Source organism: Moschus berezovskii, chromosome X (genome assembly GCF_049115385.1).
Source record: "Moschus berezovskii isolate FMDL1 chromosome X, NW_MosBer_1.0, whole genome shotgun sequence".
In the NCBI taxonomy this organism is placed as follows: domain Eukaryota; kingdom Metazoa; phylum Chordata; class Mammalia; order Artiodactyla; family Moschidae; genus Moschus; species Moschus berezovskii.
In genome coordinates this window covers 47,063,768-47,127,637 of record NC_142488.1, presented here as the reverse complement: position 1 = coordinate 47,127,637, position 63,870 = coordinate 47,063,768, and the positions used below count along the sequence as shown (strand labels likewise).

The 63,870-nt window shown below is 40.4% G+C and overlaps 2 pseudogenes; both read right to left on the bottom strand.

Annotated features, from left to right (window-relative positions):
- Nucleotides 1–3,535: 3,535 nt before the first annotated feature.
- Nucleotides 3,536–5,089, bottom strand: LOC129563869 (importin subunit alpha-4 pseudogene; annotated as a pseudogene).
- A 24,709-nt stretch (nucleotides 5,090–29,798) lies between these two features.
- Nucleotides 29,799–37,871, bottom strand: LOC148773283 (actin-related protein 2/3 complex subunit 5 pseudogene; annotated as a pseudogene).
- Nucleotides 37,872–63,870: the final 25,999 nt, after the last annotated feature.

Below are 63,870 nucleotides of genomic sequence, written 5' to 3'. Positions count from 1 at the left end.
GTTGTAGATGACTAGGAAAACACTGCAGAGGATACCCCTGTCTTATTTCTTATAACTGCATGTGAATCTACCACTATCTCAAAATTAAGAGTTTTTTTTTTTTTTTTAAAGGACTAGAGTACTGATACATATTATGGCATGGATGAGCCATGCAAAAATTATACTAAGTGAAAGAAGTCAGTAACAAAAGACCACATAATGCATGGTTCTATTTATATGAAATATTCAAAAAAGAAAAATCCATAGAGACAGAAATTGGACTAGCTGTTGCCTAGAGCTGTAAGAGGAGTGGAATGGAAACTGATTGATAAAGTCACTTTTTATGGTGATGAAAATGTTTGAAATTAAGATAATGATGATTTCAAAACTCTGTGATATACTGCTGCTGCTGCTGCTGCTGCTAAGTCACTTCAGTCGTGTCCAACTCTGTGTGACCCCATAGACGGCAGCCCACCAGGCTCCCCCATCCCTGGGATTCTCCAGGCAAGAACACTGGCTGTGATATACTAAAGCCCACTGAATTGTACATTTTAAAAGGTAAAGTTGATAGTACTTGAATATATCTCAATAAGCTATTGTTTAATATAGATCATATAACAAAACGACAGAGAAGACAATTCCAAGCTCTCATTTCTCCACAGAAACATCAAAAAATGAGCAGAAACTGTCAGAGCCAACTTTGTCAGAGCTCTGAAAATCAGTCAAATCTTTCTGGCAATCAAGTGAACACTAAATCAAGAAAAAGACAACTGCAAATAGGAAAGTTTTGTGGTGCATTTGCATGCCCTTGCCCCACCCCTTCCTGGGTATTGTGGTAGCTTTTTTCTTTCTTTGACCTTTGTGTTTTTATTTATTTTTTCCTTTATAGTCAAGGACTCTTGCTTTCAACTTAAACAGAAGTTCAAGTCTGTAATAGGTTGCACCTCAAGTAAAATACCATACACAACATTTGATTACTTCAAAACAGTAAGAACACACAGGGTGAAGTGAATGGTCAAATATGGCTTACTGTTCTCAAAAAATAGGTATAACAGCAAAAACATTACCATCCATAGCCAAAGTTATTTCTCCAGCCCTAGCATGTGAGGCAGATAATAAAAGCATAAATTACGGGTAGACAAAGTAGGGTTTCTTAAAACTTATCAGTTTAATCAATAAACAAGTTTTTTTTAAGTTACCTTTTTGTGTCAGTTCCACCAATGAAAATCATTTGTACTTTAAAATCTATTATTCCATTTAAAGAGTGCGAAAATATGTTTATGGAGGACAATGATGGACTTCAGATCAGATTGCACCTCTTGAAATTCTTCCAGCGTGTGTATGTATCATACAAAAGCACCTTGATCCACAGCACACCATTTCCCAAAGGAGTATCAAATGGGCAGCTGACATGCCACCACCTCACTTCGGGTCAGTTCAGTCGCTCAGTAGTGTCGAACTCTTTCCGACCTCATGGACTGCAGCACGCCAGGTTTCCCTGTCCTTCACCAAATTCCAGAACTTACTCAGGCTCATGTCCTTGGAGTCAGTGATGTTATCCAACCATCTCATCCTCTGTTGTCCCCTTCTCCTCCAACCTTCAATCATTCCCAACATCAGAGTCTTTTCAAATGAGTCAGTTTTTTGCATCAGGTGGCCAAAATATTGGAGTTTCAGCTTCAGCATCAGTCCTTCCAATGAATATTCAGGACTGATTTCCTTTAGGATGGACTGGTTGGATCTCCTTGTTGTCCAAGGGACTCTCAACAGTCTTCTCCAACACCACAGTTCAAAAGCATCAATTCTTCAGGCCTTAGCTTTCTGTATAGTCCACTCTCACATCCATACGTGACTACCACGTTTTTTTTTTTAAAAACCAAAGCTTTGACTATATGAACTTTTGTTGGAAAAGTAATGTATCTGCTTTTAAATATGCTGTAAAAGTTGGTCATAACTTTTCTTCCAAGGCACAAACATCTTTTAATTTCATAGCTGCAGTCACCATCTGCAGTGATTTTGGAGCCCCCCAAAATAAAGTCTATCACTGTTTCCATTGTTTCCCCTTCTATTTGCCAGGAAGTGATGGGATCAAATGCCATAATTTTAGTTTTCTGAATGTTGACTTTTAAGGCAACTTTTTCCACTTTTATCTTTCACTTTCATTAAGAGGCTCCTTAGTTCTTCACTTTCTGCCATAGGTGTGGTGTCATCTGCACATCTGAGGTTATTGATATTTCTCCTGGAAATCTTAATTCCAGCTTGTACTTCATCCAGCCCAGCATTTCTCATGATGTACTCTGCATATAAGTTAAATAAGCAGGGTGACAATATACAACATTGATGTACTCCTTTCCTGATTTGGAACCTGTCTGTTGTTCCATGTCGAGTTCTAACTGTTGCTTCCTGACCTGCATATATGTTTCTCAGGAGGCAGGTCAGGTGGTCTGGTATTCCCATCTCTTTCAGAATTTTCCACAGTTTATTGTGATCCACACAGTCAAAGGCTTTGGCATAGTCAATAAAGCACAAGTAGATGTTTTTCTGGAACTCTCTTGCTTTCTCCATGATCCAGCGGATGTTGTCAATTTGACCTCTGATTCCTCTGCCTTTGCTAAAACCTGCTTGAACATCTGGAAGTTCATGGTTCACATACTGTTGAAGCCTGGCTTGGAGAATTTTGAGCATTTCTTTGCTAGTGTGTGAGATGAGTGCAATTGTGCAGTAGTTTGAACATTCTTTGGCATTTCCTTTCTTTGGGATTGGAATGAAAACTGATCTTTTCCAGTCCTGTGGCCATTGCTGAGTTTTCCAAGTTTGCTGGCACAGAGTGCAGCACTTTTACACCATCACCTTTTAGGATTTGAAATAGCTCAAAAGCAAGTCCATCACCTCCACTAGCTTTGTTCATAGTGATTTTTTCTAAGGCTCACTTAACTTCAGATTCCAGGATGTCTGGCTCTAGGTGAGTGATCACACCATCGTGGTTATCTGGGTCATAAAGATCTTTTTTGTATAGTTCTTCTGTGTATTCTTGCCACCTCTTCTTAATATCTTCTGTTTCTATTAGGCCCATACCATTTCTGTCCTTTATTGTGCCCATCTTTACATGAAATATTCCCGTGGTATCCCTAATTTTCTTGAAGAGATCTCTAGTCTTTCCCATTCTATTATCTTTCTCTATTTCTTTGCATTGATCACCGAGGAAGGCTTTTTTAAAAATCTCTCCTTGCTATTCTCTGGAATAGCAAAGCCACCATCTCAAAATATTCTAAACTGGATACTACATTTGTCGGTATGTAGCACAAGGGAACAGGGAAAATAGGGTAGTTGAGGTTGTTAACAAAGGAGAATTCTAAAACCGTTTAGGCAGTCATAATCCTTTATAGTCCATTTGATTAGTGACTTTTGGCATTTGCAGAGTGATTGAGACATGGCTTGCTTTAGAAGCATCAAAACAAGGGGGCATGTATGTTTTGAAGCATTTTGTAGTTGTTGTTCTCGTCATTTGGTAGCCATCTGGTGGTGCTTCATATTGAATGTGGGAAAGATGCTGCACTCAATTGAATTTAAAAATAAATTCTTTTGTTTGAAGGTTGGCTGTTGGATCAAAGTTTTACGTAACTCCTTGTGTTGCATTGGAATGATGCTAAGATTTTCATCTATACTGTTGTCAAAGAAATACCAATCTATGATTTCAAATGCTAAATATATGTCTTCATCTTCATATTGCTGTAAAACTTCTCCAAACCACTGCATTCTTTATTATTTCAGCTATCATGCTTGCTTCATCACTAGCCATTATAGGCCATCTAAAACCACCTGAATAACTTGAGAATCTTTTACCGAAAGTAAATTAGAGAACGGTGGTATTGTGCTGTACAAGGTACTCAATTTGATATTTTTTGCCACTTATAATTAAGTTGCTAATTGCCCCAAAGGCTTCCTTTTGTGTTCCAAAGTCCCCCTTAGCAAGCTGATAAATAATCATAGGATTAATCCATCATCTATTACAGCTTGAACTTTTTGCTGGTTGCCTGCTGTAATGTTGGAAAAGAATCACACTGCTTCCTTATTTATCTTCTCCTTTGGATGTGATAAGAGATTTGGGAAGTGTGATAGGACATTGCAGTTGAGAACAACCTGGGTCTGCTCGCTGGCACCTGTCACTATGTTGCCAAGTGCTCCGAGTGCCGCTGTTTGAACTTTCATTTCCTGATGGCTCAGAAGGGGCACAAGAAATGGCACAGCCCCTGAATCAATAACCATCTGTATCTGCTCTTTAACTCCATCTATCAGATGTGACAGCACCCAAACAGTATCCACAAGAGTGTTTATGTCCATATGGTGTATTAAGACACACAATGCTGGCAAAATCTCCAGACTGTCTCCATAGGTGATGGAGTCGGTTCTTATTTCTATTTCTGCAGAGACTGAAAATAATCCATGAGACATTCCAAAAGAAGGCAATAAGAATGGAGGGACTGATGAAAGACAGAAGAGTTTTGACAATTCTCAGTGAACATGACGTAATCTCTACACTGAGGATCATCACCTACAATGTTTCCCAAAGCCCATACTGCTTGCTCACAAGCATTCTGATGTGGCTTAAAGGAGAAGTCTTAGAAAAAGAGGTACAACATTAAACTGTATGATAGTTTAAGTCTGTGCAGAAGTTCTTGATGCTATATTAGTTAACACTTATACAGCTTCAAACTGTAATGAAGGATTATCATCCCTTTCTAGACCCTTCACTAGAATTGGTAAAATCAGAGATTTTATTAGGTCATGACCTGGTGGATTTCTGTCACTGGATAAAAGTTTTCTTGCAGTCTGTATAGCACTCACCTGGGCCACTGGGTATTTATCACTTGTGGCATTCTGCATTATAGCTTCTAGTATTATACTGTGTGCTTTAAAAACAGCATCAACATCTGAATCTTCTAAATTTTCTTCTTGGGGAACATTTCGTTTTTTCAGTAATTGTTCATCTCTTTTGTTCTTTTGCAGTTGAACAGTCATTTCATTTCTGTATCTTCACATTGTCTCCATCGTGGCCCTTATTCTTAAAGCTCTTGATAAGGTGGTTCTCCAAGCTGGGGTTCTCGGCCATGGCTATGTGCTGGCTCCAGCTGCAGCTGTGGCACAGCAGTAGTGGAGGCAGTGAGTTTCAGTAAGGGAGGGGGAGGTGGAGGGCGAGAGGGGAAGAGAGGGTAAGGGGGAGAGGAACACATATTACTCTATGCTGGCAAGCACTGGTAGCAGCCTTAGAGTGGTAAAAGTTCATGTTCCCACTGTGGGATCTTGGTCCCTGGTTCTAGAGGGAGCGGAGAAGACCTTATTTACAAAGTATTATATGTGTCTCTTCTAAGTTTTCTGAGGTCTACTTGAATGACTAATGCAAGGAACTTGTCTCTATTTTGCCTAACTTAGAATTCAGATCACACTAAGTTTCACCACAGGCTTAGCATAAACCTGACTAAGTGTTAGATTGCCCCAGCACAAAAACAATCTGTAAGGACTCTGAGAGGTGTTTAGGGTTTTGTTTTGTTTTGAGAGAGGCTGCTTTTCTTTTTTCTTCTTCTTTTAAAAGATGTTTATTTAGCTGCATTAGGTCTTAGTTGTAGCACACAGGATCTTCCACGTGTCATGAGGGAACTTTTGGTGTGGCATATGGACTCTTTAGTTGTACCATGCACAGGCTCAGTATTTGTGGCATGCAAGCTTAGTTTCTTCATGGCATGTGGGATTTTAGATCCCTGACCAGTGATTGAACCCGTGTCTCCTGCATTGTAAGGCAGGTTCTTTTTTTTAATATTTATTTATTTATTGGCTGTGCTGGCTCTTTGTTGTTGCTCGTGGGCTTTCTTTAGTTTTGGCAAGCATGGGCTTCTCATTGTGGTGACTTCTTTTGTTGCAGAGCACAGGATCTAGGCACACAGGCTTCAATAGTTGTGGCACACAGGCTTAGTTTACCGAGGCATGTGGGATTTCCTTGGACCAGGGTTTGAACCAGTATCTGCTGCATTGCAAGGTGGATTCATAACCACTGGACCACCAGGAGAGTCCTGAGACTGGCTTTTCTTTTATTGTTGGCATTTAATTTTATTTTTAGCTCCCAGCATTCAAGGAAATCTCTGTCAAAACACTAGTTAAACAAGAGCTAAAGGAATAGAGACTGCAGAGACCATTCATGACAAGGAATACAATCTTTTCAAAAATGGCTTTGAGTACTCACTGAACATACGGATTACTCCAGCCTTCCAACAAAGGCTGCAACAACACAGCAAATCCTGAGAAAGATTGCCAGAGTTACCATATTACAATAATCAAATGTTCAGTTTTTAAGAACAACAACAAAATCACAGGATATACAAAGCAATGGGAAATTATGGCCTATTCAAAAGAATAAAATTGATGGACAAAAATGAAATTTAGATATGAGACTTACTAGACAAAGACTTCAACACAACTGTATCAAATATGCTCAAAATGCTAAAGGAAAGCATGGAGAAAAAAAAAACTAAAGAAAATTGTAATCAAAATGTTTTGAACATCAATAAACAAAAATTATTTAAAAGAACTAAATAGAAATTCTGGAGTTAAAAATCAGAGTAACTGAAAAACAATTCAACTGAGGGATTCAATAGCATATTTAATCAGGGAGAAATAAGAGTCAGTGAATTAAAGGTAGGCCAATTGAAATTTATAAAGTGGACAGAAAAAATGATAATGAAAAGTGAATAGAACCTAAGGGACCTGAAGTAAATAAAGTGACCAACACACACTATAGGAATCTTAGAGGGAGAAATGAGACAAAGGGGAAGAAAGAATACTGGAAGAAATAGTGTTCAGAAACTTCCCAAATCTAATGAAAGACATGAGTTTACAAATAAGAACCTTGACAAATTCCAACTACATTAAATTCAAAGATATCCACAGTTTTCTTTCACGTTAGGGCTACTTCTTTTAGGGTACAAAGAAGGGCTTCAAAAGGGGGAATTTACCCAGCTGAGAATGGGGAATCTTTCCCCAGCACATGCACATGACATACCCTTTGCACTGCAGCCTGCAAAAACACAGGTTTGATCCCTAGTCCAGGAAGAGCCAACCTGCCACGAAGCAACTAAGCCTGTGCACCACAACTGTTGAGCCTGTGCTCTAGAACCTGGGAGCCACAACTACTGAAGCCTGCACACTGGAGAGTTCATTCTCCACAACAAGAAAAGCCACCACAAGGAGAAGCCCACACACTGCAGGGAGAGTACCCTCCACTTGCTGCAACTAGAGAAAAGCCCACACAGCAAAAAGGACACAGCACAGCCAAAAAAACCAGGACAATCTTTCATACACAGACTGCATCACTTGGAGTCTTCCTTTTTTATTCCATTCAATCAGCTTAGAAGGTTTTCAAGAACAGTATTTATAAATTTCCAGAGATCAAGCCCTGAGCTTTTGGAGTGGGAGCACTGACTCCAAGACTTTAGACTACCAAAGAACTAACCCTAGAGGGTATCAAATAGTGAGAAATCACACAAAGGAAATCATTTGAACAAGACCTGGCATCACCTGACCACCAGTAGCAACCTAACCTTATCTAAACAACAAATAAAACAAAAATACAAACCCAGTCATCAGCAGACAGGGTTACCACCTCACTCAGCCTTGCCTGTCAGAGGAAGAACACACAAACAAACAAATAAACAAAAAACTTGGCACAAATCTCACCCTATACAAAGCTTACACAAACCACTGGACCAAACTTAGGAGGGCAGAAACCAAAAGGAAGAAAGAATTCAACCTTGAAACCTGGGAAAAGGAGATCTCAAACACAATAAGTTAAAAAAAATACTGAAAAGGCAGAGAAATACCAAACAAATGAAGGAACAAACTAGAAACATAGAAGTCCAAATAAATGAAGAGGAAATAGGCAAATTACCTTCAAAAGAATTAATAATAATGATAGAAAGATGATCAAAAATCTTGAAAACAAAATGGAGAAAATGCAAGAATCAATTAACAAAAACCTAGAACAATTACAGACATACAGAGATAAACAATGCAATTACTGAAACTAAAAACACTCTAGAAGGAATCAATAGCAGACTATCTGAAGTAGAAGAATGAATCAATGAGCTGGAAGACAAAATGCTGGAAATGACTTCTAAAGAGAAGAATAAAATAAAAAGAATGAAAAGAACTGAGGATAGTCTCAGAGACTTCTGGGACAATATCAAACACAACAACATTCGAATTACAGAGGTCCCATAGAAGAAGAGAAAAAGAAAGGGTGTGAGAATATTTTTGAAGAGATTATAGTAGAAAATTTCCCCAACATGTAAAGGAAATAGTCAATCAAGTCCAAGAGGCACAAAGAGTCCCATACAGGATAAACCCAAGGAGAAACATGCCAAGACACATATTAATCAAACTAACAAAACTAAACACAAATAAAGAATATTAAAAGCAGCAAGGGAAAAGCAACAATAAACATAGAAGGGAAACCCCATATGCTTAACAGCTGATCTTTCAACAGAAACTCTGCAGGCCAGAAAGGCATGGCAGGAAATATTTACAGCACTGAAAAGGAAAAATCTACAACAAGATTACTTTACCTGGCAAGGAACTCATTCAAAATTGATGGAGAAATAAAAAGCTTTTCAGACAAGCAAAAGTAAAGAGAATTCAGTACCACCAAACCAGCTTTACAATAAATGTTAAAAGGACTTTATAGTCAAGAAATACAAGAGAAGAAAAAAGATCTACAAAATCAACCCCAAACAAGTAAGAAAATGGCAATAGGAACATATATATCAATAATTACTTTAAATCTTTATTATTTTTTTTTTTACTTTAAATCTTTAGATGTAAATGCATTAAATGCTCCAACCAAAAGACACAGACTGGCTGAATGGACACAAATACAAGACCCATATATATGCTCTCTACAAGAAATCCACTTCAGACCTCAAGACACATATAGACTGAAAGGGAGAGGATGGAAAAATATATTCCATGCAAAATGAGAAGTAAAAGAAAGTTGGAGTAACAATCCTCATATCAGATAAAATAGACCTTCAAATAAAGAAGATAACAAGAGATAAGGAAGAACACAACATATAATCAAGGGAACAATCCAAGACGAAGACATAACAATTGTAAATATCTATGCACCCAATATAGGAGCACTTCAATACTTAAGACAAACACTAACAGACATAAAAGGGAAAATTGACAGTAATACAATCATAGTAGGAGACTTTAACACCCCACTCACACCAATAGAGAGATCATCAAAACAGAAAACTAATAAGGAAGCACAAGTCTTAAATGACACATTAGATGATATGGATCTCATTGATATCTTCAGGACATTCCATCCAAATGCAGAACACTACACCTTCCTTTCAAGTGCACATGGAGCATTCTCTAGGACAGACCACATTTTGGGTCACAAATCAGTTCAGTTCAGTTCAGTCACTCAGTCGTGTCCGACTCTTTGTGACCCCATGAACCGCTGCACACCAGGCCTCCTTGTCTATCACCAACACCCAGAGTCCACACAAACCCATGTCCATCAAGTTGGTGATGTCATCCAACCATCTCATCCTCTGTTGTCCCCTCTCCCCCTGCCCTCAATCTTTCCCAGCATCAGGGTCTTTTCAAATGAGTCAGCTCTTCGCATCAGGTGGCCAAAGTATTGGAGTTTCAGCTTCAACATTAGACCTTCCAATGAGCACCCAGGACTGATCTCCTTTAAGATGGACTGTTTGGATCTCCTTGCAGTCCAAGGGACTCTCAAGAGTCTTCTCCAACACCACAGTTCAAAAGCATCAATTCTTCAGTGCTCAGCTTTGTTTATAGTCCATCTCTCACATTCATACATGACCACTGGAAAAACCATAGCCTTGACTACATGGACCTTTGTCCAACCTTTGGGTCACAAATCAAGCCTCAGTAAATTTGAGAAAATTTAAATCATACCAAGCATCTTCTCTGACTACAACACTATGAAACTAGATATCAATTACAACCAAAAAAATTGTAAGAAACACAAACACATGGAGATTAAACAACACGTTTCTAAATGAGCAACAGGTTATTGATGAAATCAAAGGAAAATTTAAAAAATGTTCTAGAAACAAATGACAATGGAAACAAGGCAACTCAAGACATGGGAAGCACCAAAAGCAGTTCTAAGAGGGAAATTTATAGCAATACAATCCTACCTCAAGAAACAAGAAAAACATGGAAGAGCAACCTAATTTTACACCTAAAACAACTGGAAAAAGAAGAACAAAAACCCCCAAAATTAGTAGAAGGAAAGAAATCATAAAGATCCTAGCAGAAATAAATGTAAAAAAGAGAAAGAAACAATAATAAAGATTAATAAAACTGAAAGCTGGTTCTTTGAGAAGATAAACAAAATTGACAAACCTTTAGACAGACTTGTCAAGAAAAAAAGAGAGAAGAATCAAATCAACAAAATTAGAAATGAAAAAGGAGAGGTTACAACAGACAAGCAGAGATACAAAGGATTATAAGAGACTATTATGAACAACAATTTGGCAATAAAATGGATAACCTGGAAGAAATCCACAGATTCTTAGAAAAGCTCAATCTTCCAAGACTGAACCAAGAAGAAATAGAAATTATGAAAAACCTAATTACAAATACTGAAATTGAATCTGTGATCAAAAATCTCCCAAAAAACAAAAGCCCAGGACCAGAGGGGTTCACAGAAGAATCCCATCAAACATTTAGAGAAGAGCTAATGACTATCTTTCTAAAACTCTTTCAAAAAATTACAAAAGAAAGAACACTTTGAAATTTATTCTATGAGGCCACCATCACCCTGATACCAAAACCAGTCAAAGACAACACAAAAATAGAAAACTGCAGGCCAATGTCATTGATGAACATAGAGGCAAAAATCCTCAACAAAATTTTAGCAAACAGAATTCAGCAACACATCAAAAAGCTCATACACCATGATCAAGTTGGGTTTATTCCAGGGATGCAAGTATTCTTTAATATATGCAAATCAATCAATGTGATACACCATATTACCAAATTGAAAGATAAAAGCCATATGATCATCTCAATAGATGCAGAAAAAGCCTTTGACAAAATTCAGCATCCATTTATTATTAAAACTCTTCAAAAAACGGGCATAGAAGGAACCTACCTCAACATAGTAAAGGCCACATATGACAAGCCTATAGCAAACATTATTCTCAATGGTGAAAAACTGAAAGCATTCTCCCTAAAATCAGGAATAATAAAAGTGTGTCCACTCACACCGCTATTATTCAACATAGATCTGGAATTCCTAGATACAGCTATCAGAGAAGAAAAAGAAACAAAAGGCATCCAAATCAGCAAAAAATAAGTAAAGCTCTCACTGTTTGCAGTTGACATGACACTGTACATAGAAAACCCTAAAGACAGTATCAGAAAATTACCAGAGCTAATCAGTGAATTCAGGAAAGTCACAGGATACAAAATCAATACACAGAAATCACTTGCATTTCTATATACTAACAATGAAAAATCAGAAATACATATTAAGGAATCAATCCCATTCGTTGCGGCAACCAAATGAATGAAATATCTAGGAATAAACTTACCTAAGTAAACAAAAGAACTATACACAGAAAATTATGACACTGATGAAAGAAATCATAGATGGCATAAACAGATGGAGAGATATTCCATGTTCCTAGGTAGGAAGAATCAATATTGTGAAAATGACTATACTACAAAACACAATCTACAGATTCAATGGGATTCCTATAAAATTACCACTGACACTTTTCATAGAACTAGAACAAAAAGTTTCACAATTCATATGGAAACACATGAAAGCCAAAGCAGTATTGAGAAAGAAGAACTGAGCTGGAGGAATCAACCTTCCTGACTTCAGGTTATACTACAAAGCGACAGTCATCAAGAGAGTAGCTAGAACATGGAAGCAATCTAGATGTCCATCAACAGATGAATGGATAAAGAAATTGAGGTAAATATAAACAATGGAATATTCAGTCAGTTCAGTTCAGTCGCTCAGTCATGTCCGACTCTTTGTGACCCCATGAATCACAGCACGCCATCACCAACTCCCGGAATTCACTCAAACTCATGTCCATCGAGTCAGTCATGCCACCCAGCCATCTCATTCTCTGTCGTCCCCGTCTCCTCCCACCCCCAATCCCTCCTAGCATCAGGCTCTTTTCCAGTGAGTCAACTCTTAGCATGAGGTGGCCAAAGTATTGGAGTTTCAGCTTTAGCATCATTCCTCCCAATGAACACCCAGGATTGATCTCCTTTAGAATGGACTGGTTGGATCTCCTTGCAGTCCAAGGGACTCTCAAGAGTCTTCTCCAGCACCACAGTTCAAAAGCATCCATTCTTCGGCGATCAGCTTTCTTCACAGTTCAACTCTCACATCCATACATGACCACGGGAAAAACCAGAATATTACTCAGCCATAAAAAGGAGTGCCTTTGAGTCAGTCCTAATGAGGTGGATGAACCTAGAATCTATTATACAGAATGAAGTAAGTCAGAACGAGAAAGATAAATATCGTATTCTAACGCATATATGCAGAATCTAGAAAAATGGTAGAAGAATTTATTTACAGGGAAACAATGGAGAAGAAGATATATTGAATAGACTTATAGACATGGGGGGCAGGGGAGGAGAGGGTGAGAGAAATGGAAAGAGTAACATTGAAGCTTACATTACCATATGTAAAATAGATAGCCAACCGGGAATTTGCTGTATGGCTGAGGAAACTCAAACAGGGACTCTGTATCAACCTAGAAGGGTGGGATGGGGAGGGAGATAGGAGAGAGTTTCAAAAGGGAGGGGATATATGTATACCTAAGGCTGATTCATGTTGAAATTTGACAGAAAACAACAAAATTCTGTAAAGCAATTATCCTTCAATAAAAATTAATTGATTAAAAAAGATATCCACATAAAGACACATGATTGAACTGTTGAAGGTGAAGAATCTTAAAAGCAGTAGAAGAGAAAAGTGATTCATCATATACATGGTATTCTGAAGAAGATTAACAGCTGATTTGTCATCAGAAACCACTGGGGACAGAACATACTGAGATGATATATTTAGAGTGCTGAAAGTAAAAGACAAAAAAAAAAAAAAAAAAAACACCTCTCAGCCAAGAATTCTGTATCTGGTAAAGCTTTTCTTCAAAAACAAGTGTGAAATTGAGGCATTTCTAGATAAATAATACCTGAGGGAATTTGTTAACACTGGATCTGTCCTACAAGAAATGCTAAAGTGTGTCTTTTTGGTCAAAGTGAAAGGACACTAGACAGTAACTAGAAGCCATATGAAGAAATATAAATCTCTGATAAATGTCCATAGATAAGTAAGCATGAAAGTCAATACTATTGCATTTTTAGTTTTCAATTTTTATTTTCTGCATTATTTAGAAGACATATGAGTAAAAACAATTATAAAATGTTATTGGACACACAACATATAAAGTTACAATTTGTGAAACAATAACATAAAAAGGACTGGGCTGTACAGTAGCAGAGTTTTTGTATGCTAGTGAAGTTAAGTTTTTAATAATTTGAATTAGATTGCTATAAACATAATATGCTATAACATATACATATGTTAAACATAATCCTTATGGTAACCATAAAAAATCTAAATAATATACACATAAAGAAAAGATAAGGGACTCAAAAAGTTTCCCTTGAAAAAAAATAAACACAAGAGTAGGCAGTAATGGAGAACATGAGGGACAAAAAGAATACAAAATGAAAATAGCAAAATGGTAAAGTAAGTCTTTACCTGTCAGTGATATTTTAAAATGTAAATGGATTAAGCTGATTAATCAAGTCAGAGATTGATGAAGTGGTTAAAAAACATGACTTAACTACATACTGTCTACAAGAGATTCACTTTGTATCCAAAAAGTACAAATAGATTGAAAAATGAAAGGATGGAAAAAGATTACCCATGGAAATAGTAACCAAAAGTAGCTGGGTGGCTATATACATATCAGATAAAATAAACTTTAAGTCAAAATGTTACAAGACACAAGAAAGGAAATTATATACTGGTAAAGTGTCAATGCAACCAGAATATACAATCATTAGAAATATATGTACACCAAAAAAGTGAGTACCCCAAAAACGATGTATTGACAAAATTGAAGGAGAAATAGATAATTGCAAAAAATAGTGGAAAATTCAATATTCCACTTTCCATAATGAATAAAATATCTATGCAGAAGATAAATAAGAAAGTAGAGAGCTTAAATAGGACTGTAAACCAGCTAGACCTAAAAGATACATGTAGAACATTCTACCCAACAACTGAATGCATTCTTCTCAAGTGCATGTGGTGCATTCTCCAGGATAGATCATATGTTAAGTCACAAAACAATTCCCAATAATTCAATTTTTTTAAAAAATTGAAATCATACAAAATGTCTTCTTCAACCACAGTGGAATGAAGATAGAAGTCACTAACAAAAAGAAAATGAAAATGATGCAAATATATGGAAATTAAACATCATACTCTTGAAAGATCAATGGATCAAAAAATAATCACAGGGGAAATTAGGACACACTTAAATATAAATTAAAATAAAAATGCAACATACCAAAGTTTTTGAGATGAAATGAAAACAGTTATCAACAGGAAATATATAGCTGTCAATACCTACATTTAAAAAGAAGAGAAATCCCTAATCAGTACCCTAAATTTACACCTTAAGGAGCTATAAAAAGATGAACACACTAAACCCAAAGGTGGCAGAATACAAGAAGAAAAATTAGACTAAAAACAAGAAAAACAGAGAAAAGAAAACCAATAGAGAAAATAGCTGAAACCAGAAATTGATTATTTGAAAAGATCAATCAAACTGATAAATCTTTAGTTAGAATGACAAAGAAAAAGAGAGAGAAACCACATGAAACTAAAGACAGAAATGACAGCAAGGACATTGCTACCAACCTTACAGAAATAGAAAGGATTATAAGAAAATATAAATAATTATACACCAACAAATTAGATAACTTAGATTAAATGGAAAATTCCTAGAAACAAGCAAATTGTGTGACTCAAGAAGAAATAAAAATCCTTAACAGAGTTATAAGTAAAGAGATTAAATCAGTAGTCAAAAACCTCCCAATAAAGGAAAATCTAGGACCATTCGACTAAATAGTTAATGAAGAACTGCCATTATTGGCATTATTAGATATGACACCAAAAGCAAAAAAAGAAAAACCTGGACAATTTGTACTTCATGAAAATTAAAAAAAAAAAAACTTCTGTGCATCAAAAGACATTATCAATAAACTGAAAAGACGACCTACACAATGAGAGAAAACATTTGAAGATTATATATATATATATATATATATATATATATATGTTAAGGGTTTAATATCTAGACAATGTAAAAAAACTCATACAAGTCAACAACAAAAATGCAGAAAAATCAATTTTTAAAATGAGTAAATAATTTGAATAGAGACAAAGGAAACTGACATCATGATCAAGAGATCAATGCAAGAAGATATAATAATTGTATAGATGTATGCACCCAACATAGGGCCACTTAAATATATAAAGCACATGTCAAGAGACATGAAGGGGACATTGACAGTAACACAAAAATTGTAGGAGATTTTAACATCCCCACTTAAATCAATGGACAGATCATCCAGACATAAATTCAGTAAGGAAAAACTGGCCTTAAATGACATATTAGACCAAATGGAATTTATATATATATAAATTTCAGTTCAGTTTCAGTTCAGTCACTCAGTACTTTCTGACTCTTTGTGACCCCATGAATCACAGCACGCCAGGCGTCCCTGTCCATCACCAACTCCCAGAGTTCACAAAAACTCATGTGCATCATGTCGGTGATGCCATTCAGCCATCTCATTCTCTGTCGTCCCCTTCTCCTCCTGCCCCCAATCCCTCCCAGCATTAGGGTCTTTTCCAGTGAGTCAACTCTTCCCATGAGGTGGCCAAAGTATTGCAGTTTCAGCCTCAGCATCAGTCCTTCCAATGAACACTCAGGACGGGTCTCTTTAGAATGGACTGGGTGAATCTCCTTGCAGTCCAAGGGAGTCACAAGAGTCTTTTCCAGCACCACAGTTCAAAAGCATCAATTCTTCGACACTCAGCTTTCTTCACAGTCCAACTCTCACATGCATACACGACCACTGGAAAAACCATAGCCTCGACTAGGCAAACCATTGTTGGCAAAGTAATATCTCTGCTTTTTAATATGCTATCTAGGTTGGTCATAACTTTCCTTCCAAGGAGTAAGTGTCTTTTAATTTCATGGCTGCAATCACCATCTGCAGTGATTTTGGAGCCCCGCAAAATAAAGTCTAACAGTGTTTCCGCTGTTTCCCCATCTATTTGCCATGAAGTCATGGGACCAGATGCCATGATCTTAGTTTTCTGAATGTTGAGCTTTAAGCCAACTTTCTCACTCTCCTCTTTCACTTTCATCAAGAGGTTTTTCAGTTCCTCTTCACTTTCTGCCATAAGGGTGATGTAATCTGCATATCTGAGTTTATTGATATTTCCCCTGGCAATCGTGATTCCACCTTGTGCTTCTTCCAGTTCAGCGTTTCTCATGATGTGTACTCTGAATATAAGTTAAACAAGCAGAGTGACAATATACAGCCTTGATGTACTCATTTTCCTATTTGGAACCAGTCTGTTGTTCCATGACCAGTTCCAACTATTGCTTCCTGACCTGCATATAGTTTTCGCAAGAGGCAGGTCAGGTGGTCTGGTATTCCCATCTCTTTCAGAATTTCCCACAGTTTATTGTGATCCACACAGTCAAAGGCTGTGGCATAGTCAATAAAGCAGAAATAGATGTTTTTCTGGAACTCTCTTGCTTTCTCCATGATCCAGTGGATGCTGGCAATTTGATCTCTGGTGCCTCTGCCTTTCCTAAAACCAGCCTGAACATCTGGAATTACACAGTTCATTTATTGCTGAAGCCTGGCTTGGAGAATTTTGAGCATGACTTTACTAGCGTGTGAGATGAGTGCAATTGTGCAGTAGTTTGAGCATTCTTTGGCATTGCCTTTCTTTGGGATTGGAATGAAAACTGACCTTTTCCAGTCCTGTGGCCACTGCTGAGTTTTCCATGTTTGCTGGCATATGGAGTGCAGCACTTTCACAGCATCATCTTTCAGGATTCGAAATAGCTCGGCTGGAATTCCATCACCTCCACTAGCTTTGATCATAGTGATGCTTTCTAAGGCCCACTTGACTTCACATTCCAGGATGTCTGGCTCTAGGTGAGTGATCACACCATCGTGATTATCTGGGTCGTGAAGATTTTTTTTGTACAGTTCTTCTGTGTATTCTTGCCACCTCTTCTTAATATCTTCTGCTTCTATTAGGTCCATACATATTCTGTCCTTTATCGAGCCCATCTTTGCATGAAATATTCCCTTGGTATCTCTCATTTTCTTGAAGAGATCTCTTGTCTTTTCCATTCTGTTGTTTTCCTCTATTTCTTTGCATTGATCGCTGAGGAAGGCGTTCTTATCTTTCCTTGCTATTCTTTGGAACTCTGCATTCAAATGGTAATATCTTTCCTTTTCTCCTTTGATTTTCACTTCTCTTCTTTTCACAGCTATTTGTAAGGCCTCCTCAGACAGCCTTTTTGCTTTTTTGCATTTCTTTTCCTTGGGGATGGTCTTGATCCCTGACTCCTGTACAATGTCACTAACCCCTTCCATAGTTCATCAGGTACTCTGTCTAGCAGATCTAGTCCTTTAAATCTATTTCTCACTTCCACTGTATAATCATATTTGATTTGATTTAGGTCATACTTGCATGGTCTAGTGATTTTCCCTGCTTTCTTCAGTTTCAGCCTGAATTTGGCAATAAGGAGCTCATTATCTGAACCACAGTCAGCTCCCAGTCTTGTTTTTGCTGACTGTATAGAGCTTCTCCATCTTTGACTGTAAAGAATATAATCAATATGATTTTGGTGTTGTCCATCTGGTAATGTCCGTGTGTATAGTCTTTCTTGTGTTGTTGGAAGAGGGTGTTTGCTATGACCAGTGTGTTCTCTTGGGAAAACTCTATTAGCATTTGCCCTGCTTCATTCTGTATTCCAAGGCCAAATTTGCCTGTTACTCCAGGTGTTTCTTGACTTTCTACTTTTGCATTTAAGTACCCTATAATGAAAAGGACATTTTTTGGGTTGTTAGTTCTAAAAGGTCTTGTAGGTTTTCATAAAACCGTTCAATTTCAGATTCTTCAGCGTTACTGGTTGGGACATAGGCTTGGATCACCATGATACTGAATGGCTTGCCTTGGAAAGGAACAGAGATCATTCTGTCGTTTTTGAGATTGCATCCAAGTACTGCATTTTGGACTGTTTTATTGACCATGAAGGGTACTCCATTTCTTCTAAGGGATTCCTGCCTACAGTAGTAGATATAATGGTCATCTGAGTTAAATTCACCCATTCCAGTCCATTTTAGTTCGCTGATTCCTAGAATGTCGATGTTCATTCTTGCCATCTCCTGTTTGACCACTTCCAATTTGCCTTGATTCATGGACCTAACATTCCAGGTTCCTATGCAGTATTGCTCTTTACAGCATTGAACCTTGCTTATATCACCAGTCACATCCACAACTGGGTATTGTTTTTGCTTATATATATATATATATATATATTCCATCAAAAAGCAATAGAATACACATTCTTTACAAACATGGAACATTCTCCAGGATAGATCACATGCTTGGCCACAAAACAATCCTTGGGAAATTAAGAAAATTGAATGCAGTCAAGCATCCTTTCTGACTACAACACGATAAAACTACAAATCAACTACAAGGAAAAAAAATGCAAACAACAACAACAACCACACTGATACTAAACAAGGTACCGCTAAGAAAGAAATGGATCACTAAAGTAATCAAAGAAGAAATTAAAAAATACTTGGAAACAAATGAAAAAGAAAACACAATGATCCAAAATCTATGGGATGCAGGAAAAATAATTCTAAGAGGGAAGATTAAGTGATACAAACTTACCTCAGGAAACAAGAAATATCTCAAATAAACGATCTAACCTTATATCTAAAGGAACTAGATGAACACACAAAACCTAATATTAGTAGAAGGAAAGAAATCACAAAGATCAGAGCAGAAATAAATGAAATAGAGGATATTAAAACATTTAATAAATCACTGAAAAGCAAAATTAATTGAAGACTTAAGTGTAAGACCAGAAACCATAAAACTCCTAGAAAAAACATGGACAGAACATTCTTTGGCAAAAATTGTAGCAGTATTATTTGAATCTATCTCTTAAGGCAAAGAAAACAAACACAAAAATAACAAATGAAACCGAATTAAACTTAAAAGCTTTTGCATAGCAAAGGAAACTATTGACAAAGTGAAAAGACAGATCATTGTATGGAAGAAAATACATGCAAATGATATGACCAACAAGGGACTGATATACAAAATGAATTTATAGCTAATACAACTCAATGTCAAAAAAAACTCAGCTGCGAACATGAAGGATTAGAACAAATGCTGCCAGGTTAATAAATTTCTTCATTTGTTAAAAAAAAAGAAAGAAAGAAATGGGCAGAAGGCCAGAATAGACATTTTTCTTTCCTTGATCTTTATTAAAATATAGTTTATTTATAATGTAGTAGTTTCAGGTGTACAGAAAAGTTAATCATATATATATGTGTGTGTGTGTTTGTGTTTGTATGTATGAAATATTCCTTTTTACATTCTCTTCTCTGGTAGCTTATTTTAAGATATTGAGTGTATTTCCCTGTGCTATACAATAGGTCCTTACTCGTTATCTATTTTATACATAGTAGTATGTATATTTTGCCCTTTGATACTGTTCATGGGGTTCTCAAGGTAAGTATACCAAAGTGGTTTGTCATTCCCTTCTCCAGTGGACCACATTCAGGTCGGTAGGTGCCCAGTATGCTACTGGAGCTCAGTGGAGAAATAACTCTAGAAGGAATAAAGGGATGAAGCAAAAGCAAAAGCAATACCCAGTTGTGGATGTGACCAGTGATAGAAGCAAGGTCCGATGCTGTAAAGAGCAATATGGCATAGGAACTTGGAATGTTAGATCCATGAATCAAGGCAAATTGGAAGTGGTCAAACAGGAGATGGAAAGAGTGAACATAGACATTCTAGGAATCAGTGAATTAAAATGGACTGGAATGGGTGAATTTAACTCGGATGACCATTATATCTACTACTGTGGGCAGGAATCCCTTAGAAGAAATGGAGTAGCCATCATGGTCAACAAAAGAGTCCGAAATGAAGTACTTGGATGGAATCTTAAAAACGACAGAATGATTTCTGTTTGTTTCCAAGGCAAACCATTCAATATTACAGTAATCTAGGACTATGCCCCAACCAGTAATGCTGAAGAAGCCGAAGTTAATCGGTTCTATGAAGACCTACAAGACCTTTTAGAACTAACACCCAAAAAAGATGTCCTTTTCATTATAGGGGACTGGAATGCAAAAGTAGGAAGTCAAGAAACACCTGGAGTAACAGGCAAATTTGGCCTTGGAGCACGGAATGAAGCAGGGCAAAGGCTAATAGAGTTTTGTCAAGAGAATGCACTGGTCATAGCCAACACCCTCTTCCAACAACACAAGAGAAGACTCTACACATGGACATCACCAGATGGTCAACACCGAAATCAGATTGATTATATTCTTTGCAACCAAAGATGGAGAAGCTGTATACAGTTAGCAAAAACAAGACCAGGAGCTGACTGTGGCTCAGATCATGAACGCCTTATTGCCAAATTCAGACATAAATTGAAGAAAGTAGGGAAAACCACTAGACCATTCAGATATGACCTCAATCAAATCCCTTATGATTATACAGTGGAAGTGAGAAATAGATTTAAGGGACTAGATCTGATTGATAGAGTGCCTGATGAACTCTGGACGGAGGTTCGTGACATTGTACAGGAGACAGGGACCAAGACCATCCCCATGGAAAAGAAATGCAAAAGAGCGAAATGGCTGTCTGAGGAGGCCTTACAAATAGCTGTGAAAAGAAGACAGGCAAAAAGCAAAGGAGAAAAGGAAAGATATAAGCATCTGAATGCAGAGTTCCAAAGAATAGCAAGGAGAGATAAGAAAGACTTCCTCAGTGATCAATGCAAAGAAATAGAGGAAAACAACAGAATAGGAAAAACAAGAGAACTCTTCAAGAAAATTAGAGATTCCAAGGGAACATTTCATGCAAAGATGGGCTCGATAAAGGACAGAAATCGTATGGACCTAATAGAAGCAGAAGATATTAAGAAGAGGTGGCAGGAATACACAGAAGAACTGTACAAAAAAGATCTTCACAACCAAGATAGTCATGATAACATGATCACTGACCTAGAACCAGACAACTTGGAATGTGAAGTCAGGTGGGCCTTAGAAAGCATCACTATGAACAAACCTAGTGGAGGTGATGGAATTCCAGTTGAGCTATTTCAAGTCTTGAAAGATGATGCTGTGAAAGTGCTGCACTCAATATGCCAGCAGATTTGGAAAACTCAGCAGTGGCCACAGGACTAGAAGAGGTCAGTCTTCATTCCAATCCCAAAGAAAGGCAATGCCAAAGAATGCTCAAACTACCACACAATTGCACTCATCTCACACGCTAGTAAAGTCATGCTCAAAATCCTCCAAGCCAGGCTTCAGCAATATGTGAACCATGAACTCCCAGATGTTCAAGCAGGTTTTAGAAAAGGCAGAGGCACCAGAGATCAAATTGCCAACATCCACTGGATCATGGAGAAAGCAAGAGAGTTCCAGAAAAACATCTATTTCTGCTTCATTGACTATGCCAAAGCCTTTGACTGTGTCGATCACAATAAACTGTGGAACATTCTGAAATAGATGGGAATCCCAGACCACCTGACCTGCCTCTTGAGAAACCTGTATGCCGGTCAGGAAGCAACAGTTAGAACTGTACATGGAATAACAGACTGGTTCCAAATAGGAAAAGGTGTACGTCAAGGTTGTATACTGTCACCTTGCTTATTTAACTTCTATGTAGAGTACATCATGAGGAACGCTGGGCTGGAAGAAGCACAAGCTGGAATCAAGATTGCTGGGAGAAATATCAATAACCTCGGATATGCAGATGACCCTACCCTTATGGCAGAAAGTGAAGAGGAACACAAAAGCCTCTTGATGAAAGTGAAAGAGGAGAGTGAAAAGGTTGGCTTGAAGCTCAACATTCAGAAAACAAAGATCATGGCATCTGGTCCCATCACTTCATGCGAAATAGATGGAAAAACAGTGGAAACAGTGTCAGACTTGATTTTTTGGGGCTCCAAAATCACTGCAGATGCTGATTGCAGCCATGAAATTAAAAGACGCTTGCTCCTTGGAAGGAAAGTTATGACCAACCTTGATAGTATATTAAAAAGCAGACACATTACTTTGCCAACCAAGGTCCGTCTAGTCAAGGCTATGGTTTTTCCCGTGGTCATTTATGGATGTGAGAGTTGGACTGTGAAGAATTCTGATCGCCGAAGAATCGATGCTTTTGAACTGTGGTGTTGGAGAAGACTCTTGAGAGTCCCTTATACTGCAAGGAGATCCAACCAGTCCATTCTAAAGGAGATCAATCCTGGGTGTTCATTGGAAGGACTGATGCTAAAGCTGAAACTGCAATACTTTGGCCACCTCATGCGACGAGTTGACTCACTGGAAAAGACTCTGATGCTGGGAAAGGTTGGGGGCTGGAGGAGAAGGGAACGACGGAGAATGAGATGGCTGGATGGCATCACCGACTCTGTGGACATGAGTTTGAGTGAACTCCGGGAGTTGGTGATGGACAGGGAGGCCTGGCGTGCTGTGATTCATGGGGTCGCGGAGAGTCGGACACGACTGAGCGACTGAACTGAACTGAACTGAACTGAAGGGAAGTTTGGTCCAGTTTTGCAATGTTAATAGCTGCCAGTCTCTCAAACATTTTTTTTATTTTATTTATTTATTTATTTTTTTTTTAATAATTTTTTTTTCTTTACAGTTAAAAGTATTTTTATTAAAAAAGCACAAATGCAAAGAAATGAACAGAGGAAAAATTATGCGTCGAACGTGGACTGGTCACTTATGATAATATACATGCTACAATTCCATTCTCCCCAATCATTCCACCTTCACCCTCTCCCACAGAGTCCCAAAGACTGTTCTAAATGCCTATGTCTCTTTTGCAGTCTCTTATACAGGGTTCAGGTTACCATTTTTCTTTTTTTGCCATATTTTTTTTTTAGTTTATTTATTTTTTTTATTTCTAAAAAAGAATTTTATTAAAAAAGCACAAATGCAAAGAAATGAACAGAGGAAAATTTATGCGTCGAACCTGGACTGGTCACTTATGATAATATACATGCTACAATTCCATTCTCCCCAATCATTCCACCTTCACCCTCTCCCACAGAGTCCCAAAGACTGTTCTAAATGCCTATGTCTCTTTTGCAGTCTCTTATACAGGGTTCAGGTTACCATTTTTCTTTTTTTGCCATATTTTTTTTTTTAGTTTATTTATTTTTTTTATTTCTAAAAAAGAATTTTATTAAAAAAGCACAAATGCAAAGAAATGAACAGAGGAAAATTTATGCGTCGAACCTGGACTGGTCACTTATGATAATATACATGCTACAATTCCATTCTCTCCAATCATTCCACCTTCACCCTCTCCCACAGAGTCCCAAAGACTGTTCTAAATGCCTATGTCTCTTTTGCAGTCTCTTATACAGGGTTCAGGTTACCATTTTTCTAAATTCCATATATATGCGTTAATATACAGTATTGATGTTCTTCTTTCTGGCTTACTTCACTCTGTATAATTGGCTCCAATTTCATCCACCTCATTAAAACTGATTCAAATGCATTCTTTTTGATGGCTGAGAAATACTCCATTGTGTATATGTACCAAAGCTTTCTTATCCATTCATCTGCAGATGGACATCTAGGTTGCTTCCATGTCCTGGCTATTATAAACAGTGCTGCAATGAACATTGGAGTACATGTGTCTCTTTCAATTCTGGTTTCCTCGGTGTGTATGCCCAGGAGTGCGATCGCTGGATCATATGGCAGTTCTATTTCCAGTTTTCTGAGGAATCTCCACACTGTTCTCCATAGTGGCTGTACCAGTCTGCATTCCCACCAACAGTGTAAGAGGGTTCCCTTCTCTCCACACCCTCTCCAGCATTTATTGCATGTAGACTTTTGGATAGCAGCCATTCTGACTGGTGTGAAATGGTATCTCATTGTGGTTTTGATTTGCATTTCTCTGATTATGAGGGATGTTGAGCATTTTTTCATGTGTTTGTTAGCCATCTTTATGTCTTCTTTGGAGAAATGTCTGTTTAGTTCTTTGGCCCATGTTTTGATTGGGTCACTTAGTTTTCAGGAATTAAGCTGCAGGAGCTGCTTGTATAATTTGGAGATTAATCCTTTATCAGTTGCTTCATTTGCTATTATTTTCTCCCATTCTGAAGGCTGTCTTTTCACCTTGCTTAGAGTTTCCTTTGCTGTGCAGAAGCTTTTGATTTTAATTAGGTCCCATTTGTTTATTTTTGCTTTTATTTCCAATATTCTGGGAGGTGGGTCTTGGAGGATCCTGCTGTGATTTATGTCGGAGAGTGTTTTGCCTACGTTCTCCTCTAGGAGTTTTATAGTTTCTGGTCTTACATTTAGATCTTTAATCCATTTTGAGTTTATTTTGGTGTATGGTGTTAGGAAGTGTTCTAGTTTCATTCTTTTACAAGTGGCTGACCAGTTTTCCCAGCACCACTTGTTAAAGAGACTGTCTTTTCTCCATTTTATATTCTTGCCTCCTTTGTCGAAGATAAGATGTCCATAGGAGCGTGGGTTTATCTCTGGGCTTTCTATTTTTTCCATTGATCTATATTTCTGTCTTTATGCCAGTACCATACTGTCTTGATGACTGTGGCTTTGTAATAGAGCCTGAAGTCTGGCAGGTTAATTCCCCCAGTTCCATTCTTCTTCCTCAAAATTGCTTTAGCTATTCGAGGTTTTTTGTATTTCCATACAAATTGTGAGATTATTTGTTCTAGTTCTGTGAAAAATATTGTTGGTAGCTTGATAGGGATTGCATTGAATGTATAAATTACTTTGGGTAGTATACTCATTTTTACAATATTTATTCTTCCAATCCACGAACACGGTATATTTCTCCATCTATTAGTGTCCTCTTTGATTACTTTCACTAGTGTTTTATAATTTTCTATGTACAAGTCTTTTGTTTCCTTAGGTAGATATATTCCTAAGTATTTAATTGTTTTCGTTGCAACAGTGAATGGAATAGTTTCCTTAATTTCTCTTTCTATTTTCTCATTATTAGTGTATAGGAATGCAAGGGATTTCTGTGTGTTGATTTTATATCCTGCAACTTTACTGTAATCATTGATTAGCTCTAGTAGTTTTCTGGTAGAGTCTTTAGGGTTTTCTGTGTAGAGGATCATGTCATCAGCGAACAGTGAAAGCTTTACTTCTTCTTTTCCAATTTGTATTCCTTTTATGTCTTTTTCTGCTCTGATTGCTGTGGCCAAAACTTCCAGAACTATGTTGAATAGTAGTGGTGAGAGTGGGCACCCTTGTCTTGTTCCTGACTTTAGGGGAAATGCTTTCAGTTTTTCACCATTGAGGATAATGTTTGCTGTGGGTTTGTCATATATAGCTTTTATTATGTTGAGGTATGTCCCTTCAATTCCCACTTTCTGGAGGGTTTTTATCAAAAATGGATGTTGAATTTTGTCAAAGGCTTTCTCTGCATCTATTGAGATAATCATATGATTTTTATTTTTCAGTTTGTTAATGTGGTGTATTACGTTGATTGATTTGCGGATATTGAAGAATCCTTGCATTCCTGGGATAAAGCCCACTTGGTCATGATGTATGATCTTCTTAATGTGTTGTTGGATTCTGACTGCTAGAATTTTGTTAAGGATTTTTGCATCTATGTTCATCAGTGATATTGGCCTATAGTTTTCTTTTTTTGTGGGGTCTTTACCAGGTTTTGGGATTAGGGTGATGGTGGCCTCATAGAATGAGTTTGGAAGTTTCCCTTCCTCAGCTATTTTCTGGAAGAGTTTGAGTAGAATAGGTGTTAGCTCTTCTCTAAATTTTTGGTAGAATTCAGGTGTGAAGCCGTCTGGACCTGGGCTTTTGTTTGCTGGGAGATTTTTGATTACAGTTTCAATTTCCGTGCTTGTGATGGGTTTGTTCAGATTTTCTATTTCTTCCTCGTTCAGTTTTGGAAAGTTGTACTTTTCTAGGAATTTGTCCATTTCTTCCAGGTTATTCATTTTATTGCCATATAATTGCTGATAGTATTCTCTAATAATCCTTTGTATTTCTGTGTTGTCAGTTGTGATCTCTTCATTTTCATTTCTAATTTTATTGATTTGGTTCTTCTCCCTTTGTTTCTTGATGAGTCTGGCTAGTGGTTTGTCAATTTTATTCACCTTCTCAAAGAACCAGCTTTTGGCTTTGTTGATTTTTGCTATGGTCTCTTTTGTTTCTTTTGCATTTATCTCTGCCCTAATTTTTATGATTTCTTTCCTTCTACTGACCCTGGGGTTCTTCATTTCTTCCTTTTCTAGTTGCTTTAGATGTAGAGTTAGGTTATTTAGTTGACTTTTTTCTTTTTTCTTGAGGTGTGCCTGTATTGCTATGAACTTCCCCCTTAGCACTGCTTTTACAGTGTCCCAGAGGTTTTGGGTTGTTGTGTTTTCATTTTCATTCATTTCTATGCATATTTTGATGTCTCTTTTGATTTCTTCTATGATTTGTTCATTATTCAGCAGCGTGTTGTTCAGTCTCCATATGTGGGCACTTTTAATAGTTATTCTCCTGTAATTGAGATCTAATCTTACTGCATTGTGGTCAGAAAAGATGCTTGGAATAATTTCAATTTTTTTGAATTTACCTAGGCTAGATTTATGTCCCAGGATGTGATCTATCCTGGAAAAGGTTCCGTGTGCGCTTGAGAAAAAGGTGAAATTCATTGTTTTGGGGTGAAATGTCCTATAGATATCTATTAGGTCTAACTGTTCTATTATATCATTTAAAGATTGTGTTTCCTTGTTAATTTTCTGTTTAGATGATCTATCCATAGATGTAAGTGGGGTGTTAAAATCTCCCACTATTATTGTGTTATTGTTAATTTCCCCTTTCATACTTGTTAGTAATTGTCTTACATATTGCGGTGCTCCTATGTTAGGTGCATAAATATTTATAATTGTTATATCTTCTTCTTGGATTGATCCTTTGATCATTATGTAGTTTCCTTCTTTGTCTCGTTTCACAGCCTTTGTTTTAAAGTCTATTTTATCTGATATGAGTATTGCTACTCCTGCTTTCTTTTGGTCTCTATTTGCATGGACTATCTTTTTCCAGCCCTTCCCTTTCAGTCTGTATGCATCCCTCGTTTTGAGGTGGGTCTCTTGCAGACAACATATATGGGGGTCTTGTTTTTGTATCCATTCAGCCAGCCTTTGTCTTTTGGTTGGGGCATTCAACCCATTTACGTTTAAGGTAATTATTGAAAAGTACGATCCCGTAGCCATTTTCTTTATTGCTTTGGGTTCAAGTTTATACACTCTTTCTGTGATTCCTGTCTATAGAAGATCCTTTAGCATTTGTTGGAGAGCTGGTTTGGTGATGCTGAATTCCCTCAGCTTTTGCTTGTCTGTAAAGCTTTTGATTTCTCCTTCATATTTGAATGAGATCCTTGCTGGGTATAGTAATCTGGGCTGTAGGTTATTTTCTTTCATCACTTTAAGTATATCTTGCCACTCCCTTCTGGCCTGAAGAGTCTCTGTTGAAAGATCAGCTGTTATCCTTATGGGAATCCCCTTGAGTGTTATTTGCTGCTTTTCCCTTGCTGCTTTTAATATTTGTTCTTTGTGTTTGATCTTTGTTAATTTGATTAATATGTGTCTTGGAGTATTTCGCCTTGGGTTTATCCTGTTGGGGACTCTCTGGATTTCTTGGACTTGGGTGATTATTTCTTTCCCTATTTTAGGGAAGTTTTCAACTATTATCTCCTCAAGTATTCTCTCATGGTCTTTCTTTTTGTCTTCTTCTTCTGGGACTCCTATGATTCGAATGTTGGAGCGTTTAACATTGTCCCAGAGGTCTCTAATATTGTCCTCATTTCTTTTAATTCGTTTTTCTTTTTTCCTCTCTGTTTCATTTATTTCTACAATTCTATCTTCTAGTTCGCTTATCCTGTCTTCTGCCTCTGTTATTCTACTGTTTGTTCCCTCCAGAGTGTTTCTGATCTCATCTATTGCATTATTCATTGTATATTGACTTTTTTTTATTTCTTCTAAGTCCTTATTAAATCTTTCTTCCATCTTCTCAATCCTTTTCTCCAGGTTGTTTATCTGTAACTCCATTTTACTTTCAAGATTTTGAATCATTTTCACCATCAAAATTCGAAATTCTTTATCAGGTAGATTCCCTATATCTTCTTCTTTTGTTTGTGTTGGTGGGCAATTATCTTGTTCCTTTACTTGCTGGGTATTTCTCTGCCTCTTCATCTTGCTTATATTGCTTTGCTTGGGGTGTCCTTTCCCTCTTCTTGCAGTTTGTGGAGTTCTCTTTATTATGTAGTTTCTTCGCTGTGTGTGGGGTTGGACAGGTGACTTGTCCGGGTTCCCTGGTTAGGGAAGCATGTGTCAGTGTTCTGGTAGGTGGAGCTGGATTTCTTCTCTTTCCTTTAGAAGACAATGGGCTGCTTTTCTGGGAGCCTGATGTCCTCTGCCAGTATTCAGAAGTGGTTTTGTGGACTTTACTCCACGTTCAAATGTTCTTTTGATGAATTTGTGGGGAAGAAAGTGGTCTCGCCATCTTGTTCCTTCCTCCCCAGAACACTGGATTCCTATATTCCACCTGGTCGTGGAGTATCCCTTCCCAGCCGCTCCAGCAAGGCGCAGCCACTGTACCCTACCTTGGACGAGGGGTATCTCCTCAAGGCCGCCCCTCCTGCTTTGAATGTGGATCAGCTCCTCTCGGCCCTCCGGTGCCCAAGCAGCTACCACCTCCTGGACGTGGTACTGCTCCTCTCGGCCACCGCCCCAACCCTGGGCGTGGGGCAGCTCCTCTCAGCCACGATTCTGCACGTGGTCGGTTGCGCCGGGAGCCGGGCGTCTCTCGCGTCTGCGCCGCCGGGAGCCGGGCATCTCTCGCGTCTGCGCCGCCGGGAGCCGGGCGTCTCTCGCGTCTGCGCCGCAGGGAGCCGGGCGTCTCTCCTGAAATCTCTCAAACATTTTTTTTAATAAAGATCTTTTCTTGGCTAGCAATGAGTTAAGAAGCTGGCTTCCAATTCTCATCAAATTTCTTACCATTAGTCAAAAACAAAACAAAACAAACAAACAAAAACCTCCCCCAAACAAACAACAACAACAACAAAAAACCCCACACCAGCCAATAGAAGTTAGCAATTGCACAGTTAAAGTTGAATGTAAATTATGCTATGTACAGACTACTATACCCATCACTGAAATCATTCTGAGATTGTGATACCCTTCTGTTGAAACATTTCCTCTATTTTATACCAATTTTCATTAAAGGAAAACTGATATGTAATTTTCTTCTTTATATATATGAAAAGGAAGCAAGAAGACAAAGGTGAGAGAAACAGATGCTACCCTAATAGCAGCGGTGCCATTTGCTTGTTTTGGTCTTTGTACCAGCAACTCCCACACCTTGGGGGAAATCCAGTTCCCGCCAGACTACATGGTTTTCCTTGCAGTCAAGACTCACACAATGGACCCCACTCCTTCTCATGCCACTGCAATAACATAGACTGCTATTGTCAGGGGGGCTTTCAAAGCCTCTATAAATATACTTCATTAGGAGATTCATGCCATTCTTATCCAAGGATTGCACTGCCTTTTCAATATCTTTAGCTTTAAATGAGAGGAGCACCTTCAAGACAATGCTGCCTGCTGGATCCTTCACTGCCTGACTCTTGATGTTGATGTGGGGAGGGGGTGGGTTTCAGAGCTGTGGGGCAGCTGTCATTTTTTCTTTGCTGCAGAAAAGAGTCCACCTCACCCTGGTTGGGCTTGGCCTGTCCATTACCTCTTCCTCATCTGGGAACTTCTTCTCATCAAACTCATCCAAGTTCACCTTCTGGAAGCAGGCTGAGGACACTGTTTTTTGACATCTCCCATCCGGACCAGTAGTGAAGGTCTCCTCTCGATTCTGCCTCTATCTTAGCAAGCCCAGCCCAGCTGGAATCCGCAGATTTGTGCCTCCGTGTTTGTAGACTTTTTGATGATGTCCATTCTGACAGGCATGAGACGATTCCTTACTGTGGTTTTTATTTACATTTCTGTAAAAATGAGTGATATTGAGCATCTTTCCATGTGTTTATTAGCCATCTGTATGTCTTCTTTGGAGAAAAGTCTGTTCAGGACTTTTGACCACTTTTTTTTTTTATGTAGTTAATTTATTTTTTATTGGAGGCAAATTATTTTACAATATTATATTGGTTGGTTTTGCCATACATTGATATGAATTTGCTCCGGGTTTACATAAGTTCCCCCTCCTGAACCCCCCTCCCACCTCCCTCCTCCCTTTATCCTCCCTCTGGGTCATCCCCACATGCCAGCCCCAAGAATCCTATAACATGCATTGACCCTGAACTAGTGATTCGTTTCACATATGACAACATATGTGTTTCAATGCCATTCTCCCAAATCATCCCACCCTCACCCTCTCCCATAGAGTCCCAAAGACTGTTTGACCACTTTTTGATTCGGTTGTTTGTTTTTCTGGTATTAAACTTCATGAGCTGCTGTATATTTTGGAGATTAATCCTTTGTCAGTTGTTTCATTTGCTATTATTTTCTCCCATTCTGAGGGTTGTCTTTTCACCTTGCTTAGAGTTTCCTTAATTGTGCTAAAGATTTTAAGTTTAATTAGATCCCATTTGCTTATTTTTGCTTTCATTTCCATTACTCTAGGAGGTGGGTCATACAGGATCTTGCTGTGATTTATATCAGAGAGTGTTCTGCCTATGTTTTCCTCTGAGAGTTCTATAGTTTCTAGTCTTACATTTAAGTCTTTAATCCATTTTGAGTTTATTTTTGTGGATGGTGTTAGAAAGTGTTCTAGTTTCATTTTTTACATGTAGCTGACCAGTTTTCCCAGCACCACTTGTTGAAGGGACTGTCTTTTCTCCATTGTATATTTTTGCCTCCTTTGTCAAAGATAAGGTGTCCATAGGTGTGTGGATTTATCTCTGGACTTTCTATTTTGTTCAATTGATCTATATTTCTGCCTTTGTGCCAGTACCATACTGCCTTGATAATTGTAGCTTTGTAGTGTAGTCTGAGGAGAAGACAGTGACACCCCACTCTAGTACTCTTGCCTGGAAAATCCCGTGGATGGAGGAGCCTGGTGGGCTACAGTCCATGGGGTCGCTAAGAGTTGGACACAACTGAAGCGACTTAGCAGCAGCAGCAGCAGCAGTGTAGTCTGAAGTCAGGCAGGTTGATTCCTCCAGTTCCATTCTTCTTTCTCAAGATTGCTTTTGTTATTTGGGGTCTTCCGTGTGCTGGGCATCTTTGACAGAATTATAAATCTTGGGTGTGAGGAGAAGACATGAGGCAGTTGTGAGCAGAGGAGCAATATGAACTAACTTTTGTTTTAACATTATCATTCTGGATCGTGGGTTGAGAACTGATTGGAAGGGCTGACTGTAAGAACCAACTATAAGTAAGACCAAGAAGGAGGCTGTTTTAGTCTTATGGGGAAAAAGTAATGGTAGCTTAGACAAGGGAAATGGAGATGAGGGCAAGTGATCAAGTTCAGAATATATTTTGGAAAAAGAGCCAACAGACCTTGATAATAGATTGGATATGATAGGTGAAGGAGATGGAAAAGTCGAAGATGACTCCCAGGTTTTGGATTTGCATGATTTACAAAAAGTTGTATTCATGATGGAGCCATAGTCTGAGCTAGAGACCACTGGGTAAGCATAGGTTTTGGGGAAAGACATTCACACTGGGGGAATCCAGAGAATATTCCCCTACAGGGGAAAATATTTAGTTTCTTGTTTATTTTTTCTTTCCTATCTGCAACAAGCTTCAAAAGAAGTTCATACATTCTACATCAAATTCCACTATCAGAGATTCTCTCCATGTTTTCTGGCCTTTGTTAATAGTACAAATTATACCTGGGAAATAACATCTACTCCTCTGACTTCAATTACCATTATTATTCTGAAAACTTTCAATGTTCTATCTATTGCTCTGTATACTTCTCTGAGCTCCAGACCCACATGGCAAACCATCTACTGGATATATTCCCCTGGATATCTTACATGCAACACAACCCTGCTATGAACCAAACCAAAGTCTTCATATTGCACCCTGTACATCTGTTCCTCTGCCCCCATGTTTCCTAGGCACATGTGTCCTACTGGATACCCACAGTTCCCTGACCAAAAAAAACATGTAAGTCATCTTTGATCGAGATGAGTCCCTACATCTCACCCAACACTGAGTCCCACAGAAACTATCATCTTCTGCACAATATAGAGTGGTGGCTAAGATTGGATTCTTTTTTTTTTTTTTTTTTTGCCAACAAAGTTTTATTTTTATTTTTTTTATTTCTAAAAAAGAATTTTATTATAAGATTGGGTTCTAATGCTGGCTTTTCTTGGCTTATATCCTGGCTCTGCAACTTACTAGTCACTTAAATTTCCTGTGCCTCAGTGCCTCCACCTGAAAAATGGTGATGATAACAGTACTTATATCTACTTTATAAGGTTGTGAATTAATCCACATAGAGCACTTTGAACAGTTCCCTCTCACTTAGGAAGTATTTAATGCCTGTTGGCTATCTATGATATTGGCTATTACAGTGATTTCTCAAATATCCCTCCTGACTATGACTGCCATAGTATAAACCTCCTTCTTGCCTGAATCACAAGATCCTCCTAACTTTGCTGAATTTGAACTTAATAAACCTTCCATGACCCAAGTTTATTAAGTATGATTCTTATCCTTCTGGAGTCTGGAGAAGCAGGATAGTCTACATGTTCTCTGTCCAACATGGTAGCCACTAGTTTCAAGTGGCTATTAAACTTTAACTTTAGATTTATTAATATAAAGTTAATAAATATTAAAATATATTTTAATGTAACATCAAAAATTAAATTCCTTCTGCTCAATGTTATATGGCAGCCTGGATGGAAGGGGAGTCTGGGGGAGAATGGATACATGTATATGTATGGCTGAGTCCCTTTGCCATTCACTCAAAGCTATTACAACATTGTTAATTGGTTATGTGTGTTAGATGCTCAGTTGTATCCGACTTTTTGTGACTCCATGGACTGTAGCCCGCTAGGCTCCTTTATCCATGGAATTATCCAGGCAAGAATATTTCAGTGAGTTGCCATTCCCTTCTCCAGGGGGTCTTCCTGGCCCAGGTGTTGAACCTGGGTCTCTCACATTGCAGGCAGATTCTTTACCTTCTGAGGCACCAGGAAAACCTGCTATACACCAAGACAAAATTTTTTAAAAATTTAAATTCCTTAGTAAGAGTAACCACATTTATGTTCTCATCAACTTGAAGTCAGGTAATAGGCTACTATTTATTTCCCGGACCTGTCATTTCTAACACTATAACCTTGGGCAAATCATACAACCTCTCAGAGCCTATCTTTTCATCTATTAAATGAGTCTAATAATATTAGTACCTACCTTAAAGGGTTGTTGTAAGGATGAAATGAGTTGATACTTATAAAGTATTCATAATAATGTTTGACAAAGTTATTATTGTAGTTTAGCAGTAGTGATACTACACAAACACACACACACATAAATACACACATCATCTCAGAGTAAAGAAGCATTACAGTTGATGAATCTTAAGGGCTAAGGGTTTAGTCTAGCAGTTGGTGCTGTATAAGTTCAGCATGGTGCACTGGAACCATTGTTAAGCTAGGATTCTGGAGAAGCCAAGTTTTAGTTCTAGTAGTGGTTTTAGTCATGATTATAGAATTTGTTTTCTATGTAACCTTGGGTACATTGTTTCCCCCTCACTGGCCTCAGTGGAGTGATTGGACAGCTCTAGGTGGTATCTCCGCTCTACAAGTTGAAGCAGGCTTAAAGAGAAAGGATCCTGTTTCAGATGGCATAAAGAAGCTAAGATAGATTTTTAAAAAATTGGTACATCTGTCCATTAGCAGATGAACGGATAAGGAACTTGTGGTACATATGCGCAATGGAATGTTACTCAGCTATTAAAAAGAACACATTTGAGTCAGTTCTAATGAGGTGAATGAAACTAGAACATATTATACAGAATGAAGTAAGTCAAAAAGAGAAACACCAATACAGTATATTAACACATATATATGGAATTTAGAAAAATAGTAAAGATGACCCTATATGCAAGGCAGCAAAAGAGACACAGGTGTAAAGAACAGACTTTTGGACTCAGTGGGAGAAGGCAAGGGTGGGATGATTTGAGAGAATAGCACTGAAACATGTATATTACTATATGTAAAATAGATGACCAGTGAAAGTTCAATGCATGAAGTTTGGCACTCAAAGCCAGTGCTCTGAGACAGCCCAGAGGGATGGGGTATGGAGGGAGGTGGGAGAGGGGTTCAGGATGGAGGGATACATGTACACCCATGGCTGATTCATATCAATGTATGGCAAAAACCACCACAATATTGTAAAGTAATAAGACTCCAATTAAAATACTTTTTAAAAACTTGGTATATCTGAGGAATAGTAATTAAAATCACCATTTATCAAGTGTTAACTCTGCACTGGACACCATATATGCCATACATTATTTCATTTAATTCTCAGAACATCCCTGTGCATTAGTTTTTATCCTCATTCAGCTAATGAACAAACTGAGGCTAGAGAAGCAAGGGCTTGGAAAAGCAAAGCCACTGCTCACTTTCAAATAGCCAGTGGTGAGTGATAAGGTAGACATTCAAACTCAGGTCTGCCTGGCACCGAGACCACATTCTGAACCACTCTGTCATACTGCCTAGGAGCTTGAAGAAAGTGAGGGGGGCTGGAGAGGTGGGACAGAGTCACTTCAGTGTAAGTCATGGGAGGGGAAAAGAAGGGAAATAGAGACCAGTTAAAAGACTGTTGCATTACTGATTGACTCTTCTTTATTTCTTCTGTGTGTGTGTGTGTGTGTGAGTCTCTCAGTCATGTCTGGCTCTTTGCGACCCCATGGACTGTATAGACTTTAGCCTTCCAGGCTTCTCTATCCATGGAATTCTCCAGGCAAGAATACTGTAATGGGCTGCCATTTCCATCTCTAGGGGATCTTCCCGACCTAGGGATCAAACCCAGATCTCCTGCATTCTAGGCAGATTCTTTACAGTCTGAGCCACCAGGGAATTTCTCCTATGTCCTTGTTAAACATTTCTTTCATTTTCTCAATTCTTGTCTCTAGTCAATTTATCTGTGATTCCATTTTGTTTTCAAGATTTTGGATCATTTTTACTATCATTATTCTGAATTCTTTTTCAGGTAGACTCCCTATCCCTTCTGGAGAGGGTGTGGAGAAAAGGGAACCCTCTTACACTGTTGGTGGGAATGCAAACTAGTACAGCCACTATGGAGAACAGTGTGGAGACTCCTTAAAAACCTGGAAATAGAACTGCCATATGACCCAGCAATCCCACTGCTGGGCATACACCCCAAGGAAACCAGAATTGAAAGAGACAAATGTACCCTAATGTTCATTGCAGCACTGTTTGCAATAGCTAGGACATGGAAGCAACCTAGATGTCCATCAGCAGACATATGGATAAGGAAGTTGTGGTACATATACACAATGGAATATTACTCAGTTATATAAAAAAGAATACATCAGAGTCAGTTTTGATGAGGTGGATGAAACTGGAGTGAAGTAAGTAAGTGAAGTAAGTACGTGTGTAAAGTAAGTGAAATAAGTATGCCCACTCCATATACAGAGTGAAGTAAGTCAGAAAGAGAAACACCAATACAGTATATTAATGCATATATATGGAATTTAAAAAGACATTAATGACGACCCTATACACAAGACAGCAAAAGAGACACAGATGTAAAGAACAGACTTTTGGACTCTATGGGAGAAGGCAAGGGTGGGATGATTTGAGAGAATAGCATTGAAACATGCATATTACCATATGTAAAACAGATGACCAATGCAAGATCGATGTATGAAGCAGGGCACTCAAAGCCAGTGCTCTGGGACAACCAGAGGGATGGGGTGGGGATGGAGGTGGGAGGGGGGTTCAGAATGTGGGGATACATGTATACCTGTGCCTGATTCATGTCGATGTATGGCAAAAACCACCACAATATTGTAAAGTAATTAGCCTCCAATTATCTAATTAAAATAAATCAATTAAAAAATACTGCTGTATGCAGGTGGGAAGTGATAGGGGCCCTGAACTGGTGGAAAAAACCTGAGAGATGAAAGAAAAAAACAGATGGAGGAAATCCCACTGCCACTATATCAATCTATCATCAGTTGTTGAGTGTAAGAACTGTCTTTTCCATCTTTGCATCCCATATAGACACACAGCACAGCACAGCACTTAGCACACAAATTCACTGTCGATTAAATGGATTTAATTCAGTCGAATTCATAAAACTTGGTGATTGATTAGATCTAAGAAGAAGACCAAGATGGCTTCCAGGTTTATAACTTAAGTCCTAGGAAGAATTCTGAAGTTGTTCTCTGTGGAGTTTCAGAGCATTCAGTGCATATATTCTAACTACCTTGCTTCCCTTCCTAAGGTGTGTCCTTGGCAGGGCCCCAGCTATAGTAATGCTCGCCTTCTCTCCCAATCATCTAGCTCTTTGGGCTGGGAAGGAGGCTGTTTCTTCTGAGGTCCTCCCTTCCGCTTTTCCTGGCCTGGGCAGTGAGTCCCTCTTCATAGTATTTGAATCAGAGGAAACAGATAGACTGAGGAAGTGAAGAAAAAAACAGGCTGCCTGGGCTCTACAAGCCAATGTAAACACTCAGTGGTTTCCTGTTGTTGCAGCCCAAAGCGTCCCATGACATCATTCCTGTCCTTTCCAGAACACACTGGCTTGGCCCAGTCTGCCAATCTGCCCAGAGCTGAGTGGTAGTCGCCCCACTTCCCCACCAGGATTATATCCTCCGGAACTGGATAATTTCTCTGGGCCAATCATTCCCCACCTGCCCAGCCAGTCATTTAGGTCTTTCTAGCCCTATAAGGTTTTGGAGGCTACAGGCCGGACATGCTGTCCTACTTCCCAGAGGCCCAGTGGCTTTTGGGTCAGAGTAAGATTTCCTAAACTGGAAAAGTTATTTTACTTCTTTTAATGGAGACTTGGAGTCAGGAGAAGGGGGAAGGGTGTAACACACAGACTGTGATACAGGCCCTAACTGCTTCCTCCCCTCTCTACTTCACCAAAGAGCATACAAGTTTCTGTTCTCAGTGTTGGTCACAAATTCCTAGGAACAGAATTGTAAAGGCCCATTTAAGACCTCATAGTCTAATCTTTCCATGGTAAAGATGAGAGCACTAAGGCCCAGAGAAGGAAAAGGAACCAGTGCCAGTCACATCACTGGTCAGTGCAGCATAAACCATTCACTCCAGAGATCTGAACCTGAGCTGTCTCAATCCTAAGCAGCATAATATGGTTACAAGAGCTCTTAACTAGAAATTCAGAAACCAGGGTTCAAGTTCTTATTCCTTTATGAGAGCTTAGATAAATTTCTTTTTTTTTTTCTTTGACTTTGGCTTATTTTAATTCAAGGCAACACAAACCTATTGACAGCCTACTCGGCATGGTGGAACTGATGACTTCTGGGGATGAGAACAAAGCATGATGAGAAGACTCCTCATTTCACAGGTTAAAATGAAAAGGAAATGAAGTGGACGATCTAAACTCTGTTACCTAAAGCCTGTGGACTCCATTCTTCTGTCTTGAAGAAGACAAGAATAATCAAACCATAATCAAACCATAATCAAACCATAATCAGGGGTCTAGAGTCCTTCAGGGCTGAAGTCCCCTTCTCACTTCATTCAAGGCATCAGAGTGCTCTCATTGAGCTGGAGTTCCATTTGCAAAAAAATCTCCCAGTTATGGTCTCATTTAGCTGGATACATTTGCATAGATAGGTGGTAAGGCCCTAAATTCTTCTCTGGAAATTAAGCCAAACACATTATGGTAATTCCTGCAGCCAGCAGTAATTTGATTTCAAGCTGTAGATATGCCATGAAGCTCAGGCAATTTGAAAAAGATGTTTTAATTAATCAAGTTCATCAGAGTCTAGATTAACAAGTAGAATACAGAAGCACATATAGGGAAAAGGATGACTATTCCTGCACCCAAAATTGCATAAGACATTGTTAAGTCATTCTGTTAGTCAACAATTTAACCACAGCATGGATTAGACAAAACATACAGAAGATATAGACTCATTTAGAGGACTGGAGGCACACATCCATACACAGATGCAGGAAACTGTACAGGCGTGTTGGGAAACATAAAGTAACACACATACACACACTCTCAGAGTAACAGACACACAGAAAAAAACATGCACATATACATGTGCATGTGCAAATTTGCACTCCAATGGGAAGCTACGAAAAAAGACACCTGTCTGGGAGTTCTGGGGGGCTACTTCCTGAATCTCTACTCATCTTTCTCCTTCCCCCCACAACAATTGTCCTAATTCAAATCCTATAAGAGTATTTTTTCCAAAGAAGCCTTAAAAAGCCATCATCTCATTACCACATTCATTGCCACTTCCACTCCACTGCATCAGACTCTCATTACTCATCTATCATTGGACAACAGCAAAGATTTTCTGTAACGGTTCCCTGAGGCCAGTATCTTTCCACTAATACATCTTCTCAGAGATTGCCTGACAGAGGGAATCTTTCTATAGCTCAGCCCTTTTCTTATCTCTGCTCAAAAATCCTTCCTTTTCTCCCCACTGTCAGCACAAGCCAACCCAAGCACCTGACATTCATGGAGTGAACAAAACCCGGAGCTTCTCGTCTCTGTTCATGCCCTCTGCCCTTCAGAAAGCAGATGGCACCTTGCCCAGCCCCTTACCCATGCCCACACTAAGCTGTCCTGCCCTTTGTGTTATTCATGTGAACTTGAACCGCTCTCTCTGCACTTATTAAAATCTTACTCACATTAGATTTTCCTGGATTGTTTGAATTTTTCAGAAGGATGACTCCAATTTTGCCATTTCATTTTTTTTTAAAATGTTTTCATCTTTTAAGGTCCAACCACCAAATAACCTTTTCCATGAAGTCTGCCTCCAAAATCACCCAAAAGCACTGTGTAAGAGAACTTACCCCATTCAGCTTTCACAGGTATGTGTGTCTTAGTCCTCAGAGGAAAGTTGATGGGGGAAAAGGACAAAATTCCCTCCTGCTTGTGCCTCCTCTGGGGCAAATGATGAGCTGGCACTCTTCTTGTGTTGCTGCACTGCCCATAGTCCAGCAAAGACAGACTGACAAAGCCCAGGCCTCTGGAGTATCATTTCAGTCTCTTATTGAATTACCTTAACTCAAAAAGACTCATGGGTTTGTTTCTTGACACTGCCACTAGCTTACTCTGTGACTAAGTGCCTTGGGCTTAGTCACTCAGTTGTGTCCGACTCTTTGCAACCCCATGGACTGTAGCCCACAAGGCTCCTCTGTCCATGGAGATTCTCTAGGCAAGCATACTGGGGCAGGTTGCCATGCCCTCCTCCAGGGGATCTTCCCAACCCAGGGATCAAACCTAAGTCTCCTGCATTGCAGGCAGATTCTTTACTGTCTGAGCTGTCAGGGAAGCCCATGAATAGTGGAGTGGGTAGTCTATCCCTTCTCCAGGGGAACTTCCCAACCCAGGAATTGAACCTGAGTCTCCTGAATTGCAGGCAGATTCTTTACCAGCTGAGCTACCAAGGAAGCCCAGTCACAAGCCCTCTCCAGTTTCATTTTCTTCAAGGATACTTCCATTTCTGGATTCTATTATTGCAAGATGCAGGATTTTATCCAGCTACTGTCATGAAGATGTCAGGGACTAGATATGTCCTCTATCATTATCATTCTCTCTTTCTCTGCAACCTCCCCTTATCCCCATTGCTGCCTGTCTCTCTCTCCTCTCTGTTCCCCATTTCCCTTTCTCCTTTCTGTCCTTCTCTCTTCTCTGTCTTTTTGTCTCTTTCTTTTGGCTTTCTCTCTCCTTCCCTTTCCCTCTCTCTCCCCTTCAATCTTTGTCTCTTTTTCTTCTCTGTCTTCCTCTCCCCACTATCTGTCCATCTTTCTCCTCCCTGCTTTTACTTTTCCACCTCTCTTTCTTTTGTCTCTCTGTTTCTGATTATATCTCTCTATCTCTGCCACACCACTGATCCCAGAGAGTGAATCTGGCTGAACAGCTTCTAATTCAAAACAGCTCTGATACTTCCTGAGTGTTGCTGGTGAGTAGAGGTAGAAATGAGATCCCTCCAGGGGTTCAGGATACTCATATCCCTCACCTCTCCCCTCAGAAATTTCTCCCAGAGCTAAGGAAGACAGCAGGATGAAGGGTCTCATTGCAAGCTCAGCTGACTCCTACCCTCCAACTTTTTACCCAAACAGAGGGCATTGCCATGGACCACAAAGGATCCCCATCTCCTAGACGATATGAACCAGAGGTTCTTCACACCCAAATGCTCCATATTCCCATTCCCCAGCCCTATCACTTTAAAAAATGTATTTATTTTTTAATTGAAGGATAATTGCTTTACAGAATTTTGTTGGTTTTTACCAAACAGCAACATGAATCAGCCGTAGGTATACATATGTCCTCTCCCTTTAGAACCTTCCTCCCATCTCCCTCCCCATCCCACCCCTCTAGCTTGTTACAGAGCCCCTGTTGGAGTTCAATGAGTCATAAAGCAAATTCTTATTGGAAGAATACGGGAGTGGGTTGCCATGCCCTCCTCCAGGGGGTCTTCCAGACCCAGGGATTGAAACTTCATCTCTTATGTCTCCTGCTTTGGCAGGTGGGTTCTTTACCACTAGCGCCACCTGGGAAGCCCCTATCATTTTACAGATGTGAAAATAAAGGCCCACAGACAACAGGGAAGGAATGGCCCAGCACTCCACAGTAAAGTAACGAAAGAACTGGCACTAGAATGCTGGTCTCCTGACTCCTAATCAAGTTCTCTGAAAAAATTATAAAATTGACTCAACACCATCAGTTGAAAGGCACTTTTCAGAGCATTTTGCTAGGAAAAGAGAAGGCTAAGGATAATGATGCGTGGACTGGAGACTTGATAGATATTCAGATTGCGAATATTCAAAGACAGGGTCTAGATCTTCTTCATCTCCAATGAAAGTTCAATACAGTGTCTGATACTGATGAATAAATGAGGAAGGGGCTGCTATCAGGGCAGTTGGGGGACTGCTTCTTCTGGGGCTCTGGGTGTTTATGTGGAAAACTCCAGAAACTTGGAAATCAAAGAACCAAAGGACTTAGTCTCAGTCTATTCTAAACATGTTCAGTCAAGAGTTCCCCCCTCACCAATCCCCATAAATCAGTTTCTCTTTGTAAAAGGAGTAATGATATCTGCCTCATCTGGCTCCCTGGGGCTTGGAGCAGTTACAATGAAAGAAAAAAGATAGATAAGAACCTTGACAAAAACAAGACAGCACCCTAAAAATGTGATGGCTGGGTGCTATGGTGATGTCCCAGCTACTAATTATGTTCTAAGTGAGGGCAACTGTGGGTGCCGAATGAGTCATCCTCTCACTCTCAAAGCCAGAGGCCTTGAAAGGGGAGAAATGAGGTGAGCCTTTCATTAAGGGTTGTTTTTTTTTTTTTTTTTCCCAAGAAGAGGCGCTGGAACAAAAATGGACAGAGCCCACCTCCCTCCAACACACAAACATACTGTGCCCCAGATTCCAGCCTTCTAGAGACTAAATGTCCAGCTGAAGCAGGTATCTGCTATATAATTCAGAGATACCAAGTCCTCAAGCCACTGGGGCTTCTGAGAGACAAAAAGCCAGAATCCTCTAATTCTCTTCAATCTCTATCTTACAGCCAGCCTTGGACTCTAGTTCTGATTGTAATTAATTTATTCTGTGACATTAGGAAGATTGCATTCCCTTTCTGAGCCCTTTTCATCTATAACATACAGGATAATCTAGATGCCTAACATCTTTCAAGGGTCCTGGATTAGAATTTAGAATACCTGGGTTGCAGTCCTCACTCTGTCACAACAACTGTATGACTTTAGACAAGTTATTTCCTAGACCTCAGTTTCTGCAACTATAAAATGAGGCATTTGGATTAAAGGCTTAGTTCTGTGTTTCAAGAGTTCTGGACAGAGATTCAGAAAATCTGAGTTCTAACTCTAATTGCCAGACTGAATCACTGTCTGAGTTTAAACTTGTCTCATCCCTTCACTGGAACTGAATTTCCCCTATCTATATCATAAAAGGATTCAAATATAAGTTATCTAAACCCTCAGATGTATATATATATTTTTTCATGCCTTGCAACATTTGGGATCTTAGTTCCTCCACCAGGGATCAAACCCCTGCCCCTTGCAATGGAAATACCAAGTCTTGACCGCTGAACTACCGGGGAAGTCTCTTACACTCTGATTATAATAGCCTAACAGTGGTTTTTGAATTTTACAAATGCTAAAAATGAATTGAAGGGAGGAGGAGACCACACCCTGAATAACTCCTCATAAATTAGTAGTGGCTGCCCTCTATAGGTCAGACTTGAAAGCACAGGCCCAACCATTTCTTGACCTGCTGAGGCTAACTCTGCCAAAGAGCTGAGGCAGGAGTGGGACACAAAAGAAAACCAGAAACTTCACTAGCAAAAGCCAGACACATAAACTAGTGTTGGCAGGCAGACTTTCTAGCCTCACCATAATGAAAGGGATCCAGACATAAGTGTGTGCTGGGAGATTGTACCTTCCTTGATAGCCACCAGTAGCAAGAGCCTTTCCAGCTGTACAGAGGCCATGGGCAGTGGGATCTCTGCCTTGGAGAAAGTAGGTAGATTTGAGAGAATGTGGCTTATGTGTTTGGGGGTAGATTGTGACTGTGCAATAAGGATGAGTATAAGTTAATTCTGTGACTGAGAAGCTTTCATACTTCTCAGTCAGCAAAGAACTCTTCTTAGCATATGATAGGAGCTGCTAAAATTAAAGTGTTTAGCATCCCCAACTACTTCTTGCTCTCCTCAGAGTAGAAGCATTTCATACCTTTGAAGAAAACCCAGTATGACCTTAGTACATATGTGAGAATCTAAATAATAAGGAGAATAAATACTGGAAAATTCTCAGTATTGGGAGGAAGGCCCTAAGGTTCAAAGAATTTATGGTCTTGGTTTTAGAGTTTCACTACATTTGGGACAATCTGTGGACTCATTCTTGCAGGGCATTATGTCCTGGAGGTTTAGGATAAATTCAGATATGGTTTTGTTACAGAAATAGCCACACACTAAATCTTTTATTGCTGTCATTCTATGTTTCATTATAGAAGTACTAGGCAAGTCACAAAACCCTATACTCCCTTCCCCCTATCTTGGTTAAAAAGTCTGACCATCCAATGTAAATGCAAGAGCAAAAACAAAGATGGTGTTCTGTGAAAAAAGTGGTTGCAGCTCTAGTTCTGCTCTTGACTCATGATATAAACCAGGTCAAGTTCCACTCCCTCTCTCTGGGTCTCAGATTCTCCATCTGTAATAGGAGGAGGTTGGACGTGATGAGCCCTAGTCTTCTCCCAGCCCTGACATTTTATTTGCCTCTTTTTATAATGTTCTGTGACATTTTCTTAGCCAAAAAGAATCCAGCCGTTTCCTAAGGTCTTCCAAAGTTCTTCATAACACCTTCGAAAGATGTTAACCCCACCTCAGTCCCCTCATCCCATTTCTACCACTGTTGCTGCTTATGATGGGATACAGTCTTCTCTAGTTTTAGTTGGAAATTCTGATCATCCACTTCTGATACTGGTGGGTTAACAAAGATTGATACCGTATTCCTCTGAAGTGACAGAACTCTCTCAGCTCTGCCACTACTTCTGCATGCCTTTGGGAAAATCCCCTCCCTTTGCTACACCTCATTTTTCCCATTCTTAACTTAAGGGCAGTGGAATAGAATTGTCTCTGAAAGCAGTTAACTGTTCTAAAAATCGTTCACTTCTAGGTAATGAGAAGATGGAGATTGTCTTTGATTGTTTTGTCATACTTTTGATCTTTCTTTTTTAATGCTTCTTTTTAAAATTAATTAATTTATTTTAATTGTAGGCTAATTACTTTACAATATTGTAGTGGTTTTTGCCAAACATTGACATGTTAAATGGAAACCTCTCCCCCATCAACCTCACACTTATGATAAGAGTTTCCACCACCATGCCTTAAACAGGAAAGTCAGATTTTCATTGTTATGTGTGTGTATGTGTGCTCAGTCATGTCCAACTCTTTGTGACCCCATGGACTGCAGCCCAATAGGCTTCCCTGTCCATCACCAACTCCCAGAGCTTGCTCAAACCTATGTCCAGTGAGTCAGTGATTCCAACCAACCATTTCATCCTCTGTCGTCCCCTTCTCCTCTCGCCTTCAATCTTTCCCAGCATCAGGGTCTTTTCAAATAAGTCAGTTCTTCGCATCAGGTGGCCAAAGGATTGGAGTTTCAGCTTCAACATCAGTCTTTCTAATGAATATTCAGGACTGATTTCCTTTAGGATGGACTGGTTAGATCTCCTTGCAGTTCAAGGGACTTTCTAGAGTCTTCTCCAACACCACAGTTCAAAAACATCAATTCTTCAGTGCTCGGCTTTCTTTATAGTCCACCTCTCACATCCATACACGACTATTTCATGGCTGCAGTCACCATCTGCAGTGATTTTGGAGTCCAAAAAAATAGTCTCTCACTGTTTCCATTGTTTCGCCATCTATTTGCCTTGAAGTGATGGGACCAGATGCCATGATTTTAGTTTTCTGAATGTTGAATTTTAAGCCAACTTTTTCACTCTCCACTTTCACTTTCATCAAGAGATTCTTTAGTTCTTCTTCGCTTTCTGCCATAAGGGTCGTGTCTTCTGCATATCTGAGGTTATTGATATTTCTCCTGGCAATCTTGATTCCAGCTAGTGCTTCACCCAGTCCAGTATTTCTCATGATGTACTCTGCAATAAGTTAAATAAGCAGCTTTCCATTACACTAACTCCGTTCCTGGACCTGTCTCCTTCCCTTCCCAATCCTGTTACCACCACAAACAAAAAGTTTTTCTTTCCTAGTCAAGGTGTCTATAAGTGATAATACTTTATTGTGTGGAACACCACAATAAAGATACAAAATTACTTTTCATCTTACCAAACAAATTTCCCACACATTTTGTCAATTAGTTTAGTACACCACCCCATCCCTGTCGATACCCATAATCTACTGTCAGAAAAACAGCAGATGGACCCTGGAATGGGGACTTAAAAGGATATTTTATTTAAAAGCTTTGTATAAACAGAATTATGCCCACAGCTTCTGCAATTGTGAAAATTCAGTTCAACCTCCCAGCTTAGCCTAGTTGCCTGGGGCACCTCTGCAGCTTCACTAGAATTCAGGCCTAAGGAGGTCCCTTCTGTCCTTCCTGGAAACCTGTTCTAATAGAGGTATGTATTTGTGGGCATCACAGGAAAAGCCAGGAGGGAAGATCATGCAATAGTAGAAAGAGAAGGAGGGGGGAAGAAGAAGGAAAAGAAGAAAAGATAGGAAGGTGGGAATATTCAATAGCAGCAAGGATTGAGGGCAGACCCTTTGTCAGTACTGAAAAGTGTTTGAAAGAAATAAGAAACAAAAAGAATTGTAAATGAGTAAAAATCCAAAAATATGTAAAAATTCTTGAAGTGGAAATCACTTGCCTATTCTTATAAAGTCCTTCATGGATCACAGTATGCCATGGTGAAGGGGTTGCATAACTCAACAAAGATATGTGCCATGCTGTGCAGGACCACCAAAGACAGATGGGTCACAGTAAAGAGTTCTGACAAAACATGGTCCACTGGAGAAGGAAATGGCAGAATCTCATGGACAGTATCGAAAGGTAAAAAGATATGATGCCAGAATATGAGTCCTCCAGGTCAGAAGGTATCCAACATGCTGCTGGGGAAGAGTGGAGGGCAATTGCTAATAGCTCCAGGAAGAATGAAACAGTTGGGCCAAAGTGTAAATGGCACTCAGCTGTGGATGTGTCTGGTGGTGAAAGTAAAGTTCAATGCTGTAAAAAAGTAATATTGCATAGGAACCTGAAATGTTAGGTCCATAAATCAATGTAAGTAGGACGTGGTCAAGCAGGAGATGGCAAGAATGAACATCAACATCTTAGAAATCAGTGAACTAAAATGAATGGGAATGGGAGAATTTAATTAAGATTACCATTACATCAACTACTGTGGACAAGAATCCCTTAGAAGAAATAGAGAAACCCCTCATAGTCAACAAAGAGTCTGAAATGCAGTACTTGGATGCAATCTCAAAAACAACAGAATGACCTCCGTTCATTTCCAAGGCAAACCATTCAATATTACAATAATCCATCTCTATGCCCCAACCACTGATACTGAAGAAGCTGAAGTTGAACAATTCTATGAAGACCTACAAGATATTCTAGAACTAGCACCAAAAAAACGATGTCTTTTTCATCATAGAGGATTGGAATGCAAAAGAAGGAAGTCAAGAGAATCTAGAACAGGCAAGTTTGGCCTTGGAGTACAAAGTGAAGCAGTACATGTGCTAAGTCACTTCAGTCGTGTCTGATTGTTTGCAACTCTATTGACTGTACCCTGCCAGGCTCCCTTATCCATGGGGATACTCCACACAAGAACACTGGAGTGGGTTACCATGCCCTCCTTCAGGAGATCTTCCCCACCCAGGGATCAAACCTTCCTCTCTTACATCTCTTGCACTGACAGGAAGTTTCTTTACCACTAGTGCCACCTGGGAATCCCTGAAATGAAGCAGGGCAGAGGCTAACAGTTTTGTCAAGAGAACATGCTGGTCATAGCAAACACCCTTTTCCAACAATCCCAAAGATGACTCTACACATGGACATGGTCAAGTGGTCAATACTGAAATCAGATTGATTATGTTCATTGCAGTCAAAGATGGAAAAGTTCTATACAGTCAGTAAGAATGAAACTGGGAGCTGACTATGGCTCAGATCATGAATTCCTTATTGCAAAATTCAGACTTAAATTGAAGAAAGTAGGGAAAACCACTCAGAGAAGGCAATGGCACCCTACTACAGTACTCTTGCCTGGACAATCCCATGGGTGGAGGAGGAGCCTGTTAGGCTGCAGTCCATGGGGTCGCGAAGAGTCAGACACGACTGAGCGACTTCACTTTCACTTTTCACTTGCATGCATTGGAGAAGGAAATGGCAACCCACTCCAGTGTTCTGGCCTGGAGGATCCCAGGGACGGGGGAGCCTGGTGGGCTGCCATCTATGGGGTCGCACAGAGTTGGACACGATTGAAGCGACTTAGCAGCAGCAGCAGCAGGGAAAACCACTAGGCCATTCAGGTATGACCTAAATAAAATCCCTTCTGATTATAAAAGGGAAGTGATGAATAGATGCAAAGAATTAGATCTGGTACACACAGTGCCTGAAGGATTATGAACCGAGATTCATAACACTGTACAGGAGGCAGTGATCAAAACAATCCTAAAGAAAAAGAAATGAAAGAGACAGAATAATTGTCTGAGGAAGCTTTACAAATAGTTGAGTAAAGAAGATATGTGAAAGGCAAGGGAGAAAGATAAAGATATAGCCAACTGAATTCAGAGTTCCAGAGAATAGCAAGGGGAGATAAGAAGGCCTTCTTAAGTGAACAATGAAAACAAATAAAGGAAAACAATAGAATCAGAAAGACTAGAGATCTTTTCAAGAAGATTGGAGATATCAAAGGAACATTTCATGTACAGACAGGCAAAAACAGTAAAGACCTAACAGAAGCAGAAGAGATTAAGAAGAGGTGGTAAGACACTAAGAACTATACAAGAAAGGTCTTAATGACCTGTATAACCATGATGGTGTGGTCACTCAACAAGAGCCAGACATCTTGGATTGCAAAGTCAAGTGGACCTTAGGAAGAATTACTACAGTGGAGGTGATGGAATTCCAGCTAGCTATTTCAAATCCTAAAGGATGATGTTGTTAAAGTGCTGCACTCAGTATGTTAGCAAATGTGGAAAACTCAGCAGTGGTCACAGGACTGGGAAAGGTCAGTTTTCATTTCAATCCCAAAGAAAGGCAATGCTAAAGCATGTTCAAACTACCATACAATTACACTCATTTCACATGCTAGCAAGGTTATCCACAGAATCCTTCAAGCTAGCTTCAACAGTGCAGGAACTGAAAAACTTCCAGATGTACAAGCTGGGTTTTGAAGAGGCAGAGGAACCAGAGATCAAATTGCCAAAGTCCATTGGATCATTAAAAAAGCAAGAGAGTTCCAGAAAAACATCTACTTTTGCTTCATTGACTATGCTAAAGCCTTTGGCTGTGTGGATCACAACAAACTGTGGAAAATTCTTTAAGTGATGGGAATACCAGACCACCTTACCTGTCTCCTGAGAAACCTGTATGTAGGTCAAGAAGCAACAGTTAAAAACAGACATGGAACAACTGACTGTTTCAATTTGGGGAAGGAGTACAAGATGGCTGCATATTGTCACCCTGCTTATTTAAGTTATATGCAGTGTACATTATGAGAAATGCCATGCCAGATGATTCACAAGCTGGAATCAAGGTTGCCAGGAGAAATATCAACAACCTCAGATATGCAGATGATACCACTCTAATGGCAGAAAGCAAAGAGGAACCAAAGAGTCTCTTGATGAGGGTGAAAGAGGAGAGTGAAAAAAGCTGGCTTAAAACTCAACACTCAAAAACAAAAGGTTGTGGCATTTGGTCCTATTACTTCATGGCAGTTAGAAGGGGAAAAAGTGGAAGCAGTAAAATATTTTATTTTCTTGGGCTCAAAAGTCACTGCAGACAGTGACTGCAGCCATGCATTTGAAAGATGCTTGATCCTTGGAAAGAAAGCTATGACAAACCTAGACAACATATTAAAAAGAGACATCTATTTGCAGAGAAGGAATGGAGACACAGATGTAGAGAATTGTCTTGTGGACACAGTGAGGGAGGGAGTGGGATGAATGGAGAAAGTAGTATCAATATGTATACACTGTGACGTGTAAAATAGCTAGCTGGTAAGAAGTTGCTATATAACACAGCCTGTGTTGACTTAGAAGGTGGGCTGTGGGGAGGACAGGGAGGCTCAAGAGGGAAGCGATATATGTATAATTATGACTGATGTGTATTGTTTTTACATTGCTGTAAGGCAGAAACCAACATAACATTGCAAAGCAATTTTACTCCAATTAAAAAATAAATATATAAAAAAGGAAATTACAAAATATTAATTTTTTTAAAAAGCAGAGCTATCACTTCACAGACAAAGGTTCTTATAGTCAAAGCTGTGGTTTTTCCAGTAGTCATGTATGGATGTGAGAGTTGGACATAAAGAAGGCTGAGCACCAAAGAATTGATGCTTTTGAATTATGGTGCTGGAAAAGCCCCCTTTGGAGTCCCTTGGACAGCAAGCAGATCAAGTCAGTCAATCGTCAATCCTAAAGGAACTCAAACCTGAATATTCATTGGAAGGACTGATGCTAAAGTTGAAGTTCCAATACTTTGGCCATTTGATGTGAAGAGCTGACTCGGAATTGACCCTGTTTCTGGGAAAGATTGAAGGCAAGAGGAGATGGGGGTGACAGAGGGTGAAATGGTTGGATGGCATCACTGACTCAACGGACATGAGTTTGAGCAAACTCCAGGAGATAGTGAAGGACAGGGAAGCCGGTGTGCTGCAGTCCATGGGGTTGCAAAGAGTCAGACATGACTTAGCGAATAAACAACAACAACAACCCATCTAGAGGGGTTTTAATATCTGCAAAATTGCTGAAATATTCAAAGGCCCCTTTATGATTCTAAGGAGTATTTGTGCCAGGAGCAGTACAGGGAGCAATGGTATAATCTGGCTATGCCTGAGCACTGCTGGTACTGTTCATCCACAACCAGTTAGAAATCCTTAGCCAATCACCACTGATATCCATAGGTGACTGATACTGATATTCTATTCCCAGCACCACTCTTAATTCCCCCATCTAGACCACTGTCTAGTTGGGGCATTGGGATTAGCTGATGGGAATGGAGAATGTGTTGAGAGGGGGATATAACACCAATTTAGAAAGAACTATCCTCTATCCTTCCTGGTCACTCTAGAATTAAAAGAAAAGCCTAGGGTGAGGTGGGGGGAAGCTGAAGCTTAGCTGGCCTTGTTCCTAAGCTTCCTCCTTCAGGATGCCCCCACCATCCCCAATGATGGAGAGGAGTCTACCCTTCAGGCCATGGCTAGCTGATCTTGATTAGCAGGGATTGACATGATCTGGGACTACTCTTGAAGGATTCTTTGCCACACCCAGAGCTAGAAACCCTTATATGTAACCAAAAACTGACAAGAGGAAGGAACGGAAAGTGGGGTACAACCTTCTAGACCACTGGACTATCACAGGTTCCCACTGGATCTTGGTTTCTGGCAAGCCAGGGTTACAGCAGAATAACTCTGAAAGTAGGTGAGGAGCATAAGCACCAGCAAGACACTGGTGCACATGCCAACAATGGCATTGACAGCAGCACTGAGCTGGCCCAGAGCAGAGAGAGGGTCAACTTCTCCACAGACAACAGTAGTGAGAGTTATGGCAGTACACCAGAGACATAAAGATGTCTCCGAAGTGAGGCTTACACTGACCCAGGGTAGACATACACAAGAGCTCCCCACAGAGGAAGAGCAAGCCAAAGAATAAGATCTTAACCACCCAAATCAGGAGAAAGGCACACATCTACCTCCAGGAGGAACAGAGTGTATGAACCAGGAACCCAGTGGCCAGGGACGTGTCAAGGAAGCCCAGGAGACGAACCAGCTTGAGGACATAGAGAGAATGCGTGGCCTCCAGCATTAGGCTGAGACAGGGTTGCCATTCAGTTTTGTCATCCAGTATCCATTCCATCAACACAGGGAACAGGCAGAAAATGTCAGCTAGAATGAGAAGACTACACAGGAAGCATACCTTATCAGGAGAGGAAATGGAATAGGCAAAGAGCTCAGCTCCAAACCAAAGGGCACAGAGTAGTTTCAGGTAGAGCAAGTGGGGGGGCATGATGATAAATGAGACCATTTTTCTGCTGCTGCTGCTCCCATCCATGTCTCATAGGAGTGAAGTTGCCAGAGAAGTAATCCAGCTGGACCCCTGTCTCCTGGAAGAAGATGACCAGACGACACATGAGAAAGAGTGTGGAGATCATGGAAAGGCACTGGGGAAAAACAAGCATATCAGAAGTACCCCCATACACCAGCCATCCCACCTCTCCATCTAGATCCCCAACCTTCTTCCCTCCCAAATATTTGTCTTGGGCGTCTGTTCGATTCAGGGCCCAAATACCATGTCAAGTATGTAGCCATTGTAGCAACTTGGCACAGGGTTCTTTAGGAGTACAATAGTCTAGCATGGCACCACACACTGAGTTACCTTGGCCCCTAGAGAAGAAGGGGGTTGGTCAGGAAGCACCCAGAGCCATGACTTCCAAACATTCCACAGTCTGGCCTGCAGTGGGGTTCTGCTGAAGGGGCTCATCCTTGTGGGCATTCTCACAGGCCTCTCAAGGCAGGAAGTCCTGGGTATGAGTGTCCTTGCCACTCAGCTTGAGCCAGCAGCAAGCTGGCAGCAGTGCTTCTGCTAGGCCTCAATAAGCCAGGTCCTCTTCTGGTATACTCTGACAAATGTTAGCAGGGCAGCACAGCTGCTGAGTACAATAGTAGCCCAGCACATAACCAAAGAGCTCAGGATTTTGGTCAAAGATAAACTCTTGAACAAGTGGACCCTGAGTAGCTGAGGTGCCAGGTGGGGGTGGTTCAGTTGACTTGTACAGGCTGGTACCTGGAAAAGCCTGCACAGTGCTATGTAGGTCTCGTGATGTTTGCTCACCATGTTCAGGATCAGTTTATCATGTGAGCCTTCCATGCAAACCATGAGCCTCCTTCTTGACTGGCTCATATCTGCTGGCAAGAGGAGAGATGACAGGGATTAGGATGGGGTCCTCCTGCCTTCCTCTCCCCTCCCAGCCTTGGTCATGGCAGGGAGGGGCCTGAAGGTCGCAGGAATGATGTGGTACCTCAGGCATCCAGGAGAAGCTACCCTAGGCAGGAAGCTGGGAGTGTCTTTTCCTCCTGGGTCTTTAGGAATCAGGAGGACAGCCAGCTGTCAGGTGTGGTCACAGTGACTAACTAGAATCTCTCCTGGGCACAGCAATTCCAGGAGAAAAACCAGACTAGCATGGAAATAGATATCTTTCAGACGCTCTTGGGGGATGCAGGGTAAATCATAGACTGGCAAATGCAGAATAAATAGCCAAGATGGGGACAGAGATGTCTCTCAATCCTCTGTCCTTCACTTTGAAAACTTGGGACAGGAGTGGAGTGGGGGAGGGAATAAAAAGAGGAGCACTGAGGGAGGCTAAGTGCAGGGAACGTGGAGTGGAGATGGGGGTGATAGGGGAAACTGGAGGACCTTAGAGATCCCTAGGCCTCCACAGAGAGTAGAAAGTGTCTGACTTGAGAAACTGGCTGGGGGCTAGGCAGGCCTAACAAGGATGATTTTTGACTCCAGCTCCCCTGGTACCCAGTCCTGGGCATTCCTCAGCAGCACTAGCATTATCACCAGTGCTAGCAGCAGAAGCAGCAGCCTCTATGGATCTCTACTGGGTGCCATAAAATTAGTTTGAACTTAATGAATTCCTTGCCTGGGAACAGAAAAGAGTAAGAACAGAGTGAGAGGAGATGAGGAGAATGGGTACGAGAGAGAGAGGGTAGGAGGAGTACAGAAAGGCAAATCAGAGAAGTCAAAATACCTACAGAGATCAACATTACAGTGTTCTCTACCCTCTGATAGGCAGCCTTCTGAGGCCTTGTGTGTTTGTCCCTGAGGGCACAAAAAAGGGCAAGGGCAGCCACCTCCAGTTTGGGAACCTTACACCCCCTCCCCCCTCCTTCCCCCACTCCTTGGTCAGCCTTTTCTCACTCACTTGGTTGTTTTGCGTGGTCCGTGAACACTGGCAGTGAAGGGACTGGCAGGTAACTGGGCACTGGGGCCGGTGGTGCTGGGATGAGTGGTGTAGCCAGCATTGCCACCACCTCTGGAGTTTGTGACAGCTCCTGCATGGAGAGATAACAGGCCCCAGGACCAGAGTGTGCTCATGGAAAAGTTGGAGAGGAGCCTCTTGTTCCTGCTGTGGCCAGAGGAGCAAGTACTGAGAAATAACAATCTGGTTCAAAATTGTATGTATTACTGCCTGCTTGCTTAAGGAGGCTGTCCTGGCCTCCAGCCTGCCGGGAAAGAGGCAACAGACACAGTCCAACTTTGCTGGTCCTCCTTCCTCCCCCAGGCTCAGTTGCAGTCCCAAGCAGAGGGAGGGTAGGAGGCAGTTGGAGGAAAAACAGGAAGCTAGGTGGTCAGGCTCTAGTCAAAAGGCCACCTCACAAGACCACTTAGTATTTCAAACACCTCCCTCTCCCAATTCCAACCAACCCAGTCCCGTTTTAAGAGTTTTGTTTGTTTTTTTTTTTTTTTACAATTTTCTCCTTCTCTCCTCCTCCCTCCACCTCCATTATAGTTCTCCTGTTAGAAGCTTGCAAAGGAGAAAGAGGTGTTTGAGGAGGGAGAAGTGAGGGCCAGAAGACAGGCTTGGAGGCCAGATGTGTTCCTGGATATATCAGCTGTTTCTGCCCACTCATTTTTCTTCCCTTTTCTCCAGAGGTCCTGATTCCAAGAATGAGGGTAGCAGTGGGAGAAGGGAAAGGGCACAGGAGCAAGCCACCTTAGAGAGAAGCCTGATTGCCTCTGGCCTGTAGGATTCACAGGGGCTTCAGCCCCTTGGGACAAGCCTTGTCTCCCTGCCTTCTCCCACAACCTCTGCCTCCAAGAATTCTTCCTGAAAATTGAGCCAGTTTCCTATTTTGCTGCTGGTGAGTTTGCCAGTTGGAGCCCCCGGATGATCCTAAATTCCGAGATAGCCTTCTCCCATCACCAGACCAGAAATTCCCAGGAGAAATGAAGATTCTTACCACAATCCAATACCCTCCTCAACTCTTCCTTTTCAGCCTAAGCCTCAGAACCAGGGTCTCTGAATTGAGAATTTCAAGACATGGCTTCCCTCCTCCTTCTTGGTCACTGTCTTTCTATAGGGCTGCTATGAAGAGAGTCCCCTCAGTAGACTTTCTAGTGAGGATGGAGAGAGGAGAGAGTGGCAGTTACAAACACAATTGTGTCAGGCCCTAGTTCTACAAAGCTGAATTCTCACATCAGCCAAAGAGGGCAGAAAATAATTTGGGCATTTTCCAAGTGGGAAAGGTAGCAGCAGCAGCTTTCTTTCTCACTCTATCCATCCCTGCCCCTTTCCCCTCAAACATCCTGCCCTTCATCCACACTAACCCATCTGCCTTTTCATTCCTCCAAACCAGCCAGTCTTGGGACTTTTCTGGCAGTCCAGTGACTAAAATTCTGTGCTTTCACGGCAGAGGGCATGGGTTTAATCCCTGGTCAGGGAACTAACATCCCGCATGCCACAGGGTAACAACAACAAAAAAATCTAACCAGCTAGTCTCTTAATGACTGTCTCATCCTCTCCAACTATCTATCAACAAGAATGACTATTCTTCCATAGTCATTTTTAATGCCACCTATTTGCGGGAGCCTTCTCTGAATCCTGCCTAATACAATGTCCTGTCCTCTGCATTCTCAAAACCTGCTTTGGGTTTTTTTTCTAGAGCACTTTTCATACTATAACATAATTATGTGTGTCTCCATTGCTCCATTGTATTAGTTTTCTAATTGCTGCTATAACAAATTGCCACATACTTAGTGGTTTAAAACAATGTAAATGTATTATCTTTCAGTTCTATATCAGAGATCTGACACTAGTCTCAGTGGACTAAAATAGAAGTGTTGCAAGACTCCATTCTTTTCTGGAGGTTATAATAGAATCTGTTTCCTTGACTTTTCCAGTTTCTAGAGGCCACTTACATTCTTTGGCTCTTAGTCCCATTACTCTCTATCTTCAAAGCCAACAACAGCAAGTGGAGTCCTCAAACCTCATAATTCTGATCCCCTTTTCTTCCTCCTTTCTCCACTTACAAAGACCCTGTGGTGACACTGGGCCCATGGGGATAATCCACGAAAAATCTTCTTATTGTAGGATCATCTGATTCAGTTCATTTCAGTCGCTCAGTCGTGTCTGACTCTTTGTGACCCCATGAATCACAGCACGCCAGGCCTCGCTGTCCATCACCAATTTCCGGAGTTCACTCAAACCCACCTCCATCGAGTTGGTGATGCCATTCAGCCATCTCATTCTCTGTCGTCCCCTTCTCCTCCTGCCCCCAATCCCTCCCAGCATCAGAGTCTTTTCCAGTGAGTCAACTCTTTGCATGAGGTGGCCAAAGTATTGGAGTTTCTTTGCCAACCAAGGTCCGTCTAGTCAAGGCTATGGTTTTTCCAGTGGTCATGTATGGCTGTGAGAGTTGGACTGTGAAGAAAGCTGATTGCCGAAGAGTTGGTGCTTTTGAACTGTGGTGTTGGAAAAGACTCTTGAGAGTCCCTTGGACTGCAAGGAGATCCAACCAGTCCATTCTAAAGGAGATCAGTCCTGGGTGTTCATTGGAAGGACTGATGCTAAAGCTGAAACTCCAATACTTCATCTGATTAGCAAACTTAATTCCATCTGCACTTTAATTTCCCCTTGCCATGTATGTTAGCGTGTAAGGGACAGACTCCCAAGATGTGGGTATGGTACTTGTTCTCTATCTTGGAGAAGACAAAGCCTACTCCCTCACACATTTTCACAAGTTCAGGGATTAGGACATGAAAATCTCTGGGGGCCCATTGTTCTACCTACTATATCCATCTCAACTATGAATTCTCCAAGAGGTAAGCCATGTCTGATTTATCTTTGCAATCCCTGACCTTATATTCCTCCCTACAGCCAGGTCTCTGGCCCAAAGTGGGCACTCATCAGTAATTGAGCAAACATGTTTACCTGTCATGTTTACCAGATCTTTCACTTCTCAGAGACTAGAACTTTCTATAAGTCTAACCTAAATTTTACCTGCTTTGTTACCATAATTGGACAATTGCCAAGTCCTATGGTGCCTCAGTCCTTTCGCTATTTGCCCCTGTGTAGTGAGATCTACGGAGAAGGCAGTGGCAAGCCACTCCAGTACTCTTGCCTAGAAAATCGCATGGACAGAGGAGCCTGGTGGGCTGCAGTCCATGGGGTCACTACTAGTCGTACACGACTGAGCGACTTCACTTTCACTTTTCACTTTCACACATTGGAGAAGGAAATGGCAACCCACTCCAGTGTTCTTGCCTGGAAAATCCCAGGGACGGCGGAGCCTGGTCGGCTGCCGTCTATGGGGTCACACAGAGTCGGACACGACTGAAGTGACTTAGCAGCAGCAGCAGAAGCAGCAGTGAGATCTAACTGGAAAAAAACAAAAACAAAAACTGGCAACTAGCTCTGCCAATGTAGCCATAGCAGAGAAAGGTAACCAGGTCTCCTAGGATGGTTGTCCCATTCTTGAGACAAGGTTTCTTCCTGTTCCTCATAGATTAGGTCTTTAAAGCCTCTGCCATCTGCGTTGCAGGGGAAAGTAGGAGAGTGAATATTCCCCACAGGAATACCATCCTCCTTGAGGGGCCCTCCAAGGCACCCCCTCCTTTGAGGCTTGTCTGCCCCATTCAGCCAACAGTTCCTTGGTAGCCTTCTATATGTGTGAGGGAATAGGCCTTGTCTTCTCCAAGATAGAGAACTAGTACCATACCCACATCTTGGGAGTCTGTCCCTTACAAACGGTACAGAACTGGGCATGTGAAAAAGGCTCTGTAAACCCAAAATCTGGCCCCAAACTAGTTTTTCAAACTCTATTTCTCCTATCACCTGAGACTACTATTTCCTTAAAATGACATAAATGAACTCATCAGCTTGTCTTTCCCTAAGCTATTTCTTCTGCTAAGAATGCCTACCTTTCCCTCCGCATACTGCCCTCCCTTCCTCAAACTACATACACACCACCACCACCACATCTATTTATCTTTCAAAGCTCATTCAAAATGGTTCCTTCTCTGTGTGATATTCCTTATCATTATGTTGAAATTTACCCCTTCTTCTTTGTCATCCTCTCAGCAGTTCATAATTCTATTTACCATGGACTCCATTCTCCCTTGGTGCTAGTTGTTTGCTTACTCATCTACTTTCCTACAGGTTGGTGAATATTTTGGGGGTTTATTTACTTCGGTGTCCTGCCCACCACCCCAGCATTCCCTTCATCACATAGAGCCTGACACCAAATTTGTAGACAGTCAGTGTTTACTCAGCAAATGAATGTCTCTCTCATCTTTTCCTTGGTACCATGGAAAGCTCAGGACAAGTCTTGGTCCATGTGCTGCCAAGTCCTCCTGCTTTCATGACCCCTGTCCTTCTCACTCCCAATTCCTCACACATACTTTGGTCCTTGTGCTCTTTTCTATAATTATCTTCTGTTTGGCCCAAAATTGCACCACTGAGATGACTATTGGAGATTACTCATATACGCCAAGTAATGAAGTTGGAAGAGATTTTAGGGAACCCCCCTTCTGCTTCCCAGTTCATAAGAGGAACTAAGAAAGTGAAACTCACAGAGAGCAAGGGATTTGCCTAAGCACCTTCAATGTATTAGTAACCAAGTTAAAAGTAAATCCCTGAAAAGTTTTAAGATTTTTAAATTCAGTTTGCTTTGCACACAGCTGCTATCCCTTAGCCTTGCATGGAAAAGTGGGTAAATGGTGCCACACAGTGGCTGAGAGGCATCTATCAGCCTTGTCCCTCAAAAGTGAAATTCCCAGCCACATCCTGCTCTTCTTTTCTCTCCTGAAGGATGAGGGGACAGAGAGGTCACCTTCCAGGGATAATTCACAGTATATCCACACAGCCTCACTTTCTTCAGGCAAGGGATAGGACCCAAACATAATTCTATATCTTTACCAGGAAAGGTAGGGAAGTGGAGACAGCAAGTAGCTTGGGAGCTAGAAGCAGGTCTTCCTGGGGTGATTTGGAAGAGGGAATTCAGACCTTCCTTCCCTGAACCAGCTCTGAAAACTGATCCCAGGGCTTGTGCTGCTGGTCTGGCTGTTAACCAAATGTTTCTTTGCTACATTTGGTCTGCTAAAGATTGGTTTCATATCTTGGCACGGGACTCCCTATCCAGAATTCCAGAATTTGCAGATTTGAAGACTCAGGGCTGGAGAGGTGGACATTCCCAAATTGATTCTTCCTTTCTTTATTTCTCTTTCCTTCTTTATTTCTCTCTCTTTCTTTTATTGAAGTATAATTGACTTACAATATTATATTACTTTCAGGTGTACAACATAGTGACTTGATACTTTTATACTTTACAAAATGATCATCACAATAATTCCAGTTATCATCTGTCAGCATACAAAGCTGTTATAATATTATTGACTATATTCCCAATCTTGATTTATGTATTTTATAAATGGAAGTTTTTACCTGTTAATCTCCCCCGTCTATTTGACTTGTATCCCCACATCCCTCCCCACTGGCAATCATCAGTTTGTTCTCTGTATATCTAAGTCTAGTTTGCTATGTTTGTTCATTTTTTTATATTTGAGATTCCCCCATAAGTGAAATCACATGGTATTTGTCTTTCTCTGACTTATTTCACTTAGCATTATACCCTCAATGTATATTAATATTGTCATAAATGGCAATGTTTCATTGTTTTTAATAACTGAGTAATAGTCCATCACACACACACACACACACACACACACACCCCACATCTTCTTTATCCATCTACCTATTGTTGGACACTTAGGTTGCTTCCATATCTTGGCTATTATAAATAATGTTGCTATCGATATAAGAATAAATTATATACATGTATATATATATATACATATATATATATATTTTGGAATTAGTCAATACACAGAGGTGAAATTGGTAGATTACATGGTAGTTCTATTTTTATTTTATGGAGGAAACTCCATACTGTTTTCCACAGTGGCTATACCAATCTATTATCCTTGCAGTAGTGCACAAGGGCTCCCTTTTTCCCACATCCAGTACTTTTTGTTTGTGGTCTTTTTGAGGATAGTCATTCTGATAGGTGTGAGGTTGCATTTCACTGTGGTTTTGACATGTGGTTTTGACATGACCTGATGCTTAGTGATGTTGAGCATCTTTTTTTGTATGTTAGCCATCTGTATGTCTTTTCTTGGGAAAAAGATGTCTATTCAAGTCCTCTGCCTATTTTTTAATTAGGTAGTTCATTTTTCTGATGTTGAGTTACATGAGTTCTCTGCATATTTTGGATATTAACTTGTTTTCAGATATATTGTTTACAAATATCTTCTCTTATTCATCAGGTTTCCCTGGTGGCTGAGGCAGTAAAGAATCTGTCTGGAATGCAGGAGACCCAGGTTCAATCCCTGGGTCAGGAAGATCCCCTGGAGAAGGGAATGGCTACCCACTCCAGTATTCTTGCCTGGAGGATTCCATGGACAGAAAAGGCTGGCAGGCTACAGTCCACGGGGTTGCAAAGAGCCAACTGAAAGACTTTTACTTTCACTTTTTCCTATTCATTAAACTGCCTTTTTGTTTTGTTGATTATTTCCTTCACTGTGCAAAAGCTTTCTAACTTGATGTAGTCCCGCTAGTCTAATTTTGCTTTTGTTTCCCTTGCTTGAGGACACATATGCAAAAAATATTGCTAAGACCAAAGTCTCCTTCTAGGAGTTTTATGGTTTCAGGTCTTACACTTAAGTCTAATTAATTTTGAGTTTCTGCTTATATATGGTGTGAGAAAGTAGTCCCAGATATTTTGAATAAGTTTTTTTTTAAGCATTTATTTATTTTTGGCTGCAGTAAGTCTTCATTGCTGTGCACAGGCTTTCTCTGGTTGCAGTGAGTGGGGGCTACTCTGTAGTTGTGGCACATGGGTTTCTCATTGTTGTGGCTTCTCTTGCTGTAGAGCACAGGCTCTAGGGCATGTGGGCTTCAGTAGTTGTGGCACATGGTCTCAGTAGTTGTGGTACACAGGATTAGTTGCCCTGTGGCATGTGGAATCTTCCTGTACCAGGGATCAAAAAAAAAAAAAAGGTCCTTTCCTCCTTTGGACACAGAACTATATCTTAGTTAACCTCCCAAATCTTTCTTGGTCCAGTTCCTAGCACAAATCTTCTACATTATAGGTCAAAAGAAAGGGAGGTTTGGTTTCAGGCAGAAGAGGGGGAGGGGGACAGGTTTTGTGTCATCTGCCAAGAACTAACAGCATGCCTCATCTGGGAATGGAGATTCTAGGAAGTTTAAGAAACAAGGAGCTTCTTGGGATTGAACTTAGGGCAGGGCCACCTACTTGGCCCCTCCAATGAGCCATCATCTTTGACCCTCAGCTGGCCTATGGCTGGATGCCTGGGTAGAAGGAAAGACGGGGGCAGTTGAACTGCTAAGAAAATGAGATTTGGCCTAGTCTAGTTCCAGAATGAAATTAGGGAAATATACCTATAAATCAGGCAGGAACTCAGGGATAAATGAATCTTTCTTCATTTATCTCTCTTGAGTTTCAAGTTCCAGAAACCTGCGAAAGTATGGGATTCTGAGTAAGCTGATTGTTGGCAGTCTAGGGAAAAGAAGGGGTGCTGAGAAAGATGAGATGGGGCACAAACAATAATATTTGGATGGAAAATAGAGAGCACTTGTCTGTGACAGGGGCTTAAGCATGGGCTGAAGCATATTCCATGGGTTGGGGTGAAAGTTATACAGCCAAATGATGTTTAAATGAAATGAAAATTGATTTCCTAAAACTCATAGGAATGGAAAATTCTAGGAAAAGAGCAGGATCATTCCCCAAGCCAAGGAATCAGACCACAATTTCCTCTTCCATCTATCTCCTCAGGTCCAGAGCACAAGATGTTGTTTTCCTCTGGAGTTGTCCCTTCACCCCAGAGAAGTGCTGATTCTGGAGATGGGGTGATTCTAATACCTTATTTAAGCCTTTCACATCCATGGAGTAGTCCATGTATTTTAGCTACTTTTCAACATCTGACACTTACTTAGAACACAAGAGTAATTTAATCATGACAAGTTACCACCCGGATGGTCATCTAATTAGCACTCCATAATTCTGTGATGTTGGCAAGACAGGGAGAGTTATTTCCATTTTAGAGATGAGGAAATTGAGGTTCAAGGAGATGAAGCTAATTGACTCAGAATCTTAGTGCTGGAGGGATCTAACATTACTCTAGTCAAAATCACCTTTTGATGCTCAAGACCCAACTCCACACTCCACACCCTACTCCCAGCTAATGCACATGTCCAATAACTTGGTAGCAGTACTTGAATCCAGGACAGTGCAGATGCTGCAGTTCTGGGACATGAACATCTCTATCAACTTGTAAATAACTCTTATTTGAGTTGAGACAGGTTTTGTCCAAAGGCCACAGCTTATTAATGTGGGGTCTGAAATAGGAACCCAGAGTTTAGGCTGAGTTTAGAGAAGAGTTTGCAGACACTTGCTTTTTCCCAAGTTGGGGGTCTCTTATGCAGATTTAGCTGGTTTCCATCAGGTATGTTGTAGTGAACTTAAGACTGAGGCAGAGAGAGTGGCAAACCCACCTGAGCAAAGAGAAGAAATAACAAACCTGAAAACAAGTACTGAAAATAAGCCTTTATTCTGAGCCAGGATGAGGATGGGAGGTGCCTAGTGAGGCTGGTATGGGGTGGGGGAAAGGAAGTCTAGCCAGCTCCATGGAACCTAGATAGTCTGAGATCAGAGGTTTGATTGCTGTGGCAGCATGGGGGTCTGATTTCAATTTGATGTGCTGAACTAGTGTACCACTTTGTGAAGACCACCTCGGTTAGCAACTGTCATGTTGCAGATAAATATCTCCTTACTCTTTGTCAGAATATTAATGGTTGAAATACAAATGAAGACTCTAGTTCCCTTCTAGCACTGAACTAATTTTGGAGTTGGAGGTAGGGATGGGATCATCCAGAATCAGAGAGGCTAAGCCCTAGAAATGATTTTATTAATGTTGTTATTATATAACATTATATGTGCTGTTACATATGTAATAGTTACCATTCATCAGTTCAGTTCAGTCGCTCAGTCGTGTCCGACCCTCCGCTACCCCATGAATCACAGCACGCCAGGCCTCCCTGTCCATCACCAACTCCCGGAGTACACTCAAACTCATGTCCACAGAGTCGGTGATGCCATCCAGCCATCTCATTCTCTGTCGTCCCCTTCTCCTCCCGCCCCCAACCTTTCCCAGCATCAGAGTCTTTTCCAGTGAGTCAACTTGTCGCATGAGGTGGCCAAAGTATTGTAGTTTCAGCTTTAGCATCAGTCCCTCCAATGAACATCCAGGATTGATCTCCTTTAGAATGGACTGGTTGGATCTCCTTGCAGTATAAGGGACTCTCAAGAGTCTTCTCCAACACCACAGTTCAAAAGCATCGATTCTTCGGCGATCAGCTTTCTTCACAGTCAAACTCTCACATCCATACATGACCACGGGAAAAACCATTGCCTTGACTAGACGGACCTTGGTTGGCAAAGTAATGTCTCTGCTTTTTAATATACTATCAAGGTTGGTCATAACTTTCCTTCCAAGGAGCAAGCGTCTTTTAATTTCATGGCTGCAATCAGCATCTGCAGTGATTTTGGAGCCCAAAAAATAAAGTCTGACACTGTTTCCACTGTTTTTCCATCATATAACTACTATTAATGGGAAAACTGGAGCCTAGAGAGAAGTTATTATCTATGTTAACATTACAACTAAGCACAGTATTTGGTCAGTTTGGGACAGTTTGATTTTCCTGATTAACTCAGTGGAAAACAATTAGCTAGTAGAGCTTCTTGGCATGAAACTGACCAAATAAACCATTTCTCTGACTGAAGTTTTTGTTTTCCCACCCTTTATTTTTGATTTATGAAGAGACAATGTCTGGGCTTCTCTTAGTTTTCAGTCTTCTCACCTCACCTGCATGCTCAGAGCACGGAGAAAAAAGTACTCTTGCATCTATCACATGACCATAGTTATTCTCTGCCCATTCTACCTTTGCCAGGCCTGGACCACCTCCAAGCAAGAAAAGGAGCCTATGGAAAATAGCTCGGAGCCTCTCTCTCAACTCCTCTTCTTCCTTCCCTTCTTACCCTCTCTACTATGGGTCTATGAAAGGTTCTGTACTCCTAACCTAGGGACCAGCCCTCTATACACTGCTCCCCCTCTGCTAGCAGGGGTTTTATCTTTTCCAGCGATTTTATCCACCCATCACCCACTCACTGGTTTTGGCAATAATTATCTCTCCCTGAGGAGACCCAAGGAAGCAGAGGGAATGTAAATGATTTTCCTTTCCTTCTATATTTTAAAAAATAATTTTATCTGTTTATTTTTGGCTATGTTGGGTCTTTGTTGCTGCTCGGGCTTTCTCTAGTTTTGGTGAGTGGAGGCTATTCTCTAGTTGCAGTGTGCAGGTTTCTTTCTCATCATGGTGACTTCTCGTTGCAGAGCACAGGCTTTAAGCACACAGGCTTCAGTAGTGGCAGCACGTGGGCTCAGTAGTTGTGGCTCCTGGGCTCTAGAGCACAGGATCAGT